Here is a 72,089-nt window from a genome sequence, read left to right on the forward strand (position 1 = left end):
GCCTATCTGTGCTATCCATTGGACAGTGTTTTAAACAAAATCTAAATAAATACTTTTATCTTGGTTTTTAATCTGAAAGATAGTCAGAAAAAGCAAATACTTTTGTCAGAAGTCAGAAAATACTTTTTACTCTCATTTACATCCCTGAAATTCTATTTTGCTTTTTAAGTTTTACTACATACAGTTCCCATAGAGTTTCAGAAAGTTCTATAATTAAATTTCTTCACATCATTCCTTCCACAACAAAAACTACTAAAAAACTCCTATGCTTTTAGCAGACCTGTAAATAAAGAAATGCCATCATATTCTGTATTTTTGCAAGGCTCTTAATGTAAGTAGAATCCTTGTAGCCTGTTCTTAGTGTGTATGAAATGTGCACAGTCTTTAGAAATGCAGATAATCAAAAAAAGAGCCACTAGGGAAATAATGTGATAACATTAGCTAATGCCACACAGTAATGTTTATTTAACAAATCTGTGTTGCATGCCTGACATTTCCCCTGGCATCAATTTATTTTGTTTTGCTTTTCTCTGATAGTAGCACAAATGCATTTAAAATGTAAACTTATTTTATACCTACCAAAGTGTATACACAATATAATAAAAACATATACATCTTTTTTAATATCTTATGGGAATACATACTGGAGATGTGCAGAAAGCCCAGCCGCCAAAGTAAACTATCTAGATTATGGAAAATGTTCATTTTTAGCTTTCCCAATAGCTACTAAAACTGCAATTGTCAGTGCACTGTACATCACTACATTATGTTATTTATAAAGTGCCACAATGTGACAAAATGATGCTATCCATCAGGATCCAATCTTAACTGAAAGTGGCAGGGGAAGTGGTGTGGATGGAAAGATATCTTCACAGACCATTCAAACTGGCAGTTTGGAATAGTTACAAATGGCAATTTTCAGAAGTTTAATCTACTGGTCATTTGTAAAAGTGTACACAAATGATTCAATGAACCAAATTAGAAAAAAAAATTCTACTTTCAAACTTCTCTGTAATCAAGCCATCTCTTTCTCCACTTTCCTTCCAGACAAAGTTCATGCTGCTTCATTCATCCACTCACTTCATTAGAGTCCTAGATTTGTCAGCTTTTCTTTTCAGGATCAGTACCTTTCTTGATTTAGAAAACCAGCCCAGCCAGTTGTCTCAAAAAAAAATTCCTATTTATTTTCCCTTTTCCTTGATATCCAACAGCCTTTGCTGCCTCACTGGACTTTTTCCGAACACTGACAACCCCAATTTTATGTCTTCTCTTCTAAAATACTCAGGTTATATCAGGCAGCACCAAGGATGACACTGGACAACACACCAGGCAGGATGGCATCCTCTCTCTTGTGTATACCCATAATCTAGTTCTGCTGTAACCATTTTTTTCTTTTTAAATGGGAGATAAAGTGTCATTAAATTCAAAGTAATGGGGAAGAATAACCCTGAGGCATGCATATGCAATGAATGGGCAGCAGTTAGATACTACCACAACAAAAACACTAGTTCAAATCTCAGAAGTCACAAAAAACAGTATTGAAAACTGAAGAAGGAAAAAAATGAGGGAAAACAACGAAACAAAAAGGTAAAAATATTACATGATTTTGTAAATCCAAATACTCACAAACATTTCTTTTAAATGCAGCTCTGATTACCTCATTGAAGAGCCAAGAGGAATACAGAAAACATTCAAAAGGGAGACAGTTCAACTCTTCAACTGGTCCCTTTCCCAGCACAGTTTCACCCATATCTATAAAGTAACAAATGGTGAAGTTGAGCACATCACCAGTTCACTACATGTTGCTTGGAAACATCTGGTAAACCTATCAAGAAGCATGTTTAAAAAGACACAAAGAACTTTCTCCACACAATAAGACCTGCAACTCTCCGCCTGAGAGGGTGTGGCATTCAGGAGTATAAACGGGACCAAATAGCTGCCGATAGTTCATAGTCCAGTAATAACTAATTAAGAACAGACAAGGTGTAGCCCACTGAAAGAAGGTCTCTGATGACAGACTGGTTGCAAAAGGAGACTCAGCATTTTGGGAATGAGGTGAGGAGAAACCCTTACTCTCAGAGTAGCTGTTCCTAAAAGCAACAGGTACTCCTCTTTTCAATTTGTTTAACCTCATCTCTTCAGTGCTCCATTGTGCTTTCTCCATCTCTCCTGTAGAACCAGCTTGCATTTCTACCTCTGACAATCATCAACAGTTTTCCAGATGCAGGAGTTTGGGGCAGAAGGCTTCACAGGAGAGAGGATACATTAAAATTATTCTTTGACCCAAAGGAAATAATAGCTTTTAACTCATCTGCATGAGCCCGTACCTCCAGTTATAAGCCAAAGTATTGAAAAATTAAAGTAAGCTAACTAGAAAACTAGGTTTAACAACAAACTGTACACATCTAGGTAGTTTTGACAAGATATGAAATTAATACTAAAGGTTTATGTTTTTTTAAAACTACCTTAAGAAAATAGACCTAGCTATAGAAATTATTTTATAACACAGAAGTCTCACTGTTATTATTTCCACAGCAGAACCTGGAAGAATATGCTAGGATATGCTGCCATATGGTCATATTTGCTCAGTTCCCCAGCTCCATATATTTTCTTCTCCCTTACGAGGGCAGCTTGTGTTGCACAAAAAAAAACCCCCACCTAAATCAAAACCAAACAATAAAAAATCCCAAAAACAAAACAAAACCTCCACACACAACAGAAAACCCAAAGAACAAAAACAAATAAGCCCCAACAACAACAAAACCAAAACAAAACCTACAAACCATTACATGAAAAGATATTAGTCTAGGTATAATGCATGACCTAAAGATCTTTTGGCCTATATAAAAGCATATATGTTTACTTATTTGACTTATAACTCCTCTACATGGCAGGAAAACAAAAAGAACATGAATGCTTGCTCAAAGACATACCATGCTTTGCATTATAATAATGAATACGTCTGCACATAATAGTCACAGCTAAATGCCATTAAATGCACTCACAGCACACATTTGGTGCACTGCTATGCTCTGTTAGTGTGGACACAGTACAGAGGCTGTACTTCAGGACGTGTCTTACTGAGTACCAAGAGTCTAACACCTGAACATGTTCATGGAATGATTTTTGAGTCTGCTGTCTTAAAAATAGTTTAATGTTCAGTGGAAAGCAAACATTAGAAGCACACTTCCTTCTCTGACTTCAGTGTACCACACCAGCATGATTCGTTTCCATCTATCACCAGGACCAGCAGTAAATGAACTGGCAGATATCTCAATTTTTAAGTGGAAGACACCTCATTGGCTACAATTTTGAGTGGCAGGCACCTACTTCTTTGGTTCTGCTTTTCAGTTTCACGTACTCCTGCTCTCTATTACCTCTGCAGAAAATTCAGTCTTTTTTGGTTAGCAGAGGAAAACTGAAAATCTTCCACAAAAAATTGTAATAATTATATTTATTCCACATTCATCAACTTGACATGATGAGCCTTTATTGTTCTTCCTTCTGAAGACATTTTTCCAGCACAAACACCCTACAGCACTGAAATGTTTAGGTCAGACTAATGTGTTACTGGCTATAGGCTACAGTGTTTTATTTCCCTTCTTCAGTGCCAATGCTGTTTATCCCCATACAGCATCACTCAAGACCTTTCTCTGCCACTACTGTTTCTCCTAACCTGTTAGTTGTCCTTATCTAGATCTGTCATTGCCTCTATCCCAAGCTCTAAAACTTGGACGGTAACATTCGAGATTTCCTATCTGAAGTCCAAGTGTAATCATTATATGATTTTGGACGTGTCAGCTGAGGGCAACGTGCAAAAGTCACTACTCTTTGAAGCCTCACTTTTTCTTGGGTGTCTACTACATAAAGAATCTCCTATGCAGAATATCACAGAAAAAGCTAAGCTGGAAGGGACCCATCAGGATCATCAAGCCTAACTCTTAGTCCTGCATAGAACACTCCCCAAGACTCACACCATATGCCCAAGAGCATTGTCCAAAACCTTCTTGAACTCTGTCAGGCTTGGTGCTGTGACCACTTCCATGGAGAGCCTGTCCCAGTGCTCAAATACCCACTGGGTGAAGAACCTTTTCCTGATATCCAGCCTAAACCTCCCCTGACACAGGTTCATGCCGTTCCCTCGGGTCCTGTCACTGGTCACAAGAGCTCTGAGGGAGCTTCCCTCATGAGGATGTTGAAGTCTGCAATGAGGTCTCCCCTTCTCCAGGTTGACCTCAGCTCCTCCTTACAAGGCTTCCCCTCCAGATCCTTCACATGTTTTCATGGTTCTCATTTGGACATTGTAATTTGGATATATAAATTTAGGTTTTGACTTTTTATTACTCAACATCAGAAAAACAAAACAAACCCAAGAAAACCTCAAAAAACAAAAACAAACAAACAGCAAACACAACCCACTCAGACTGAGGGTTGTTTCCCTGCCCATATCAAAGATACCAGAATGTGTTACAAATAATAAAACTGAGGCAGCAGTCTAATTCATTACATAGGAAAGTAGTAATATTCTGGGATTCACTGAGAACTGCTGCTGACACACTTGATTGAGATAATCAATTTACTCATTCCTCTTCCCACTACCCACAAATAACATATAGTATGAGAGATGAAAATCTGTTTGAGACTAATTAGAGATAAGGAAGTGATTTGCACAGATTCTCCTTTACCAGATGGTTTCCACTAATATTCACTAATAAAAGCCTCTTTGAGGAGCTTGCATTCAGTTAGATTGGAGGAGAGAAGAAACAGCACAATTACGTCTGCAATTAATTTCATTAGAAAGAATCTGTGTCAGTACTGTCCAGGAACTCTGTAGGTTTTATGATTTCCTTTACTCCATGCAGAATTATTTTCTGCAGTGCATATACCTAACAGACTTTCTTTAGCAAAACTGGGTTTTTTTGCTGTGAATACAAAGTCTGAACTGGAGTCCTGTTCATACACAAATGTGCACATATTAATGTGAATCCTTGAGGATAGTACTACCTCTGTCCTTCATTTGCCATCAACGTAAACATACTACCCACCTATCAAAAGTTTTGAACAACTACACTATGACAGGTTGGTTAATGTATTGAAATCTCTCTCAAAAACACTGTTTCTGTTGGCACCATACTAAATCATCTCAAGTGTCATCAAATTATTTGGGCACTCTTCCTTTGTCTCTCCTGTTCCTTCTTACATCACTGCCCAGAAGGAAATTCAGAGAACTATATTTTCTATAAAAAATATTTTAATTCAAGTAGCAGGGAAAACAACATAGCCCTGGCCGTTTATCAGAAGAGCTAAGGCAGCATACATTTAAGCATGAATAGCAAATCCTCCCCAAACAAAATATTATCATGTAGAACCTAGAAGCCATTTGCTAACTATGACAAAATTCAAGTAATTAGATTGTACACAAACATTTAGATATGAAAAGTAATCACAAAAACTTCTACCTACTCAAAAAAAAAGGACCCACCTCCCCTCAGAAAAACCAAACACAAACAAACAGAAACATACTTTGTGTTTCTTAATGCCCAAGAACCATTTCAACCCATGTTCTTGTCCCTTGCTCAGATCCTCTCCATCACCTGATGACTTTTTGCCATCTTCCTGTGCTCTTTCTGGTGGGATTTCTCATTACTGATCTTCACTTAAAATTATTCTATCTTCTAAATACCATCTTGGTTCCACCCACACAGAGCAGACGAGTGATTCGTTCCTCCTCCTTCCTCCCACACCAGTGAGAAAACAAACCTGAGGTCAGGACTGATTGTTTATTTTGCCTCAGAATCTGCATCCACAGACAGAATACTCACCTCCCTTTGTACCAATTAGACTTCTACAAACTGCATTGATACGTAGTCCCTTCTTTAATGAAATCATCTTAAATATGGGTGTACCTTAAATGTCCTCTGGCAGAAAGGCACCAAAAGAAGAGGTGATAGCACGAGATCATCTCAGACAATCTGTGAAGACTATTACATGTCCAGATACAGCAGGAATAGAACAAGAGAACCTCTTCACTAAACTTACTGCTAGAGCCAAACTATTTAAACTCACATCATGATTCCTGGGGAACAGAAATTCTTTGCAAGAATACTGTACAGTGGTACAGTTTATGGACGGGTCATTTTGTTAAAAAAGAAAAAACTAGAATTATTGAGCTGATTTGATATTTTGAGCCTGTAGGCAAATTATGCATTTTTAAAAATAATCATCTGCATTATGAAGTGTGTGACATCATGAATGATTCTATAACGCACTTTTTAAAATGTCCCAGTTATATATGTGAAAAGAAACTATAAAAATCAGAATGAATGAACAATTCTTAAATTAGTACAAGGGCAGAGCAACAGCTTTTTTCAAAAATGGCTTTTATGCTGAACATGTTTGCAGTTTTCAAATTTATGGGTGTAGCTGTCAACATGTATATTCACTTTTAGAATATCGTCCTGGCTTAATGAGGTCTTCTAGAATGATTTATTTTAATAAAAAGTTAACATGCTTACATATGTGGTTTCCACCTTTCTACTTTTTTTAAAATATCTAAGCTACTCTTCAGCAGAGATACCAAAGCAAAGTTTAAAAGTAAACTTCACAGCACATTCAAATATTTCAACACTTCAAAGTCAGCTTCCAATAAAACTTTCAAGTAACAATTGTCAAAGTTAACTCCTAACAAGCATAGATCCATATCTTCAGCCAGAAATCTAAGCCAGAATAGAGTCACGAGACAGCTGCATTTTAATCACAATTACATACCATCACACCAAACGATGCCAAATGAGTAAATAGAAGTCTTCTTACTAGTCTCTTCATCTTTGCTCAGGCTCCATAATTGCAACCCATATGATGTGTACACCTCACTTCTGCCTCACCATCTTTCCACCTGTCTCCAGTTTATACTGTTTCTGTTAAGCAGAGCATAAGATGTTTAAACTCCAATAATCCACACAACCCCCCTCAGAACAAAACCTCCCCAACAACATCAGGCTGCCAAGTGATGCTTGAGAATTAGCCAGTAAAAATACTAGTGCTTCACTACTTCAGAATTGCTCCATGAGACTCCACAAGTCACTGACAGAGTGGATTCCAGATTCATACACATCCCTTTAAGAATGTCTCTATTATGGGTCAAACAAATTAAGACTCCTCCCCCACCCCAAGCAGCTGAAGTAGTTGTTCTTCTCTAATGCATTCCATTTCATCTTCTCATTCACTTTTCTCCTTTTCAGGGTTCAAACTGCTTCAGATCACTTGGCTAAACAACCACAGTTCTCTAGCTTTTACTTGGAGAATGTTTCCTCTAGATCCATCACCACTGTTCCCTTCTTTGGGAGATCCCTATTTGTTCAGTTTTTCTTCTCTTGTACTCCCCACTCTGACATACCATAAAGGCAAACCACTCCACTATAAAGATGGTCCGTTATTGAAAAACTGATTTTTTTTTTGGTTTGGTCTGTATATCCTTACATAGCAGAATTTCTCCACCATCACACTTATTTGTGAAGAGTCTGTATTAGATCAAATACACATCCCTCCTACTGTTACAACTTTGAAAACATTCTAAATAGCACATATACATTAATCCATTATATTTCAGCACTAGATTCAGCAGCTACAGAACCAATGCTGCTTCCAGATTACATCAAAAATTTTTTCAGAGAACCAAAAACCTCTTTTCTAATGAAAAATATCTAGGAAGATAAATAACAAAAAAATACTTGAGAAATTAATTTATGCAGCTAATAAAAATATAATTAGAAAGAATTATACATACAAGAAAACATAAGTTGAAAGCTGCGAAGAACATCAATAGTTAACATTCTTGCAACTCCTTGGATAAATGTAATGGCAAAAGCATATTCATTCTTCCCTGTGTTTCTAAATCCATGCTGAGTGATATGGCCTTATTTCAAGTGGAAGTAGAAGCAGAAGTGGAGCACCCATTCCTGCAGACAAATAAGCATTCCACTTCACCACAGAACAATCTAGAATTTGTTTGTTGCAAACTCCCATTATCTTTACCGAGGGGTAATACAATTGAGCTGTACCTCTTTTCCATGGGAAAACCCTTTTAAGCCCCACCTGTACTGCTGGTACTCTGAATCAGCTTGTTAGTTTTATTTCTAGCAAAGCAACAAAAAAATTAGATCATTCCTTTACAGTGATGAGGAATGAAGAACTTTTTCTTTCAAAGTGTCACACATTTTACACTTTCACAAGGCCAAGGCCACTTCAAATATAGATTCCTACTGCAAATTCTTTCCTTATAGGACGCTCAGTGCCAGCATGAGGAAGGCTTGGTTGGGGTTTTTGAGTCTCTTTTGCTTATGCACACACAATGCAGGATAATAAGCATAAAGAGCAATATCAAAGTACAAAAGAAAAACATTCTTAATTTTTAGTTCAACTTCATATACTGCTCTTCATTTACTTCAAAAATAGAGATGGATATTGTTCAGTCACAGTGAACCCAGTGACCACAGTCCATCATTAAATATAATATCAGCTACAATTTCCACTTCAGCACCAATTGAAGTATCACCTTATTACACTTTGTAAATTTCCACAAGCCCTCCAAGTTATTTTTGACATCTTTGACTCTGATCCTGCCAACACTTACACACATTATCTTAGGCATACAGAAATCCGAAGCATTATGCACAGCACACAAAGATGTACGTGCATCATTTAAAAAACGAGGACTACTAATTGTTTAGTACAGAAGCAAACTCTCCAGACGTGATGTGTACAGGTTAGGAAAAATCACTCCAATAGCATATCTATTGTTGTTCCAAGTGTCAGCATCTCTTAAAATTCTCTCAGTACCCTTCCATCCTCCTACACATATCACCTCCTTTACATTCTCCTTAAATGCCTAAAAATAACTAGCTATGCATATGGTCTGAGCACCACAGCCCTATACCATATAGCTGGGGAAAAATATTTTAGTTTGCATAGTTGACCTCACATCCATCATCATCAGAAGACATTTTTCCATGAGTTATTTCCCAGAACTTGAACATTTAGTATAGGCTGCAGATTTGGCAATTACAAAGTTCCACACTATTTACCAGAACAAGTTTTTTTTGGTAAACAATTATCACAGCCAACTAAAAATTAACAACAAAATAAAACAACTCGCAAACTGTGAAAGCTTCACATGTTTTTTCTCCCACATTGTAAAGGGATTTAAAATCATATATTTCATTTCCCTCAGTTTAAGGACTTTTTTCATTTTAGAAAGTTTTCACTGACATTAAAAACCAGTCAAAACTCACGACCTCACACAGCAACACAGCATTCTATGCCACATTCAGGAACGGGGAACTAAGCACTCATTCTTTGTTCAGCTTCAGCCACAAGGAGAAAAGCAGGAAGCACCTCGGTCAATGTGCTCTCAACATTTTTCTGTCAACGTTCTTACTCTAGCTAATGCTTTTTCATCTGCTCCTTCCCTGTCCCCAAGGCAGATGACTGGTGTAGTAGAAGGGGAAGCTGAAGTATCTTTGTCAAAAGTGGTGTCTTGAGTTAGCTCAGAGCAAGGACATCCAAGCACAACGCATCTCCAGGAGCACTGCAGAAATGCTTCCCAAAGACTGCCTTCTGCTAAGGAAGTTCCTAGGTCACAGTCTTAACCTCTCACCATCAAAGAGGCACACCTTTTTTTTACCCAAAGAAGAACTATTTTTATTTAGACTTATCCTCCCCATTGAGCTCCTAGCCATACAAGCTCAGTGGGAACAGCAATGCAAACACTCTTGTTGGGTCTCACTCAGGTAAAGGCTGTGCTACAGTTCTGCTGCCTTCTACAGCCAGGGCTAGAAACACAAACTGCACTTCATGGAACTAAGGCCTAAACACTGCTACAAAGAGCTTAGCATTTGAGAATAAAGGCACCCTACTTCATAAAAAGAGAAAAACAACAAGGGGCAAAATAGCAGATGCCTGACAACCACCAGTCATTATTTGCCCTTTTCACCCCAAAGCCACAGTCTAAAATTAAAAAAAAAAAAAGAAACAAACCAAACAATTTTACTCACTTTTCATAGCAGCTTCGACCCAGCACACATCTACTGCTCAAGCCCTGATTGCACATATTTTTTAAGGGCAACTCATTGCCTCTGTGAGTTTCCAGCTGGTGGGGCTCATCAGCACCACTGAGGGGCAACTGCTGCAGCTGCAGGAGTCTGGGCTGCTCCCACCCCCCCTTGTCTAGGCCCTCCAGGAGAGGCTGGGGCAGGCCCTCACCTTCCTTCAAGCCTCATCCACAGCACCTCACTCCTGTGTGTGCCTGGGGCCATCAGCTATGGCCTTTGGTGGCACTGCACCAGGCAGAGCTGGAAGGAGAGGGAGACAACAGAGACCTTGGGCTCTGCCTGCTGCAGAGTGCTGAGCTGTGCCGCCCACCCAGCGCTGCCGTCCTGCTGGGATGGCAGCTCACGGCTCACCACAAGGCCTCCCTCACGGCCCGGCACTCTTCAGCTCCCCATGTGTGGCCAGGAGCCACACATGGGGTTCAGGAGCCACAGGAGCCACACTGTGAGAGGGTTCAGGTTCATTACCTCCTGAACCCTCTCACAGTGGTGCTACAAACCACCCCACACCCCACTGCACGTACCAGCAGATGCCAAAAGCTGTGTCATGTCAGCACCCTTGGCTGGCATCAGCTCCCCGCAGCCACAGCTACTGCCTTGAGGGCTCGCTTCTCTCAGGAACATGGAAGCCAAGAAGCCTGGCCCCCGAACTAACTTCTGCTCCAGCTACTCCCTTCAGGGGCAGTAAAGTCATTTATTTCCTTTCCCCCCATGGAAAAAAGGCCCACCTTCTGAGCCAGCCCTGCAGGCTGAACAGCACCAGCCAGGCCTGGCTGCTGCACGGGCACAGCTGCAGGGGCCCCGCGTGCCTCGCACCCCAGGAACGCAGCGGGAGGGCAACCCTTCCCTCAGGAACTCCGCCGGGCGCTGGCCACGCTGCCCTGCGGCATTAATGCCCCTGTACCCGAGGAAGCCCTGGGGCTCCTCATATGACTAAATCCAACATGTGCTTAAATGTTGTAAGAACTGCATCTTGATATGGTTTTAGTTGTAGAGTTTTGGGGAATCATCTGTATTATCAGTGTTCATCACATCAAGTTCTATTTTGAAAATACGACTCACTAGTTGATAAGAGTTTTCCCAAATTGCTTAAAAGATTAATAAAATAATCAACTTAGCAGAGGGGAAGAAAAACCACAAACTATTCCTGTAAGGAAATCACTTTATTGCCTATACATGTGAATGAGCTGTTTTAATGCTCAGGTTCACTGCCTCCTCTGCATTTAATCTCTTCCCTTTTATGTCCTACTCTGAATTTTTTTAAAAGACTTTCAGGCTTTTATAAAATTAATTATACAAATCATTAGTATTAAAAAGGTAATATAATGGTTTCAAGAACAAGCTTCACAGACTATCTGCATATTTAATCATCTCTGCTAATAAATTTTTAATCACTCATTGAGTTCAGGTTCTTGTCTTGAAGCTTAACTTGATAACAAACCTAGCAACTGGTAGAACTAATTGGTACAGAGCAAGTGAATAATTTATAAGAGGAAAAAGCACTGGGTGTTCTGGAGGTGTGCAGAGACCACAAGTCACAGATATTTCTGGGAGGAAGCATGAAAACAGTGGCTGACTGCAGGAATTTCGTGATACACTGCTGACATCCAGAGGCCAACAGTCAATACTGTTCACATATGTGAGCCAGGCTGTAAAGCATGCTGTAAAGTCAGATTCATTAAGTTTTAAATATTCATGCATTTCATTAAAGTTAACATTAATTGCACTACCATACACATTGATTATGCATAGACCATAAGTGTTTAACCTCTGAAAGCTTGCAAGTATATTCAAGTAATGGGGTATGTCCTATCTTGGATGATTTCAGCTACAAAGTTGAAATTAGAAATGGAATGCATTACAGTGTGAGTACTAGCATAGTACTCTGAAATACCAGAACAGTCATAAAAATAATTGTTTTCTAATCAAACAGAAATGCTGATGTAAGCTGTAAATTGCTTTGTCTTTTTGTAAACTAATTAAATAAAGGTAACAAAAATTACGTATAAGATTTCTTACAGAGAAATGCTAGATTGATTTGCAAGCCACAGCTAATAAATAGGTTTCAACAGTTAAAACTAATTGATAAATGAGTGGCTTCTGTTTAGACAAAGATGAGTAGCTTTTAAACAACAGCAAAAAAAGGCTCTTCTCTTGAAATAAGCTGATTTTAACTTAAAAGGAGATACTGCAAGCCCACTATGGAATAATTCTACCCCCAGGGAAGCACAAAATGCTACAATTCTTAAACCAGGCTGTAACAGACAACATTTGACAGAAATTCAATTATCCTTGCAAGATCCCACTTGTAGTTAGTTACATACATAATCCTCTTTTATTTAATGGGTTAAAGCTCTCCTTCAAAACATTTAGTTGGATGACTCGAAGACTCACTACATTTCAAAAAATTCATCAAGTGACTTAATAAGATTGTAAAGTAAAAACACTCAGAAGTTTAAAAATTTCACTTAATGCTGCCCCTGCAACCTTAATTCCGTCCATGTACGTATACGCGTTATGAAACAGCAGTGAATTAACTTTTAATCTCCTTTGAGCCAAGAAGATTTTTAGATTGGAAACCAAGGCACAAAGGGCATGCCAACAAATACAATGCTGAGCTTTAGCACAATCTCTGCACTAGCTCACATCTCGCAGAGCATACCCCTGCAGGGCTAATTACCCCAGATAGCAAGCGAGGCTTGTGCACTTATAGTGCTTTCAGTTCCTCTACATGGCAAGCTCAGTTCTCTCTTCCTGGCAGTGCACTACACATAAACACTGTGAGAAGCATGAAATTTTAAATTTGAAGAAAACAAGAAGAGTTTTCCAAACACTGTGCTTCATACCTAGGTCTTTTGGCATCAAGTTAAAAACATATCATTTAAGTATTAAAAAACCTTCTGCAAATAACACCAGTTTCTATTCTGTTGTTTGGGGTTTTTTTGGGTTTCGTTTTTCCTTAAAAAGCAGTCCATAAACATTCTGTGAGGTAGATATAAAATTGTCCACATTTAGTAGAGAAGCAAATGTTGGAGACAGATAGACTGGCTTGCCCAAAATAGTACTGATTTCTTCCTGAGCTGTTAACAGCTCCTGATTAGCCAATTCTCTTTGTGAAGGTGGGCACCAAAGTGTAGTATTCCTAATTAGAAGTGACAATTAACACACTGAAATTCTGTCTAAATAGCATTGCCTACACCCCCAAAGAACTTTATGGTCAGACACATCCTGGCTGATCTCATAGAAATTCCTTGCTGTTTTGTTCTGACTGCTGGCAAGCAAGGATCTTCAAAGTCATATATCAACAACTTGTACCAGTTAGCATATCTGGAAGAAGTCTGGGATATCAGAATATTTGAGTTTTGACAGGTGGTGTTTGGTTCTTTGCTTTTACACATTAAGACTACCTCCTTCATGTTTGCTTCTTGGGTAATATTTAAACAAGGAGGTGGCCTGTGAAGTCATTTAAACACCAAACTAGATTTTATTAGTTTTACTGGTTTGTTTTTTTTCTGGCATAGTCACAAACAACAACAGAGTCCATGAAAGGTATACACATCATATAAAAGATATTACGTATTCCCAGCAACATTTCAGTTTAGATTTTAATCAAGAGAGCTCTCAAAATGCAGGAGGAAATGCTTTGCAGTATAAGAAAGTTTTGAATACTTGACAGCTCAAATGTTCAAATCCCATGCTCATTAAGCAATACTTGATTTTACTTGGGTTATTATTATTATTATTATTATTATTATTATTTTGGTTTCATTTTGTTTTTTGGTCTTTTTCAATTTCACTTGTGAAATAAAAACTGAAAAAGCAGGCAAAGCTTTTTGATGGTTGATGTCTCTCCACCATGTGATATAATCCCTACATTCTTTTTTTTTTTCTGATAGGTCCAAAGGTGACAGGTACTCACTCACTAAGCAGTTGGCTTCTCTGCCAAGCATGAACACATAAATACAAATAAAAATTACAGCAAAGCTTTCACATGGCCAAATAGAAATGGACTACAATAGACAATAGACATTTGTCAAGAGATGATTTAAAAAAGGGATGCAGAGTATATTTCTCCTTATTCTACACCAACATCTGAAACAAAAATACCTGAGAAGTAACCCCATTATTAAACCAAACCTGAAGAGGTTTTAATTAAAATTATTTTTTAAGTACAATTTGAAATTATGTTTGAGGTTTAAGAGTTAAATTTATTAGACTGTAAAGATTTTTACAAAGCTTTCCCAATGTAATGAGCTTAGGCACCACATATGTTGCATCTTTGGTACACATTAGGAAGAGTTGCTTTTTTAATGAGCTTTAAAAACTACATTTGCATACCAGAGGAAAAGGTCAGTGATGTGTGGATCAAGTCGGTAAATTAAGTATCACAGTATTATGTTATTACGCTTGCCTTCCAGAGACACACAATAACAAAACCACAGGCTACAGTTACCACACTGTTCTAATGCCGGCACGTCCGTGCCCTTGTCAGCTGCCACGTCCCGCACCGCTGCGCCTCGGGCTCCATCTCCCGCCCCGGCCCCCTTTACCTTCTCCCCACCTCCTCCCGCAGCCGAGCAGCTGCTGCGGCTGGCACTCATGGACTCAGGCAAGCACGGGAAGGGGGAGCTGGATTCAGTCTGATGGCCCATCTTCAAACACTGATTTTACTCCAGCCTTGACGCTTTGTAAAGATACCCAGGACGGTGTCCTGAATTCTCTTAATGAGATCAAATCTCTCGGACAGCAAAGCATCAGGATGGGGATGCCTCCTTCCCAAGTCCCATTCCACTTCAGTTTTTGTTCAATGATACAACTCTCTTTCAAAACACAAATACCAAAATTAATTCTAATGCTGTGGTGCAAAATTTGACATGGTCAACTAGACCAGTTCTTTTTAGCTGGAATGTTAGATACTTCGTAATCTGTAAAGACTGCTTAACTGGTAGCTAAACTGACATTTTTATTTTATAATAAATAATAAAATAATCTAGGAACTGACTGCAAATACACTTTCATGAGTTTTCAGCAACTGGATCAGTCCACTGGATTTACCTTTATTTGTAAGTATTGTAAATTATTGATAATTTACAACTATTATAACATTACTTTTCTTTTTTAAGGGCAATTGCAATTGATTACTTCCTCAACTGTGCAGATCCACAGTACTTAACAGGTCTTTCTGCCTCTCTTTGTGTCAGAGATTATAGGTATACACTAAAGGACATTATGCACTACACAATAATTATGGATGTTCATACATCTCACAGCCAAGTAAGTGACAGTCCAGCTGTGTATGAAGATGTAGATTTAGTCATTATATTAAAAAAAAATCGTTTAAAATATTACAATAAGAAGAGCACAAAACAACTGAGCAGTTATAAGTGGTTTTAATGATTTTTCACTTTTTGGATATGACAATCCTCGAAGTAGCATTCAAAAATATAGTGCAAAATATTTATTCATTTTATTTACAAATAAAATGTGTAGTTCAGCTTCTGATCCTTGCCACAGTAAATGTTATTCTTTTATGTGATGAACAGAAATTATGAGAAACACTTGTAGAGAAAAAAGTTAATTTTAAACCTTAGAACAAAGATCTTCCTTCAGTTATATTTTTGTAGGAGTTACACAATATTTTTCAAAACTGTTTTCAGATGAAAAGAAAACCCAGAAAGTCCAAGACAACACTAAAGAATTACATAGGAAAGAATGGTTTTCAAAACCATAAAGTTAATTTTGCTGTGACAATCACAAAGCAAAGTTCTTATCTACATAGAATATAAATTTTTTTTTTCAGCTTAAACATAGAATCTTTACAATGTAATGGGTTTCCTCCCCCCTTTTTGCTATACAAATTGCCTTTTGAGGGGAAAAAGTATACTAGTATCTTCCTTTCCCTCTGATGAAACAACAAATGCTTTGGTTAAAGAGCAATCCGTGCACAATAGTGTTTTAACTTGCAAGGCAGAACTCCTTTATTAAGTTGATAGAATTCCACTAGCTGGATGAGATCAGTAAATCTGGTATGACCATCATCGAGGGTATAGAATAGCTTCCCATCATCTTCCAACTGTAAAAATGGAAAAACAAGTTTTAATAAAATCCTCTTTTGCTATGGTTTTTTTTGGTTTTTTTTTTTTTTTCTGTCTGGAATACTTGTTTGAAAAGTGTTCTTACAGACCAACACATTCATAATCTTACAACTACTGTGAGCAGAAAAAATACAGTGATCATTTATACATCATTAAAATCTAAAGAAAACATTTTAAGATTTTTTTTTTAAAAGACCAATAGGAAAACAATGTACTATTTCACTTCAAGTACACACCTAAAAGGAAAGAACACTTTAGTATAGGAATACTCATTCTGCACTAACAATACTACTTCATGCCTTTGCTTTGGAATTATAGCTGGGGTTAATACCAGCCCCTGAGTTTTTACAGAGTGACATGAAGCAATCGAGTTTGAAGTTACTCATGGATTTCACCCTTTGCTCCATTCACTTCCATGATTTTCTATCACTTCCGTAAGGAGGGATGAGGCCACACACCAGTGCAGTGGGGTGCTGGATAGTATTAGCTCCACAAAAGACACTACCCCATTGCAAGAGTGCCATGCTTGCTCTAGCAGGTCTTTGTTGTAGGGGGAAGAATTGCTGCAGCTCCAAATATGCATTAGCACAGATACAGAAGAGAAAGAAGAAACTTCAACAGATACCTTGAAAGATTCCTTTTGACTTTAAGATGCTTAAAAATTTGCAATCACTGTTTCCCTCTAAGTTACTGAATGTTAACTCTTGCACAATTTATTGCACTGCTGACTATATAATTTCTTGATTTAGTTCCTCTACTGGTGATATGTCTAATATCAAGAGGATTTGTGACATAGTGACTAATTGGTATTCATGTAAATACGGGGTGAAAAAATTTATTCAAACTATTTTTAAAAAGAAAAGGGAAAAAAGATACTTTACAAGACTGAAAGAGTAATGAACAGAGGATCCTGAAGTAGGGCTAGCACGGAGTAGCAGATTATGTGCTAGGGAAAGATGCAACTATCCTACTTGAATACAGGGGAAGGGAGAAGATATAATTAGCTGTCTTACCTGTAATTAAGAAGTTTTATCTGAAGCAGCTGTTGAACTGCTTATGACTCCTGGTTACTCTACCCCTTTCTATCATGACTGGAAGTAGTTTGTAATTTCTTTATTCTCAGACTTTGGTCAAACCAGGTCAAACTCTGCTACTTAAGGAATTACCAGTGTGAGAATGTGTGAACTCCTGTGCTCCAGCCAAAAACCTGAAAATGGATTATCATTCATTGGACTTTCTTTATGCATGCAATTTTCCTGCCAACACACTGCAGGCAAGGAGAGTTAACAATTCAAATGTCTGTTATCCTCCTAACAAGTTAATTCCAAACTTTGAAATGAATACCAGACAGATTGCTAATTCTCAAGCTATCAATATTTTGCAAAGTAAAAACTCATATCAAAGTTCTGTTGCTGAAGAACCTAGCATCTTTTGCAAGCTAAGAAGGCTGTTATGAGAAAACATTTATTAAAAAAGACAGTCCCAGAACTGTGTATCAACTCTTCATCTTTCATAGGGATGAAATTTCAGGATAGAATCCATTGAAGTGAACTTGCATCAGCTCAGAGAGTAAAGGCTGAAAAATACCTTTACACTAACAAGCTCTCCAATTTTCACAGTACAGGATTCCAAATGTAACCCAAAGGTTTCCTTCTGAACCTTTTACAACCAATTCCCAACTACCCGCCTGCAATACCTGTTGCACAGGTTGCCAATGTTAACACAAGGCACCTGTTTACATGGGTGAGGTATGAACTACCAGGCTGCATACCCTAGCTAAAAGGAGACATTTTTAAGTGCAGCATAATCTGAAGCAACCTAAAATACAAGAAAAAAATTAATTTAGAGATTGGATTGTTTTTACCTTGCAAAAAGACTTTGTAAATTACATTTATTTGTTTACATTTAGTAAGAAAGTTTGCCTTTACAATGGCCGGAATCAGGAAAGTGTTTAGACTAGCAGAATTTGAAATTCAAAGAGGTAACCTTGATCTTCAACTAATAAGCTATGAATTTACTACAGTAATATAAAATGCCTTGTTTCTTAGAAAATGATCGCTTAATTTAGATCATCAGCAACTGGAACCAAAACCCTTCCTCCCTTAAACAACAATTTCCTGAAATCTTTAAATACCACCATTCTAGCAAAAACAGAGCATGTTTAAGTCAGGGTATTGAGAGTGCAATGAGGGTACTGAACGTAACCAGAAACTGACAGAAAGAAACTGGAATATGCCAATATTTGGGGGACAACAGCTTCCATGCTGACATACTCTCTCTGGACTGAGCTGTTCTCATCACAATTTATTTTTTTCTGGCTACTATCATTGGAGAAATTGCTTTACTTAAAAAACAATTCAAAAACATTTCCTTCAAGTAAGTCAAGTTTTGCAATGAAGTGATACAGGTCTTCTCGATGAACAGTATGGGAAATGTGACCCAAGTCTGCTGACAACTATATCAAAACTAAGAATTCCTGGTTCCTCCAAAGATCCCACTACATGAGAGCAAGGTTTTAGCACATTCTTATGAAGGGAAGAAGAGAATCATCCATCTCAGAGGAAACTGAAGATGACTCCAGCTACACCTGTGTGTAGAGAAGAGAGGGTCTGTTTCCTGATACAGAAAGGGCAAGTGGTCTCTTAAATTTGAGAGTTAAATGACATCTCAATGAACTAGAATCATACACTTTTTGAATGGGGTTTAGAAGGTTTTCTAAACCACGCAACAATTACACCAAAGTAAATACTAGAACTGACTACAGCCAATGAATGCACAAAGATCTTACATCTGGGATTCTTATCAAGGATTATATGTTGATGATCCCATGGGATCCAGTGCATAACTATCACTTTTGGATGAAGGAATCCTCCATATTCTGTACCTAAACACAACAAAATCCTGGACAATAATCCGATCAACTTTCCTCCTCTCAAACAATGTTTCAGTTTTATTCTACATGAACTTTTTTTTAGTAGAGGATATCAGCTACAACCCCTAGGTAAGGCTTACAGAAATTTGGTGAATGATCAGAGAGAATCAACAGACAAAGACCAAAAAAAAAATGGTGCCACTTGACTAATTTCTACTGAGAAACAGCAGAATCTTCTAGAAACATCAGCAGGAAGATACATGGAAGCTAGAATATTATGTAGACTGGAAGAAAGGTTCTTGTAAAGAAAGATAAAAAAGCTCTGGGTTTGCTCAGTTATGTCAAGCATTTGTGGCCAAAACACAAAATGATCAAGTATTTATCAACTCAAGAGATGCAGCATGTAAAGAAATCCACATAAATCACCTCGTGAGAGAGTGGAAGCAATGGGGATGGCTAACCATTCTGGCAGGATAACTGGACAGTATGTTCAATGAAAACTAACAGAAATATTATTTCAGCTTAGTAACTTCCAGCTTATCTATAAAGCATCTGGAATAAATAATGATATTTTTTTCATTCCCCTGAAGAAGACCTGTACATGAATATACCTCAGTAACAACAAGAGAGGTCAACAAAATATTTCTGACTACAAATATTGAAACTATCCTTAAGACTCAGTGAGATACGGACACATGATGGAGGCAGTCCAAAACAGATGACTTAGAAATTGTGTACATACTGAAAAGTAAAAGGAAACATGAACTCTATTAATACATTATTTTCATGCCATCAGAGTTGCTTCTATTCCAGTTGAAACAAATTTGTTTAGTTTTTCAATAAACTTTTTAGGATTTCATAATACTAGTCAAGCTTTAGAACAAATCAAACAGTAAAGCTCAAAAATGTTCAACTCCACTAAAGAATACTAATTATAATTAGTGATACAGGTATGATGTTTACATCTCCCCAAAACAGCAAAAGAAGAAAAAAATCCATCCATATTCTACCACAGTTCTTCAATTTTTTGGTTTCACAACTCCATATATAAACTGAAAAAACTTACTTACTGGTACAATTTGAAAATGTTTTATTTTTAATCCATGACTCAGTGACAATACAAATGTTTTGGGGTTACTTTGGCTATCACGTACCAGGAATACCCTAAAAGAGACCAAAAAATTTCAAAGTAAGAACATTTGAAATCCTTTTACAAACATCCAGTTAAAACTGTTCTAAATTCATTACAGCAAGTATTAGTGAAAAGCATAAATAATATCAATTATGTAAGTTAGGCTTTTAATCAGTATTTCTTTGCCAATGTGTCACTGGGAATACTTTCTCTTAAGTTCTTCTTCACCTTGTCTATTATGTGAAAAACATGCATTCTCGGAATAAATGACACTGTAGGCGTTAGTTTTTACACTGCATAGAATTACAATACATTTCTTCAGACAGAAAAGCACCCTCAAAGTTTGTGCTTTGAACGAAATTTTTCTTTGGACTCTGACTAGAGAAAACTTGAATATTCTAAATCACAAGCATTATAAGTAAAATTCAAAAGGTAGTTCAACAGCAATTTTACAGAAAAGGTAATGCAAGGCACACCAGAATGTTCTTCACATCTGGCCAATCCTCATAAATGCACTCTCATTTCTGCACAGCAGCAAAATTCCCAACAAGACAGAGCTACACTCTGCTTGCTTTATGGAATGATTATTCAAATCACGACACTCTGAATGGCCAACAGTGCAATTAAATTTCACTGGTAACTTATTCCAAGCAGAACATGGACAAACATAACTTTGCCATAGTCCTGGTAGAATAATTTGGTAAAGACAAAGGATGATTACCAGCATGAGGCAGTTTTCATTGAATCACCTGGCTTGGAATATTGGTAGAGAACAGTTTGGAGGACAGGGAAGGAGCTGGTAGATAGCTCTGGAGTGGAGCGAGTCTGAACTGCTTGTAGTGGGCAGGTCTGGAACAGGTGTAGCTGACCAATGCACCAAAGAAGGGAAATGGAGGGACAGCCACTGGCCAGCATGCTCCTCTTTCAGGGCAGAAAAGAAATGGGCAAAATGGACTTGCAGGTTTCAACCGAGCGAGCATTAGTGACCACCTAATAGTAAGTGTTTGCCCCCACGCACACCAGAAATGACAGCCCAGGTATTACATGAAAAGAAAGTATTTCAAAGGGGAAAAAAAACAAAAAACAAACCAGCCAGAGGTTTGCAGTGGATTTTCACTGACTTCCAGCATGGATTCCAAGTACTAATTTCATTCTCAAAGTTTTTAAGACTTCTATTTTTACATAGTAAGAAAATTCCTGGCATTAAGAAGTCTGGAGTCCACACTCATTACCCTTTTCTGTCAAAATGCCTGTGCAGTGTGGCTGGGAGCCCCGTTACTGCCGCAGTTCCTCCCGAGGGCTGCTGCCGGCTCGGCCCGGCCCGGCCCGGCCAGCGGGAGCGCCGGCAGCGCGGGCTGCGCTCAAACCGGCTCGCTCCCACCACCTAGCGGGCTCCCACCCTCCCGGGACACCACCGACACACTAACTTCGTGTTTTATGTTTGTCATCAATGGCTGGCACTTCCTTTTTTTTTTTTTTTTTTTTTTTTTTTTTTTCAGAAAAATGACGCTGTAGGAATGTGCCATTTTGTTGATATCCAAAATGAGGTCTCTATGCCCAGTTACTAGGATCCACCTTAAATGATACACAATGTAAGCAACTTTTATTGGTTCTTATTCATCAGTTCTTTTACAGTACATTTTCTTATTTCTTTCCTAGTTTTATCACAAATACAAGGAACATTTCTTCTCCTTCAGATAAAAAGATCTTCATTATTTCCTAAAATAATCACAATTACCTACTTTACCTACTTTAGTTGTCAAAGAACCTTTAAAATTTTTGTTATGATGAAAGGACTGTAGTTCACAGAATCTCAGAAATGTTAGCTGGAAAGAGCTTTTTAGACATGCTGGATGACTCCAGTCAACTTCTCCCTCATGAACTTCTCTAAATGACGAGCTGGACCTTTTCACGGGCCTTTTGGTAATGCTCTTATCCCTTTCATCAACCATTTATCACTGAAAAGTCTTCAAATATACTTTAGGGGGTAAAATACAAAATCTACAATATTACCATGTGAACTTTTTTAAGAAAGTTGGTTTAACACCAGATCCAAAAGCTTTCTTCTTTCATAGCATGCTTTAAGATGGTTGTTGTCCCTAATTTGGTTATCCAAATACTAAAACTACTGTGGTTAGTTTATATAACTGCCTCCTTGTCTTCTAAAAGCCATCATGAAAAACATGTTTGTTGGTACATACAGTATTACAGAAGCCCAACTCCTTTGTCATATACGCATGAGAACTCCTTGCTCCGGATCACTAAGAAAGGGTCAATATGGATTATTTCTCTGCCCTCACTCCCAGAAACTAAAATTTATTTTTCTCATTAAAGATGGCTGCATTTCTGGTGATAATTCATGCTTTCAGCTCATCAAAATGATGTCACATGATGTCATGTGTTCATTACTTCACTGTAACTCCTGAATAGGTATCTGACAGCACACGAGCACTCCTACTATCAGAGTTCTAAATAATTCTAGATAGTCTACACGAAAGTTTCATCCTCCTCAAAATCCCACTGCACAGCTATGAATGGCTCCAAGAATATAACATAAACAACACTGTACTAAACCAATACTAGCAAGATATTCACTTTTGCATTTCAGTGTGTGTGCAAGAAATACACTGAAAGATGCATCAGGCCTAGACTGACATCCTGTTCAGAAATATATGTTGGACATTCATCCCCATGTCCTGTCTCACTCTTCTAACAAGTGCAAAAATAAATGTAAAGCACAGAACCAGCTTCAAGATGATAAGCCAGGATTAAAAACAAGACCCCAGAAATTAAAAAAAAAAAACATACAAAAAAAACCCCAAAAGTGGAAGTCCAATTAAACATCCCTGTGCTGCGTTTGTTTCCCTTTCCTTCCCTTCACATTTTTTTTTTCCTGGAGACCTTTCTGTAGATGCAGAAAACAATGTTACAACATACTTAATCTAAAACTGAAAGAATTTAACCACCAATCTGATGATCGAGGTACCTAACTGGAAACAGACTCAAAGAAACTGAGTTTCTTATGGAATTATTCACTGAATGAAGGAGGCCCAAGTTTAAATTTAATACAGGACTAAGGATAAAATTGGAGGAATGAAAAGCACGAGATTTTGAACATAAAATGCCTACTTGCTTTGTCATTTTTTAAATTAGTATTTAGATGAAATATTTAAAAAATTAAAGTATTATGCCAATATTTATTGTTTACTATTAAAGGATGACACAATTTTTAGTCAATTCATGAGGAAAAAAAGCATACTTTTTTTCAATGTCTGTCCCAGCACAGTTCATCTTAGAATACTGTTTTCAAGCTTTCTTTCACTCTTTCATCAGTAATAGAGATAAAAAAGACAGTGGTGCTAAGGCTGACAGCTCCAGAGAATCCTGTGCAAGGACACAGCTCTAGTGCTTGGCTCTGAATGGACATAAGTAATCAGTCAGTGACAGAATCTAAGTCCTAGATCACCACTTCATGGTTTCCAAATGATATAAATACAAACCAACAGATCCCCAGATAGCCCTACATAAAGGAAGTTTCATTCCTATTAGGCAAGTGCAAACTCCTTATTCCATCTCCCCCCAGTAAGAGGCAGGTGAAAATAAGAGTTGTTGGCTAGAAACGTGTCTCAGAGAAGCTATGTAAAGGATTAACTTACCCATCTACAAGTCCATGCTGCAAAATAAGTCTCTGAGCCTCCTCTCTGGAGATTTTATGATGAAACCATGACTGAGATCTGTGTATAGCTGTAGAAAAAAAGATCAGTGAAAAAAACATTTTCCCTTTATTGAAAGAAGCAGTTATTGTATTTCTCTGGCAAGGAATTAACTCACACATACCCATGTTAGACATAGCAATAGGACTACCATGTGAGTTGAGTCGGAGACACCCTCTCCTCTGTATGAGAGAGAAGCAAAAACATGACTTCAAGGCTCTTTTGTTAAAAAAAAAAACAACCAAACAAACAAAAAAACCCCCCACCAAAACAGAAAATACTCTTCTGATAAATCAAAGGTATTTATACCCGCCACGCTAATCCTTCTTCAACTGCAACTGAAAGGGCTTCTGTTGGATTTTCTATAATTCTGCTTCTGTGTCCTGAGAAATCCATTGCTACTAAAGAATTTTCTGAAATGCTTCTCTGCAACAAAGAAAAATAAATTTAGTTCACTCACTTTTTAAAAGATTCATCATTTAAAAGCAAGCTTCTGAGAAAACATTATGTTTTGTAAGTGATATTTCAAGTATTGGCAGTGTTTCTCATCAGAGCCAAACTCATTTTACCCTAGGGAGCACTTACAATTCCAGTATGCTGCTGCAAAGCTCAATTTTACTGTCTGGCAGGACAGACCATCTTTTTGCATTACTGCAATGGATGACAAATACATCACTTTACCATAAACTGTATTTACATTTTTAACTATAACTAGCCCTTTCCATGTCAAAACAAGTCAGGAAACTGTTATTAAGATGTCCAAGTAATAGGGAAAAAAAGGTAAAATACAAAATTATTATACATCATGATCCAATTAAAAAATATTCAAAATATTTCATTAGAAATATGTCAGCTTTATATCTTTGCTATATAAATTTCCATTCAGTTTACCATATTTAAGCATTGAAAACAGCAATTTCTATGGAGTATAACTTCTATTTTAATACATCCCTTCTAACTCTAATAACAGACTCAATACTTGCAGCATCTGTTATAAAAAAATGCCTGTGAAGATCAATTTTGTAAAACTGAATAAGAACATTGAGGTTTGACAAAACAGTCCTAAAAATCACCAAAATGTTTCTCAGAAACCAAGGTTTACAAAATCAGGTTTTATAAGAATTGTGACGGCTCAGATGTTAGCAGGCACTGGAATATCTAATAAATAAAAGAGCATTGCAACACTCTGTAAGTTAAAGCAACATCTGGACATAAGAGGCCCAGCTTTCTGTAGGGTTAGCAAAGCTTCCCAGTCCAAAACCAGAGCAGCTCTGGGTTTTTGGGCTTTTTGGTTTTGGTTTTTTGGTTTTTTTTTGCTTGGTTACAAGCATGAATATAGCTAAAAATGGAAGACAGCAATTCTGTAGTTCACTGTAATTTTTGACACTGTAGACTAAGGTCTATCTGAGTAACTGTAACCTGTAAAGAACTTGGCAAAAATAAAAAGGGCAAATTAAGAGAAAATGTTTGCCTCTAGCAGGGTGGAGGGATATCCTTGTAGCTGACATGGTTGAGAAATGAAGGAATGTGAAACGTGGAAGTGGCTTCCTTGTGAAGTACATTCATTAGCGTGTGCACTTAATCGCGATTATTCAATTTGCTGTTTTTTTCATGAATTATACACGAGTTGAAAAACAGTGCCATTGTTAGCAGTGGGGATAGCTTCTGCCTGTTAGAAGCTATGGGAACCAAAATGCACAGAACAGTGAAAGAGGAGAGAATCAGTAGTGGCTCCCTGATCCATCATAAGAGCAGCAGCTGGCTATTGCAGTAGCTTCACGTAACACAAACTAAGGCACAGGCAGCGTATTAAGCACATGCTTAATAAGCCATGCTTATTAGCAAAATCACTGAAAACTACTTTTGTGAATACCTGTGATAGCAAATGCATTTTTTAGGCATTTTATCAGCAAGAACTACAATAAAAGCTAAAAAAAAAAAATTCACCATAAAATCATTGTCACAGATCTCATCAATAAGCAATTTTTATCCAATTTAGCCAAAAACAAAACACAAGAGGGATATAAATCATCCATGAAAAAGTCTGAAACCAAATGACTCATAATGAGCTGGGATAATGTAAAATATTAAGAAATGGACAACCTCATCCAATCCCAACTATCCGACTGAGAAGATGGACATGATATCTTGTATAGGCCGTTTTTCCTCCAAAACAGGGCAGACCATCTGCCTAATTATGGTTTTCCTCCAAAGTCCAGTCAGTATTACACCAGCTCAAATTCATCTCAAGTACTTAATATTTTATATTTTTTTAAAAATTAAAAGAGGAAATATACCAAAAAGGATTTGTTACAACCTACTTATTCATCAGCATGTGTAACCTTAAACACTTTGCTTCTCTTTTAATGCATTTATGGTCCTGCTGCTTTGCTTTCCATTCAACAGTAAAAAGCCAATGAACTCCCAAAATACTGAAGATTTTACAAAGAGAAAGCCTTTTAACTCTCTTGTTCTAAGTAAGGAAATTAATTAATTGGCTCTCTAGTCAACCCTGGCAGCCCTAAATATTTTGGCAAGCACTGGCACATGCAAGGTTTTGAAGGAGCGGGTCAGCAGTGTAACTGACACAAGTTACTTGAAAAGAGCACAATGGCAGAAACATGTATTTATTCATGGAGCTACTGTGGGACATACCATAGGTGTTATATTCAAAGGGCTGCAGCCACTTCTACCTTGATATGGTTGCATGTAATTCTGATACAGCTGCATCCCATACTAAAACCAGAAAATAACATGGTTAGCATTTTAAATTATAAACCTAAGCCAAGTAAGGTTTTTTCCAGATGAAAAAGATAGCACACGCTTTTTTTTTACCATTAAAAACCAGGGACAAAAGCTGTTAGGCTAAGGAAATGTACATCATCACTGTTGCTGCTGCCTTTATAAATGTACACTTTGCATTAAATACTACCCATTTAATACACCAACTGGCCTGTTTCTATTTTGCCACAAACAGTCACATTTTAAAAACATTTAAGTTCCCTTGTTGTTGCTTTGTTCAACATTACTCAGTGAATTCAACATGGTTACACAGAAGCATATGCTTAATGTTAAATATTTTCAGGACTGAGACATCATTCCATCCCTTAAAATGATTCCAGGATTTGAACTCTCTCTTCTTGTGGTGATGAAAAAAAAAATATTTCAAAGTACAAAACTGATACTGCTATTGCATGGGAACCTAAAATGATGTTACCTCTCTACTCACAGCATCAATATATCACAATGCACACTTAAGCAAGTTAACTTCACACAGAAAAATTACCTTGAGTAACCTAATTGCTGTCATCCAACAGGTCCTACTTTGTTCATCATCTGCACAGAGCTGTTTCAGGTCTCTGGTTCCTCCTGATTTGTTAGGCTAGAAGGCCACAGCACATTTTTTTAGCATTAAAGCATATCTTGAAGATAATACCTGTTGAAATAAAAGCCACTAATTCTCCTATTTTATAACAGACAGCTGAATATTGCTTTCAAAGCCTTAAAGAAACTTAAGCTTACCTAAAAATTGTGGCTTGCTTTAATATGTATCAGAATAATAAGCTTGTACCTTAAAGCAGAATCCATAGTTTGTTGGTGCTCCAGAAATCTTTTTGCCTGTTAAAGACATGTACATATCACTATTGCTGAATTCACAGAAAAACTGCAGATGCCTTGGCTCCTAAAAAGAAAGTAATGTAATACAGTTAGACTACTTTTAGCCAGCCTCTCCAGATAAGAAACTTGGAAGAATACAGCAGTTATCCTGTTCCAAACAGACTTACAAAGTGCAGTTTTAAACATGACATCATGAAATCTAAAAAGAGGCAACTCAATATTCATTTCATAATGCAGAGGAAAGAGAAATCAAATCAGTTAAAGAGTTTATTCTTCCAGAGGGGAAAAAAACCCCAGACTACAAGTTACATAACTTCTGAGAAAACTTCCACTAGTTTCAAGCAATAATAAAATTCGAGTAGGAGGCAAGTTTTGAGAGCAGTATGCATTTCAAACATCAAAACAAAATAAACTTTCATAAACTGAAAAACAACATACTGTTATAATTATTGCCCAGTACCATTTCTAACCATTATCTCTACCCACTAAGTTAATTATGTCAAGGAAGCAAACAAAAGAAATTTGCCAAAGGATACAAACCAGCTCAATGAAAACTTTGGTCGGTAATGACAGAAAATCCAAAACATGAATAAACATTGGTTTGAGTAGTTTATGTAAAAGGTTTCTCAACTCCAATGTTTAATATGATAAGGCTTAAAGTACCACTGCCAAAAATCTGAATTGGTAACATGAAAATCTGTCCAGTGACAAATGCTGAGAATTTCCAAATTTATTTTGGAGCAACTATTATTTTATATAATTAATTACTATATCCACTTTTCAGAACATCTACTTATACTTCAGAAATTTAACTAGTATTTGAAAATTTGTTTTAACAGGGTACTCTGTAATGAGAAATATCATCCAGAATGAAGCAAACTTATCAGGAAAAAAGAAACCAGAGTTCCTAAGACAACATCTTCCCAGTTTTGTGTCTCTATATTTCTCTAGATTTTATCTATAATAACTACATTTTGTTCCTTTTTTTATCACTATAAGTTTAATCATTTGGTTATAAATTTTGGTTGTTATTATTACAACAAATGATAAATACATACATATTTGCTCTGACTTCATAGTTCTTGCTCTCTCTCTTCTTTTTTTCCTCCCTTACCTTAGATGTACCTTTAGTGGAAAAATAAAGGCCAGATCTTCTCAAAAGAAAGTACAATTTTTTCCATGATTTCTTCCCCTGCTCCTTTGCATGCAAATAACCATGAATCTCAGGATATGTGCTGGAGCTAAGGAACATCTGAAAGAAAGTATTAGACATGCATTTTTCTTTTCCTCAGAAATCAGCTTTGTGTTTCATTAACTCAGGGCTAAGGGGAATAACTCCTAAATACACTATCACACCAGAGTAATTCAGTTATGATCACGTCTAATCCCATCAACAGCACCTCTCATTTAAGGCATGTAAGAATGTTACATAACTCCAAGGTATGCTAAGCAAGTTACATATTTATATGGAACCATATGGTTTGAAATGAGAGCATTACTTCTGCAATATGTGAACTTCTGCAACTAAACCAGTGTAAGAAGTACTGATCCCATGCCTCAGACCCTATTTATATAAAACTGCTAATCAGTGTTAACAACAGAAGAAAAAAATTATGTCCCTCCCCTCACCCACCACGTTACAAATTAAATTACCTGAGTTAAAATTAATTCAGCAAACCACAAAATCTGAGTTACAAAACCATGAAGGTCAGGCAGATATTAGCATTTTTGAAAGGAGGGAATAAAGGGCTCTGCACCTGAAAGGTGCTTAAGGAGGAGCTTTAGTTGAACCAAAACCAGAGAGACTGGGCCAGTCCCCAAGACAGCTCCTGCCTCTACTCAGGATATTCAGTAACTTCTCTTCAGCCATTTCATCAGACACTGTCAGAGCACAACACAGCTCTTATCTTGCTGAGGCTTTGACAGTTCTACTCAGTCTTACCGCAAAAGTACCCATCTAAAAGTGAGCAACCATGTTAACTTTACCCTAATTCCATTCAATGCATTCATTTTTATCACTCCTCTTCCAGTAACACTACTCAGAACCATGACTCTGAACATATTAATTCAGAATTCTTCTATTTCCATATATGCTACAGAATCTGTTCTTTCTGAGCTCTTTGAGGAACTTTGCCCCAGGACTGGTCTGTGGTATCATAAATTCTGTCAAGGTTTACATAGAGGTATGGCACAAAGGATTTTCTGGTCGATATCTGCAGTTTTCATTGCTGAATTTTCCTCCTCCACACTTCTATTTCCAGAAAATCTTATTTGAGGAGTGAAACAACAGATTACAAGGCAAGAGATGGACTGGCCAGTACTGGACTCCAGCAGAATGAAAAAGTGAACGCTATTTTGGAAGCACACCAAGTTCTCTGGCCACTAAATAATACAATCCAACCAAGAAATACAAGTTTTCTTCGACTTTTATTGTTTTCCTGCCTTGCAGTGAGATGCACGGACCACACCAGCTGCAGCCCAACCTGAGCTGGTGTGAATGCAGTAACACAAGCAGGGCTCCACTGGCCAGGGCAGTGTCCGGCCCACCACCAGCACTGCATTATGAGCAGCTTCACTGCTATTCACCTGAAAGCTCAATTACAGTAAGCCCAGGTGCATCTAGCTACACGTGCTGCTGGCACACAGCTGTGTGCAACTGCAGTTAAAGCTATTTTAGCCACACTGAAGCAGACGGGTAGGTTTTGGTACATGTTTCGGCTGTTCATCTTCCCTTTTGCCATGTACTAACAGGTTCACTGGTGGGAGATATGCAGGCTGAACTGAAAAAGTATAAAATCCATAAACAAAGTCAAATTAAAGCCTTAAGAAAATCTAAACAAGCCAATGTATGCAAAAACAAAAGAGCATCTTTTTAGGCTTTAATGTCTCTGCTGAAACTAAAAGGAGTGGTTGGCTTCCTGCCTGCACAAGTGTCTTCCCCAGGATTTCTGCCATAAGAGCTTCAAAACAGAAATGCTGTCATGAAAAACACTTCTCTTACTCAGCAGACCAAAGTGGAGGAGCAATACAATGCTAAGCTTCGACAGTCAGTGTTGCACCCATGCTATCAATTAAAATAAAGTAGCAGTAATGCTAGGAAAAAGGCAATCTTAAATCCATCTTTTCCTTTCTAAGGAAAGACAGCTGAGGACTATGTGAGAAAATAGAACATGAACAAGCTGTAGTCAAAACCATTAACTGTCAGAAGGATGAGCAGTAAAAATATTTCAGAGTGAGAACTGAATGTCTGTAATAAATGCCAAAAATGAATTATAGTAGGAAAGAAAATTTCCTTGGGTTGTTTTTTGTTTCAGCTTGGTTTTTTGGTTGTTTGTTTTTTTTTTTTTTTTTTTTTAATGGAGGTACATACAAGTTTGTTAAAGGAAGGAATGGATCCCTGTTTATGCAGATAAAAATAAGAAAAATCCTTAGTACTGGAAGAATAAGGGAGAGCTAAATGATGGTACACTGCAGACAGGGACTACTGTTCACACAATATGCGGAAATAAACTTGCACCCTCTTCCCCACACAGAGAAATATATATCCTGATAAGTGGAGTGGTGTCAAATGCCACCATGTCCTTCAGATACTGATAGAGACAGCATTAAGGAGTTGAAACATATGCAGTGTTTCAGGGAGTTAAATAAGCCATCATTACACTAGACTTTGTGAATCATGTTGAATTTGATGACTGATTTCTTCAAAGATGTGATGACAGCTAGCCATGATCTAGACCAATACTACTGGAAATGAGCTGGATTTTTACCCTGAACCTGCTGAAAAATTTTGGATGCACCAAGTAATTCTAGTGAAGAATTGATTCTGAATCTCACTATTGTCCCCTATAGACTTCAGTCCACCTGAAAGGTTGAGACTGGGAGGCCAAGAAAACCTAGAGTGGAAGACAGAGTAAGGCAATGGGGAGATTAAAGCAACATCCAGGAGATTGGCAAGAGACTGAAATGCAGTGCAGGTCTGTTTCAGCCTGAATCCCGGAATGGCAGTCATGTGAGAAACTGGTGAGGGAAAGAGGGACTTGCTATGGCAGGGAGATTAAAGACATGAAAGCCTGGCTCTTAATAATGATCTTAAAATTGTCATACTATGTTCATTTTTGACATATTTTAAAACATCCAATTTGCAAAAATAGCCTAAAGCAAGCTCCAAATGACCCAGACTGCCTACCACTACACATGCACACACAGCATTGTGTCTCAGAGCTGCTGTACCCTGATCAGTACAGTGACACACCTTCTCTGTAGGCTAATTCATGGCAGCAATTAAACCTCTCTCTTTGGTATACATAGACACTCAGTATATCCCAGACAGTACTTTTACTTAACACATGCTAAATGGATAGGAGACTCATGAACACCTCTTTTGTTTTTGTGGCTCTGTTCTACCACAATGAATTTTTTTAATCTGCTCTGATTCAAAATCATCAGCCAAAATACTCACTCTTCCACTTTCAACGAGAGTTAAGAAAAACAGACCTTGAAAACATTTTACTTGCTTACAGCTCAATCCACAAAAGGATGTCAAAGTATCAGAAGTGATTTTTTAATCACTTGTAAGCATTGAATTGTCAAACTAATGTCTCTTTTGATACTTAACCATGCACATCACAAATAATAATGCAGCCCATTAACTTGTCTTAATGAAAGTTTCCAAGGAGATAGTTACTCACTGTAAACAATTTACCCAACAGTTTCTGCTGAAATGTGCACAATGGCTGCACAATCCACCAAGGTATTCTCTACTTTGTGCCTATTAAGTTTCATTCAATGAAATACAATTAAGCATACAATACAACACAAAACAGCAACAGAGGAGAGTTTGCAACATGTTTTTCAAGCTACCAAAATGGCAAGTAACTAGATATATACTTAGAATGATTCTTAATCTTACCTAGCAGCTTTGAACATATTCTAGATCTCACAATATGGGCTTAAAGAAATTCTTCACAAGAATATATGGCAAACAGTTCTCTTATAAAAGTCTTCACTATTTTTTGAACTACTAAATTACATTTGTAAAATGTAATATAAATATTTATATATATAAAGATATTAAAAGTTCTATTAACATAAAAATATAAAGTTCTATTAACATAGGGGACAGAATTTTCTAGATTAAATGTTTATGCTAGACTGCAAAATCTGTATTATATAGGTGGCAAAAGGGAATAATTTTCATTAGATTTGCAGGACTTCTGAAATCACAAAAATTTTATTTAGGTTTGTAAAAATTACTTACAGAATCTAATGTGTGTCAAATCTAATTCACAAAAATTTTTACTATATTTGGGATAATCTTAACATCTTGATTAAAATCCACTTTTATAAGGATATAATTATTTAATATGAAAGAGTGCTTTGAGAATTAGTTACTTAAAATGGTTTTGATTTACTGGTGGATGCTAAGGTGGATCTTATGATATAGATTTTTTTTTAAATTGTAATTTCTGTGTTTCTTTTGTTTCTGCCCTAAATATCCTGTGTTATGCTGCCTTTCCAATCATTCTTTATCCCCAAAACTCATGCACAGGGTTGCTGTCTTAAGACCAGTGGAAGTTCTTCTTCTATTATTTAATTTTTCTAATGACAAGCAAACAAGAGTGATGTGTATGCTTCCACCTTTATTACTCATTTTTCCCCTCTTTGAAAGTAAGACGATGATCCCTGATACGGTCATTTTGTATCTTCATTTCATTATTCCCACTGTAAATCAGAATCTTGTATCTGCTTAAAAGCTGACTAACACTGAGTGACCTACCATAATTTTTTCTGAAGGCTACAGTAGCCTTCAAGCTAACAAATCATACTAGTCAGTCTAAATTTTCTACTCGTTAAGTTTAACTATTTAACTCTTTTTTATATCCATTTGTGTCACACCACCAGTATTTTGGTATCCTATCATAGCCTGCTGCTAAGTTTGTTCAGCACTCCTCCACCTATTTAAGGAAAAAGGGTCTTTCACCTGAAATACCCAGTAAAGGTATTTAATGTTTTCCCTGTATTTCCTTTGTTTTGGTGTTTCTTAATTCTTAAAGGCTGTCCAAGTTGTGGACATATAATAGCTGCTAGGAAGGGTCACATTGTTTGTTATCTCTTGATGAAAAAAGTTATTAACCATGTCTTGAGTTATTCAAAACCTAGCAACAGATCCCACAGCAATAAGGAACTATGCTCACACAGCACAGATAATGGGAAATTATGAGCTGTGCTGGTTCATCTTCATTCAAGGATTACATACCTGTAATATCCCAGAGTGGCTTAGAGCTGCATTGGTCTCACTTGGAAAGGATATCATATGATCTGGAAAAAAGCTCTGTAACAACAAGAACTTGTATCAAAGTTTGTAGAAATGAATACAAAACTTTCTCTTTTGAATGTGTAATTTAAGTTCTCAGAGCAGTGCAAGACACTGAAGATTCCCTGATCCAATAATTTAAGCTTACCTTAATATCATCCCAAAATTTGGCACATGCTATATATTATTTGCTGAAAAACACAGAATTTTGAGAAAACATCAATAGTCTCTGGAGCAGGGTTTCAGACACCAGTGCAAATCGCATTGCAATATTTGGCCCTTAGTGTTGTTTTTCTAGCAGTAATTTCTATTGCTGTTGACACACGAGACTTGCCTGGGGAGTCAATATGCTACAAAGTAAGGAGGCTATACACCAACATGCTGAGAAGTGTACTGTTTTCTATTGTTTTCATTATACTAGAAACCCAGTAAAATATTTTGGAATATCTTCCGCTAACACAGAAAGGTTGTCTCAGGGTTTTTTTTAATCTTCTATTATTATACAAATTAACAAAAAAAATCTGACTACATAAACAGGACGGGGTTAAAAGTCTACAACTAAAATGCCGGTTTCATTATCAAGGAAAGCTCAAGGGATAATTTATGGGACAGACCTACAGCTGGGGTGTTCAACACAGTCATGCAGATATGAACCAAACAAGGGTTCGACCATCACAAATAATGTTTCCTCAAGGCCTGGACAAATTTTTAAGTTAATATTCCCTTGGCCACCTAATGTCCAGCAATTTCCATTTTTAATGAAATTGAACTTCTGGGAGGGTTAATTCATATTAATTCATTGTGATAAAGCATTCTTGCTACAGCTGGGACCAGAACACCCAGAAGAACTCTGCTTAGCTATAGCTGCTGAAGCTGGTGTAGCTGCAGGTCCGACACGCTCCACAGCCGGCTCCACTCACTGGTTAAACAATACATAAACTTCATTTTTGGAGGCAACAGACAGAAACTGATGCATAGGAAGTCCCCCCTGAATATGACGAAGAACTTATTTACTATGTGGGTGGTCACATATTAGAACAGATTGCCAAGAAAGGTTGTGGAATCTCTCTCACTGGAGATATTCAAGAACCCTCTGGATGCAATCCTGTGCCATGTGCTCTGGGATGACTGCTTGAGCAGGAAGGTTGACCCATTCTGTGATTCTGTGAAAGCTTCTTTACTAACTGCAGACCATCTCAAGCTGAAAAATTTTTCACTGGTGTGGTGATATCTCCATATCTGGGACAAATCTATCGTGATTTGTCCGGAGACACACAGGTCAATCAAACAAAAAAACTCCCAAAACTCTTCTATTTCTTGTTACCTTTACATTTACCTTTTTATCTTTTTCATAGATAATCTGAGTTCCCTTTCACTTTTTATCTTTTATCTAAGCCCCCACACAGTTCTGCTATTTCTCCCTTTTACATCTGAAAGAAGCTGGTTTTATAAGAGACAGCATCAGGAGATGTCCAAATACACCATGGAGCAACCAGATGGTAAGTTCCTTCTGCTGAGCCAGGACTGCTTCCATGGCCTTTGCCATCAGCCAAGGTCTGAATCAGCAGCATTAACCTTTGGCAACATCCCTGAGTTACAAGATATCTCTGCTCTCTTTCCACTCCTTATGAATGCTAACTTTGGCTTCACTTTCACTCACCCCTAATAGGTTATGGCTGCTCATGGCCTTTTGCGTCAGTTGTCATTCAGCTACAGCTGGGAGAAGCTGCAATTTGGCAGTGCTGGGCCAGAACATTCAATTTTCACTTCACAATAATATCATCTTTCTTACAGGTGCCCCGCCCCACACTGCTTCATTTTATATTATGTTGTCACTTGATGAAATGTTCACTGAGTTGCAAAAATTTAATTTTGTTTTATGTCCGTGTGCAAATTTCAATACAATTAAACACAATTGCTGCTCCCATCACTCCCAAACATAAAAAATTAACATGGATGTTTTACAACTGTAAGAAAGGGACCAGCCAATGATCATGCACTACAATACATTGCTGTATTTCACATATTCCCTCTTGATTATTCCTTTTGACTCCTGTTACACTAAAAAATTTAAACTCTGACTATCTGTGTGCACCAAAAAAGACTGTTTTGTTTAGAAACAGTAACTGCACCACTTTACAGATATAATGTTAGGACTTACCAGTGGATTTTTAAAAAACTCATACTTTGCATAATTTTTTCTAAAATACAGTTTGGTTTCCTCTTCCATTACCCAATTTGACTGGACTTCCATCACTAATTCATGGTCTTCTATAGCTCTTCCTATAAGAAAACAAACAAACAAAAAAATTAAAGAAAATGCAAAAGCAAAAATCAAGCTCATGACTATCAGAAGACAAAGAACTCTCATGACCTACAGATAAAGCAGAGCAAAGTTAAACTTCCATTTAATTTAACTCGCTCTTCATTGAATTTAACTGATTCTTGAGTCCAAAAAGACAGAGATTAAGGATGCTGTATGAAAATCCCATTTTGTAATCAGATTAAATGAAGCAAATAAAACCATAAAGAAATTCAGAAAAAAAAATATACCCAAAAATAGTGAAAGGAAAGTAAGCATTTTGAAATCTTTTACAGGTTGTTCTACGCCAAAACACATTCTTCAGATGCAAGGGCAAAGAACTGAAGCTCTGAGTTAAAACCAGCATTTTTTCCTTCAGTTTTATAGAGAGAAAGTGCTCCTCTGAGATGACATTTAAAACTCTTAAATGCTTGGCATTGTGACATTTAAGAAAACACCATTTCCTCAAGACTTACTTCTTGGTAGAAAAATATGACATTGTGCATCACCCCAAAGGATGGGTAAAGGTGCTGATATTTCTTTATTTTTAAGGTGTCACAGCAAAAAATATTTTATAACTGAGTAAACTTACTTTTTTGAAGAACTGAAACACTGAGTGCCCTCCAAAAAACAGTCCTGTAATCAAAACCCTAAATGGTGACATGAAAAAGCTGCCTTTTAGATTAGGTAGAACATTTTTGTCTTCCAACTAGACTGGAGAGTTTCCACCTCCCTTTCTATCATCTCTTTATTACTGCTATCTCTAACATGAGGAGCACCTGCTACAGTCCACAACAGCCTCCTTAACTATGGAAAGTATTTAATGCACATGAAACATTTAATATTGGAGTACATGACAGAACACATTTCAAAAAGCCTCTTCTCCAGCCACCCAGTGGAGAAAAAAATTCAACTAAATGAAAAAAAGAAAGACATTGCTCAGCACTATTGCACAGGTAGTGCTTTATGAGCCTTCCCAGCCTTCACAGACTACCTGAAAGAATGCAGAGTGAAATCAAAATGTGACTGAAAGATACTGATGTGCCTGGCCAAGGCACTGCCCTCTATTCAAAAGAGGAGCCCTAGAATATGTGTGTTCAGCTGCAGAAGCAAACAGAAAACTGTTTACAGCCAGCAGAAAAATTTCTCAGTATACAAGGAAAAATTTCTGGATGAAGATAGCACTTGCCTTACAAATGAGAGCAGTTACGGATATCTGTTCTGTTTTCAGAGCCTGCCCTGCTCAGGGGAATTGCAGTGGCAGTATGGGACTCCCAGCACCAAGGTATTCAGTGGTAGGGATGGCATGGCATCATCCAAATTTAGGCACACTTCAGCTGCTTTCAATGATCTTAGACATTGTGAAAACCATTCAAGTTAAAAAAACACATACCAGTTAAAAGAACACATACCAGAAAGACACAGTTTTGAAATATATCGATTTATAGAGCTGCAAGAATTGCTGAACTCCAGGTATTTGAAGTAGAACTCATGCTATGCAAAACTTGGGAGGTAGGGAGGAAAGCTGAGCTTCCTGGCTGCCGAGCCAGCAGCAGTGAGGACACAACCATCCTTAGTGCTCAACAATAGAGCTCTGCACCCAAGGGCATATATGTTTGTGACAACTGAAATATAGAGACCGTGGGTTTATGCTTTGCTTTAGGTGGGAGTTTTGTTTGGATTTTTTTCCTTTTTAAACCTTCTCAGCAGATACCTCCACACAGCAATGAAGGCACAATCCAGCGATGTAATTAATGTCTGTCTTGATTAAAGTAGAACACTGTGCTCAGCTCACTAAGATTCATGCAATTACATCTAATTCAGGACTATTCAGACTGCTGTTAGATTTTAAAGAAAATGTTCACTAATTGATGGATGAATTATTAATCCATGTAATCCTGGAGTTTACATAGACACACACATTTGCTCACAGCACTTCTCCTTTCAATATCTATTCACCTAACTTATGAGATAAAAAACACTTTCCAAATTCACATGGGTAAAACATACAACAGTAACAAACAGAAAACAATCCCAAACTAACTCATCATTTGAAAAGTATTTGTTCAAACTACTCTTCCAGTGTTTAAGAATATACTTAAAGCAATTCAAGATGAATATGTTAACTCTTTCTAACAAAACCAGATCTAAACCAGCATCATTAAAATAACTCCATTATCATTCAGTACTCTAAAAATACATAGGGGGTATCTCAAATTGTTCCTTTCCTTGGCCAGTAATGTTGTATTGCCAACCTCATCATCTAGGAAATTATTTTACTTTTAAAATTAAGCATTCACCTTTTTCTAGAACTACACTGCAAGCAGCCAGAGCCATTGTAAGACTGCATGGTGAATGAAGGTCTTCAGCAACTTCGAGAATATCAGAATATTAGGAAAATTGATTTCACTAATTATCTGATATTGAAATCTTCCAGGAAATCCTCCAGATTGAAGAAAACACACTACTTGTTAAAAAGTGTACTGTGCAAATACAGAAAGCTGGAGAAACAGTGCCACTGTTGTTCTGGCATGGTTGCTCAAAGGCATCTTCTTCAATACTTACTACACTACTTAAACACCAGCTACACTGCAAAATACAGAAAACACTTCTGCAGTTTGTATACTACTGTTTTCTAAAGCCATTTTTCTATCTCTTCTTCTATACCAGTCATTTTCAATCTCAACCCAGATTTAACTCTGACCTTCCTCTGAGCTGGAAGCATCTTACAGCTGATATATTCAGTGCAAAAGGTTACCAATATCTTTGAAATTTTACAAAGCAAGAAAAGAAATTTGAAAAACATTTGTGTCTGCCTTCATAGGATAAAGGACTATAAAAGGGCAGAAAATAGTTTTAGCCTTTGTAGTTCATCCTTAAAATACAGCTGATAAACATAATTGAGTCAGAGATGCACAGTCAAGTTTATTTTCAATAAATGCACAGGGCCGGATCTCCTAGATACATCCAGAGGAAGAAAGGGACTCTAACAATAGCTTTAGCCATATTTCAATATCTGGGAGGGAAGGAGGGAGGGAGGGAGTGGCCAGGGAGAATGTTTGTGGGGGTGTTTGATTTTTGTTCGTGCTGTGTACATTTTTTTTTCAATCAACAGAACTGGAGTTACCAGGTACCAGTACAGTCCCTTTTGAGAATTAAGAATTCCATGGAGTTTTCTATGTATTTTAGAATGCAGGAAGGCATCCAGAACATCCTCTTTTTCCAGCCACACTTTGCACGAGCAGATGGAACTGGCCTTGAAGTTGCAGAAGTACTACCTTTTTTAGCTCTAGTACAGTGCCAAAGTTCAAGAATAACATGAAAATTTTGAGCGATGTGAAATTATAACCATATTTCTTTGGCATTTATCTTCTAGTAGATTTTTTCTAACATAATTTCTTATCAAAAGCATACACAGCACAGTACTGAAACACTGTGCTGTAAAAGCAAGTACGATTGTCTAACTTGAGATTCAGTTAATATCACATTCCAGCAGTGGGTTTCTAAACTCCTCTCTTGCTAAGGAAAGTCTTTGCTGTATTCTGCATTTTTTACATCTCTGCAAACATCCCCTTTCTCCCTACAATTAATATTCCTTATGTTTTTTATAGTGCAAAAGTACACCTATACACTTCAAAAAGGAACAGAAATCAGACATTATATTTTGAAACCACAGATTACACATTTTGAACTGTACAATAGAAAAAGAGAAGTTTTACTACACTAGAGGATCACTGACAATGTGAAAGAACTTTAGAACATCTTGTTACCAGCAAGTTAAAATACTACACATGGCATTGCTTCAATACAGTTCACTGGTCCTACGTGGAAGTTTGGAAGAATGGTTTTGTTTTCCTTTTAAAGTAGCACTGTCCCAGAGTTCACCATAAATCTAGCCAAACTGAATGTAGTGAAGGAAAACACTGACAGCCCACTCTGATATTATTTCTGAAAACCGAGTCCTATAGTAAAGATAAAATAGCACTGCGTAACCTCTTTCAGTCCCTGATGTCCGATATTTCACTCAGGTGTGCTAGGAACAAACAGGATTTTATTTCCAGTGAAAATAACCCAAGTCTTTCTAGAGATAAGCAGCAAACACCACCCATAAGAGAGAAAGAACTGCCAGATAAAAACAAGGTAGAGCAAGGAAGAATTTGCAGTGAGAACTTTAATTGTTAGTGTCTTCCAAACTGTTCTTACAGATGCAGATGAAGCAGTGCGAAGCAAATGTACCATGAAAAAAAATCTAGTTTATACCTATGCTTTCAAAAATAATCAGAAGCAACAACCCCAAAAATTAAAAATTCAGAAGAAACTTCCCATCATTTTGCTTCCAAGCCTTTCTAATAGAATCATACTTCCATGTGAAAATGAAAACCAAACACCTTATTTAACATCATATCTTTATATATTATTAGTCTTACCTAAACCTGTGTGGGTAAGTTGTTCAAAGAGAGTCCAGCTGTGGTCATCAACATAGTGATTCTTCAATATCAAGAGCTGACACACATCCCTGGCTGTTATATCACTTGGTACTTCCAAAGCTCTGCTAGTATCATCTTCACTATACACTTTGATTACCTGCAATAAATAAAAAGTCTAAAATATCCATAAATTTAATCTTTGCTTCAGTTATTCCACATATGTTGCTCTCTCAGCTCCTCATGACTGAGACAGGAACCCACACACACATAGTGCAACATGAAAGACAGCCATTCCTCTCTAGTGCAATGGCATCATTAGGAACAGAGCAGCCAAGAAAAGCATATTTTGCTACTAAATTGGGCCACTGGATATCCCTTGCCACAGGAGACTGGCCAGATTGGTGCATTAGCTTCAAAAAAAACCCATTAATGGAGAGATAAATAAATGCAGCAAAACTGTACATTCTTAAGTAAGCTGAAAAACAAACCACACAGCATAAACAGTGAAACTCAAGAATTCTATGACTGCAGAACTGTAGAAAGATTTCATAAAGGGGTTAGTTCAGAGAATGGCAATCAGACTCAAGATGCTCACAGTTCTGTAGACAATAAAACAGGAGATATTACATACTGGCTTCAAATTTTGACAAGTAAGAACTGGAATTCTTGCACACACATCCTCAGTTTAAAGGGTGCCCAAGATGCTTTTAACTGATAAAATACTCCCCTCAGTTTATTGAATTTATCCATATTCATGAAAAAGCAAGACAAAACTCTCCTGAAATTTATGCACAAAACCTAAATACCATTGTAAATCCCTCATTTAACAGTAAGATACAAGTTCTCACTTTAAAGACAAACAAGCCTGTTACTGTCAGTCATTCTTAACAGCTGCCTTACCGAATACACGCTCATTTCCAGCATCTAATAAACAAGCAGCAATGTATTGTGCTCCAACTTGTCAAGGCAGCTCCCTCTCTGATTTGTGCTGAAGTTGGTAGGAAAGTGAGCAGGAAACTCCAACTGTATCTCCTGCCACCTGCATCTTCCCACCAAGAGAAAAAAATCCAAAAATAATTTTTAAAAAACCCAGGTTCTCTCACTAATGTTTTCCAAACATCAGATCAAGGAAAAAGGACTTCATTTGTAAACAACGATGAGATTTTAAAGCACACTAATGGCCTTACTCCTCTACAAAAACCTGTTTTTTCAGTGGAACTAAAGAGATACAGAAATTTGGTTCCAAACTTTGGCCTTGCACATCAAATGAGTACAAAGTCTATGATAATTTGCTTTAGTATTGCACCTAATCAGTGCTGGCAGGTCAAGAGTTCCACACAATACTCAGCCACCCTTGCCACAACACCAATCTTCAGGATATAGCAAGCATTAAATTCATGCTCCTAAAGTGCTGAAAAACCTCTCCCTACTCATGAATCATGCACCTCAAAGCTGAGACATTCCAGGGAAATAGCAGCCCTTAGAGACAGAAGTTCTAATGTTTCCACAGGCCTAAGCTGCATCCCAGTATTTCCATTTAATCCAAAAGGCAAAAAGACCACATTGCTACTGAATTTAATACTGCCAAAGCAGGCATGGGGGATGGCTGTGGTTGGTTTTGTAAGATGTCTATGCTTTGGCAGCGTTCCCACTGCTAAGCAGGAGAAACCAGCAGCAATGCAGCCTGCTTGCAGCAGAGACTGGCTCCACATACACAAAGTCCTACTCCAGTCACACAGAAATTATGTTTGGCCATTCACAATAAACCAGCATGAATTATTTAAATTCCTGCAATATTTACAATGATTCAAAGAAGAAATCAAAAGATGTGTCTGGCAGGTGCACTGTGAATGGAATGGAGGACTGTAGGGGTGACTAGAGGAAACAGTGTCCCATCACCTTAATAGAGGTCCTACTCTGGGCAGCACTGAAGGTCACGGACAGCTTCATTAGTCTGTCCACCAAGTCTATGTCAGGCTGAACCTAAAGGATTTTACAGGCTGAAATGCCAGAAAGGAGAGAGACAGTAGAGAAGGTGAAAGCAAAGGTAAGAATTTAAGTAACTTTCCAAGCATTGACAATTGTTCTAAGTCCCTTCCAGCTGAAATATTCTATTCTGTTTCCTAATATTCTCGCAATAAAGCCAGGGTGGGAATCCATGTGAGCAGGCTGGCTAGGGACTCTATGGCACAGAGCAGCAACTGCAGTTTTCCCCAGGCACTCATCAAGTTCAGTGATATGCTTATTTTACAGCAAGAGCACGTACAGCCCATGCTGAGGCTCTTGACGGATATTTTAACAGAAATTCTTTTTAAAAGGGTTAAGAGTCGCAGTGCAGATGACTTCACTCTTATTGCTAGAGAAACGGAAAAAGAGTTTTTAAAATGCTGGAGACAGCAACACAAGTCATGATAATGAGCTGCCTGTGGCCATTCAGCTCAGGGAGTGGGAAGCCTTGGAGGTGGCCTTGGACTACTGGAGCTCAGCTAAAGCAAAACAAAACAACAAAAAAAAAACAATGAGAAAAAAACCCAGTTTATATTCTCTGTGAGTATTCTCACTCAGTTTTCTCAGTATAGGGAAACAAATCCTGCTCAAGTCTAGGAGAACTCATCACCCCAGCTCACGGCTATGATGGGGTACCATATCAAACACAAATGCTGCGACCTTTTTCTCCTCCTTGCAAGGGATTTGGATGCAGCAGGAGACAAGAGTCACCTAATAAGACTCTCATCAACTTCTGTCACATATTTTGCTTAACAAATTGGTGTAAATCTCATCACTTAGAGTGATCTTTGAGGGTTTTTTAATTAGAAGTTGCTCAATATGCACTTGGTGCTGTGTTTGAAGCAAAGTCTCCTGTAAGATTGCTGGGAATATACCTATTCCAAGAGGAGCAGATCAGATGAAAAAGGATAAATTCAAAATCCCATTCTTCCTTGGAAATATCTTGTGATACTTCTCTTCCTAGAAGCAGAGGATGCTTTGAGAATTAAAGGGTGACAGAGTAATGCTAAAGATGCAGCTATGCTGACTTCCTATAGAAATGAGTAAGCTTGAATGATCACTTTACTTTTATTAGCGGCTCTCACCGCGTATTTGACTGGCCAGTCATCTCCACTTTCTTCCATTTTTTTTCCCCTGAAAAATTTGTCTGAGAAGTAGCACACAAGAAAAGAGCTGCTAATTGAGAACAAGCTCTCATTACAGTTTTCATTATCCTACACTCTCAAACTTCGCTCCAAAGCAAGCTGTTTCACTTCCCTTGACTATACCTATTAGTAGGCAGAAAAACTTGTCTCAGCAGCACTGAAATCTTCTTTCCGGTCTAGTTTATAAATACAAGGAGATGTTAGTTCTTCCCAAGGCTAGAAAAAGAAACACCTCAATAGCTTCTATTTAAGTCACTGGACGTAAGAAATAAGCAGCTCCAAGATTTTCCTATAAGAGGAAAACACCAAGCTCAGCATGACAAGCATTAATCGTTTTCACTACCTATGGGAGCAGGCAAGGAGTTACAGCATTCCTACATGTTCTCTTTCAGTTTTCAATATACTAAAAATCAGCCAAGATCCCAGAATTATGTGCAATGCATCTTTATCCCTCCAAAAATTATTTTTATAAGAAATGTTGCTTCAAAATTAAATATATTATTTTTTATATTTCACTAATCACACGAACTCAGAATGTAAAATAAATGTTGAAAAATATAATCAAATATTTAACAAAGGAATAGAAAGAATACCCTAGTTTTTACACTAAAAAGTCACCAGAAGAAGCAAAAAACCAGCAATTGTATAAAAGAATAAGTAAAAGAGCACATAAGGTAAGCAGTGTGGGAGGAGGGAGGAGCAAGAGAAGCGAAGCTGGACTCTACTCCCCCGAGTCTTCTTCCCCACTCAACCGTCATCTCCACTACAATAATTAAATAATGTGTTCATAGACTTTTAAGAGAGGGTGTCCAAGTCTGATTCTTCAGAATCTTCATGCCATCTGTTTCGGAAGTTCCAATCTGCAGAAACAGCACAAACATATGCCCTGCACTGAGGAATTTAAAATTTCAAACCAAAGTCCTAACGTGTGAAAAAAGCCAGGTAGAACCCACAGAAAAAGAACCACTAGCACACAGATTCCATATTTAGGTGCCTACACCAATATGTCCTGACATTTATATGATTCTTAATGCTTCTGTATAGCCACTGACACAGTGGGTAGTCAGAACCTTAAAAAAAAAACAACAGGCCACTTTTATTTATAAAGATAAAAGCCCCTAACTTCAGCTTATGATTTCTAAAATTATTTCCCCCAAATAAAACACTGCACATTTTTGTAATTACATTATAATTTCTGTCACATTTCTGTTAAATACAGAATTATTGTATGCAAAACCAGGCTTTGAAAAATCTTACACTCCAGGGTGTCACATATTTCTAAAATGCTGGCCTGATACTCTGCTAACCCCTCTCTATAGTTTAAAAATCAGGCTATTTGCCTGCAGCATTTGTTCTCCAACTCCCAACCCTTCTGCCTGCTAGACAAAATTTTTTGCTTATTGATATTGGCAAAGGGTAGAGGAATGTGTAGTGTATTTTAACTACAATGGAGGTGCTTGGAAGCTTCTAGCATTTTGAACTGGTTTATGACTTCTAGCAACAGTCTGTCTTGGTTTAGTAAGAGTCAGCAAAATTCTGCATTCATAAAAATATTTAAGAGGTTAAGTCACAACTGTTGTTAGAAACAAATAGCATATTAGTAAAGTTTACTGTCTTCTTTATCAGCTGTGAATGCAAGACTTTCCATTTAAATGTCCCAGTCTACAGTTAAAATGTCAGCTTCCAATATTTCCTCCAAAGGGAAGATTTCCAGGCCAAAAGGATTCCTGCAGTTTCCAGAAATCTACATCTGTCATTTAAACAAGGTGCATGCATTGTCTAATTGTACACATCTTGACTTCTCATTTGGAACATGGTATAGCTTCAAGAGGCAGAAGGAACACAGCTCCTATATTCTGTCTTGCAATGAAACCAAATTGCAAAGAAGGAAGAGCAAAGTCTAGGAAAACTGGTCTACCTCTCCTTCCACAACCTAGAAAAACTTTATACTTTTTCCATAATTTAACCTTTTTTAAAATGACATTTCAAAGAGCAAAAATAATGTTAATTTCCAGCCTTTATTCCAAGGTACGATGACAGACAAGGTCCATTTCTCTAACAATTAATACCTTTCTTGCCACAAAACATAAAATTTTTTTTAGCCCTAAATATTCTTCTAGAAAGTATTAAAAAACTTGTTAAATTTCATGTTAAAAGTATGCATATTTTATCAATTAAAACAATTTCTACTTATTTTCTGTAATAATCTTCTGTGGCACTATATTTACTGTGGCACTATGGCAACTGTCCGTATGATGCAGCTCACAGAGCCACTCCCCTCCTTCAGACTCCTGGTACAAACTCCATGCCCTACCTAATCCAACCACCCATGACCATTCCAGTAATTACAAAATTGCACAAAAAACAGAAACTGAATAGCAATGAAAAGAAGAAATAAAATATACTTTATATTACTTACAGGCAAAAAGGTCCAATTCTTACTTTCAAAAGACATACTTGCCACCTGACTTTGGGCAAGTCAGCATTAGCCCCTCATTTTTGCTTTCAACAATATGGGGCAGGGGAAGTGAAATCTGTTTCTGTACAGCAAGGTAACAGACTGAACTCATGAAGATTGGTAAAGCACTTGTACCTCCTCACCTGACTGCTGCTTTAGATGTGTAAATATGTTGTATTATAAAAAGGGAGGTTAAATTATGCAGATCTCCAAATTGTAACAGGCTATGTGTAAAAATATACCAGCAAAGTTCTTTCAAACAAAGGTTATGACAATCACATTGTGATACTGGAAAAAATGGCAGAATGAGGACAATATGACATGCAATCATGGCAAAGACAACGTCAGTAAAACTGAAGAGAAACAGAGTTTGAAAGACACAACAGGGAAGCTAAAATACAAATATCATTACTTAATCCTGAATTTGATACATTCAGTTTTACAATATTGGTCAACAGAAACAAAATGTAGTTATAGACAGTAATAAAATAGTTACAGAAGATTTCATTTCCCTGCATAAAACTGAACAAAAAGGCAAAGTCTAGAAAAAGCCACTGCTATGTGTTGGACAATTAACTCATAGTACAACTACTTTTAGAGCAGAAAGTCAGATTCTTGTAAACTATATGATAATTAGATGACACTTGACCCAAAAAATCACAATAGTTGAAGAACTAAATAGCAACAGCAACACTGTGAAGTTCAACATCCTGCAAGTAGGAATGGCAGTAATAAATAGGTTAAAAGTGAAAGATGTATCACCATCAACAGCTATTACCACAAAGGACCAAATCAGGAGTAAGAAATCAAAGGGATCTACAGAAGTAAACCCCACGATAAACTCCTTAAAAATAATGCACATTATTTATAAGGAAAGGTAGAGGTGGATCAAATAACTTACTTAAATAGAGAGTCTCAAGTTAATCTACCAAAAATCTTTTTCAAACTATGGAGATTCCAACCAGTGAAAGATATTTCAAATCAACTGTTAAGATGTGTGTAAATAACTGCAAAGTTGTGAGGAAATTTAAATATTACCAGCAAAAAATTCAAATAATACACTTCCATGGAACATCAGAAATGAAAGAAAATTAGCAGACTTGCCAAATGATTAAGCTGTTGAAGGAGCACTTATACAAGATAAACATACCACACAGAAGCTAAATCATTTATCTTCATTAATTATTCACAACGGATATGGAACAGGTTCTCAGATCTAGTCTTTATAGGTGAAATAAAATTGTCTGTCTAAAATGGAAATAAACTGGACATAAAAAGGCAAATAGTTAACAGGAGATTATACAGTCTAGCATTTAAATGGCAAACCTCAGTCTATCCTAGCACCAGTGGAAATGTAGGCTTAGCTTCATCTATCACTTCATCTGCTGTGCACTGATTATAAAGTTCTGCTCAGACCAGAAAAAGTAGAAAGGCCCAAGGGCTGCTGCAGCAGATTAACTTTGGGTATTGCTTTGCAAATTCGTGAGTCACCAGTGCCTATCACCAGGCAGCTAAGAAGGAATCTACTGACATTACCTAAATCTCTCTTCCCAGAAGAAAACCTACTCTTAAATTTATGAAAACTTTTTTCCATCTTGTACATAGCAGTTCCTAGAGCGATTTAGAGTAACCATCATAATTCTGAAAAATCTCAGTGGGGAAATGCAGTTTACACTGTCTGGTGTCAATAACTTTTCCCAGGTCCTTCAAAAGAAGAGCTATAATGAAAATGAAATGGTTATGAAGAAAGAGACTACAGAATAAAGATAAACTTGGAATACACAGTTCATTTTTAGAACAGCGGTCTATACTCAAGTAATTTCAGGCTCTTACTCATATTAACCCTCTAAATCAAAATGGAAGAACCATGTCTTACTAGCCACGGTAAGTATAAGTCTTAGTTATTTTTCATTAAAATATTATTAATGATGACTTTATACATTAACACCTGACACAAGGCTATTTGCAAAACTTCTTGGTGCAGGGAAAGGTAAATGGCTCCCTATTCCTGTCCTCTTAACACTATCACTTAAAGGCAGCTAGTCCAACATAGGTCCCTTCTCAACTGCAGTGCACAGCACGCATGGCTTTTCAATTAATCTAAACCCAACACGTGGATGATCAGGAAGGCAAGAGAGTTTTACACCTTCCTAGCCACTAAAAATAAATTAATTAATGGTTAAATTTCTGTGAAACTTGGGTAAAATTATTATACAAGGGACAATAATTTGAAAACTCAGCTGAGACCATAACCACTGGTAATCCAACCACTGAGTAAACGTACACAGGCTATTCTCCCACAAGCCAAGCATCACCACTTCTTGGTGTTGGAATCACAATGCTCCTTCATAGAGCTCAACTCATACAGTCCTCCTAACACAGCTCAGCTGCTTAGGCTAAATGTACATGCTTTATGACCCATTATTTTCACTCAAAGTTACCTTATTATTTCTCATGAAATCCACAGAAGATTGCTATTAAAAAAAAGCAAGGTACAAAAATCCCCTTGGTAATAGCTAAGAGTTTTTGCCCTCAAACCAAGCCCTTTCTGATAAAGATTCAAAAATCTTGTTGTTTGACTTAAAGATATCAATATTCAGACCAAAATTGATTATTCAGTTTAATAAAAGTATACATTTATATGAACTTTTCTTCATGAAAAGTTAATTTAGTGAACCTGATCAGTGTATTAGCCTTATTAGTAAATTTATGGTATTAGTATCTTCAGTCCTTTGTTTCCACACTGTCTGCAAAGTCCTAGCTTTAAATAGTTTTTATATATTTAATAGTAATATGTAGGTTTACATTTTACTACATACAAAAGCAATATTTAGAATGCATTTACCATAGACAGATGGAAAACATTCAATTAGACTAACTGGACTTAAAAAGAGGGATGGAACAATCATACTGGAGGATTCAAAGAATCTGGCTTAAGAAGGCACTTTAGTATTTCATTTTTAAAAAAAAAAGTTTGTCAAACAGAAAATGAACAGAAAATGAGTCATGTCTGAAGATAGAGAAGAAAATTTAAATACGAAGCCACTAAAATATACTTCTGTTTTTTGTATTCTGTGTACAACGAAGATGAGGGCAAAATGTTATCAGCCTCATGTTTGTATAGCTTGTCCCTATTTATGTCAAGGCACTAACATTATTTAAATGAGGCTTTCTGTATTTAATAGTGCAGTTTGTCCAACATATCCTTCGCTTGTCAGAGATAAATAGAATGCTGTGTTCCAGCACAAGAGAAAGCAAATCTGTTACTGCCGCGTTCTGGCTGCAGTCTATGTTTCTGAAGAGATACCAGCTATAAAAAGAAGTACCTATTGTTTCTACCAGGTTTTTCACACCATGTTGCTGGTTTCTCAGTAGAGCAGATCTCTTGCAAAGCTGAGAAAGACCAAGTCTCTGAATAACACGGTTAAGAGACCAATTAGCTTCCTATTTCCTTTGCAGCAGTCCTGAAATAGATTTTTTTTAAATAAGAAAAAAAAAGGAGAACAGATTTTTTTCTTAAAACTCTCTTTCACTTTGGCCATTTTAAACAGAAGCTTTGGCTTGAACTGTAACACAGCTTATAAGAGAAGAATGCCTTTATCACCAGCTATATCAGCTGTGTATTCCCCTGAAGGTCACTAGAGGAGAAAATCATGTAGACTCCAGGACAAAGCAAAGTTTAGATTTTTAGCTAAAAACACAGTTTGGAAATTTTCTCTGTATTTCTGGTGTGGTACAAGGAATGTCCAGAGCAAATATGACAAAGGCCACATAAGGTAACCTACTGTAATAAATGGTTGTTTTACAATGCTGAAATACTTTGCCACTTGGTATATGACAAAAAAACTTGCTTTGCTGGGTCAGACTTCCAGTCCAGTACTGCCATCTCTGGGTATCTGTTTCTAGTCATCAGTGGAATGTAAGAGCAAGGTTTAACTGTTGTAGGATAGGTATCCTAACAAAAAAAATTATTCCTCAGCACTTATGAACATTCTTTTTTTATTCACATAGCATTGTTCCCTCTGGCCGAACATAAAATCCAAATAAAGAGTAAATCCTGCAGTAAATCAGTAAGTCTACTCAAACCACGTAAACGTTCAACTACACACTGTTATATCATTACAGATTTGTCAGCAGGTTTTGCTGGCAAATCCAAACCCTTAAAGGAACAGAAAAAAAAATGAGGGGCACCTGGGCATGGAAACCAGCCCCTGTAACTGTTGGCAAAAGTGTAATAGTCACCACGTGCAGCAGACTAAAACAAGGGAACCAAGTGAAAAGGAAGATAGTAAGCGGGTGATGTAGTTAAAAGGGGGTGATAATTTCAGAAATTTAGTCTGTTTCGATAATGTTTACCTCTAATCATTTGTTCTAAAATGAAAATGGGGTATGTAGACTGAGCAATCTTCAGTCACACAAGAAAACAGAAGCCAGCAGCACATTTCCCATCTCTGCGCTTGTTGTGATACCCTACATTCAGAGGTCTGCTGGGTTGTCTGGCTGCTGCTTTGCTTGCCCACACACAAGCCATGATCATACTACCATAAATATATGCATTTTATTTCTGTTATGATCATCCTACAAGTTTTGTCAAACAAGATACCCAAAAAGGCAGTGACAGACACCAATCCAACAAGTTACAATCAACAGGACCAAGGGGAAAATGACAACACTGAGGACTTGCATATGCAGCTGATGGATATAATGAGCTATTGAAGCCTGGCTTTCAGGCCAGTACAAGACCAGCTAAGGGCTCCAACTGCTATTCAGTCTAGATATAATCTAATTGCTAACCTCTTGGAGAACAGGATTGACTAGCTCAGAAAAGTAGTCCAAGTGGCCTAAAAAAAAAGCACAACATTATGTTAGGGCAAAGGCTGTCAGTAGAAATTATACAATAGGCAACAGGAGTGATGAAAAGACTGTGAAGAAATCAGAATGCACTAATGAACAATGGGGGGGAAAAAAGAGGATTCTAGTAGAAAATAAAGGAAAAACATTAAGGGTGTAAACTGAACACCTCCTCCCAGGTCTCGGTCCTCCACATGAATTTTAGTGGTGCCAAACAAAAAAGGTATCGGCAAAAACACCAACTGCAAGAAGTTGCAACTGCAAGGCTGTGCAAAGCATGGGAAAGAAAGGAATCAAAGATGTCTCTCCAAGTCATCATTTTTGATGCCCAAGCATGAGTTTTGGTGAAGATACTGGTCAGCAGTCCAAGACAGTCATTTGGATCTGCCAGAAAAAGGAGATGAAATACGAGAACTATGATGAAATATGAGATACATGCCAAGAGCCTAACAACTCTGGGTGAAGAAGGTGGATGTGTATTCTCGGAAAGTGTAACTTCAAGTTTGACTCGCCTTGCTTTGTACTGTTCCCAAGGCACCCATTATAAACTGTACTGCAGCAAAGTAAATCTGTTCTTATATAACTACTTTAAACTGTGAAAAACTGGTTGCCTTGAAATAATGTAAACATAAATAAAGGGTTGAAAGCGACTGAGTATGGACAACTTCAAAACAGAAATTTTAGGAAGTCACTACCAATGTAAGAGACTTAGACAGACTGGAACTGGGCTAAACTATCCAGTGTTACCACAGAATTGTATCGGTTGAGGCATTTTGATCTGTGGTGGGTTGACATTGTCTAGACCTGAGTGCCCACCAAAGCCACTCAGCTGGACAGAGGAGTGAAAATATAACAAAAAGCTTGTGGGTCAAGATAAGGATGGGGAGAGATCGCTCACTAATTACCATCACAGGCAAAATAGACTCAACTTGGGAAAACTAGTTTTACTATCAATCAAACCACAACAAGCCAGTGACAAATAAAACTAAATCTTATAACACATTTCCCCACCCCTCCGGTTTCCCCAAGTTCAATTTCACTCTTCATTTTCTCTACCTCCTCCCTGCTGGTGGTGCAGCAGGACAAGGAACACAGACTGCAGTCAGTATACCACAAATTGTATCTGCTGGTCCTGCATCCTTAGGGGGAGGACTCCTCACGCTCTGCACTTGCTCCAGCATGGGCTCTTCTCACCGATCCTGCCAGAGCCTGTGCATTGTGGGCTTTCCACAGCCTGCCTCGGGCACTCACCTGCTGTGGCTTGGGGGCCTCCAAGGGTCTGCAGGTGGGTCTCCACATCCCCATGGTCCCACATGGGGACAGCTGTCTTACCACGTCGGCACCACCAGCTGTGGGGGAATCTCTGCTCCAGTGCCTGGAGCACCTCCTCCCTCTCCTCCACTGACCATGGAGTCTGCAGGGCCGTTCCTCTCACAGATTGCCTCTCTCCTGCTGCAGTTGCACAACAACCTTTTTTCATTCTTAAATAAATGATCCCACAGGCACTACCACTGTTGATGATGGGGTCAGCCCAGGAGTCAGGTAGCACTGGACACAGAGGGAACTTTCCAGAAGCTCCTCACAAAAGCCACCCATGTAGAGCTCCCCTCCCCATGCAAACCAAATACATGATCAGTCATAACTTCTTTAGGTCCTTAAGGCAGGTTGGCAGTTTTGTTAGGCTGGTCTTGCCTCTGTTCCTGACCATAGGAAGAAAAACAAGGAGTGAGGAAGAATGGGGCATGGGCAGTACCTATAGCAACTGCATGAAAATGAGGAAGAAAGCACGTCTAAATATGAATAATTCCTTCGTTCAATGTGATGAGTTTTCTTTGCATTCAGTGATGTAGATTCAGTTTATTGAAAGTAAAGAAAATTTTCTTATTTTTCAGGCACTTGCTTATGCATGTTGAAAGTAACATGTAACAGACATATAAGGAAGGGGAAATTTGATCTTTTGCATAAGACTCACACCAACACCTTGTGTGCCGTTTGTTGAGTTTCTCCCTTCATATAGAGCAATGCAGCATAATCAGTATGGGTTTACTTTAGCAAAAATAGCTATTCAGCAGTAGCTCTTGATACACTTCAAGGCCAGATAACACAGTCTGAAGGTCAAGTTCTGACTTCTCAAAGCCTAATTTATTCAAGAGGAGACTAAAGTACTAGAGCTAGAAAATGGCCAAGCACTTTCTTCAATTGATGAAAAACTGGTTTTTTTCCAAAGGATTTCTGCCCACAGAAGAGGATTATGATCAGAGTAGGGCACTAAACACTGCCAATTTCCTTGGTTACTGTATGAAGAATGTTAGATGTTCAAAGAAAGCAAGAAGAAACTGAAAAAAAGCATATCAAAGATCTGTTCAAGAACTGAAGACAGAGAGGAGACAAAGTGCAACGTTAATTGTACCACTAAACCTTGTCAAACTATACAAAGGACAAGTAATGGCCAAGTGCATTAAACCACTGAGATTTTAAAAGACTTTTAAAAAGCTCAGTGCACTTAATACTCACCCTCTTATAGGCACATACACATAGACATCTCTATCTACCCTTCATGGCAACTATGCAGCATAGTGCTTTACATTTTAAATTTCAAGACCACTGATGGTTTTGTATACAAAACACTCTAGAAAATCTGATTGCTTGTAGAGACTGGAATCTCAAAGGATAGGAAAAAACCTCCCTTTCCCTGCCTGCACCTGAACCACACGGACTGCTAAACTTAGTCCTATTTTGATTTCATTTATACATGTGGGATCATTTTTGTACACAATAAAAACAGAAGGAAGCTTTACTGCTTTCATGCTAGTGAAAGCAGGAACTATGACTGGTCAACCAATATACAATGACTATACCAGAATCCACTATTAGGTGCCAGCTTGAGTATAAGGAGTACATATTCAGTGCAAAAATTGGTCTAGAATTCTTTTCAAGAATAGTTTCAGATCTAGATTTATTTGGCCTACATCATAAAAAAGGGGATGAGTGCTGCAATACCCTCCCTGGAGGAAGCTCTGTCAGTAGCTAAACAGTTCCTGGACCTAGCCACAGTTCTCCCACAATGACAAAAAATGCTGGCCTGCCACCCTCCTTCTTCCCTATCATCCATCATTGAACCACTAGCCTCTCCTCATTCTCTGTCACAAGCAGGGACTTAGTATCTGCAAATACTATACAACAGAAGACTGAATTTCAGGCAGTTCATTAATCCTTTCAGAGCTAACATGAAAGTTGCATGCTCCCTCAAACAAGGACTTGAGGTAGATACTTGCAAAGCAAGTTTCACAAAATTTTATGTATTAGAAGAAAGCAGGAATCCCAGATGTTCCCAAACAAACTGCAGCTATCCTAGCACGTTAGACTCACAAAGGTGGCAAGACCTTCCTGTAAGCCTACATCCTAGCTTGGCTTCTAGCAAGCTTAAACATAAAAATTCTTTCAAAAAACACACTACCATTCGTCTGAATGCAGTTTGGGTCTCTTCCCATTCCCATATATATTCCTCCTTCTCAACCGTCCTTAACTCTTTTTCTGGCTCAAAACCTTTATTCAGTTTGTAACAAACTGCAGATAAAGAAGTAGCCTATCATGATGTTTTATCCCAGTAATTTATGTCTGAGACATCATTCTGTACTGAATTTCCAGTCACACCCATCCTAATGATTTACCTGTGATTATCCCCATTCCCTTCTCTCAGATCCCTCAATAATTCATTAAAGAAAATATTCCATTTTAAATAAAGACTTTAAATTCAAAAATTTCACCTCAACTACCACAGATTTTCTGATCACTGCTCCTTAAACCTTTAAAAGCCTTTAAAGCCCACTCAAGTCCATCTCCCACTCCCTCCATCTCTAAGAAACCTCTCAGCTGTCTTCAGAACTTTGCAGGATGCTGCCCTTACATTACTGTACTATAGAAACATTTTATTACTATACTATAGAATCAAAGAATCCTAGAAAGGCTTGGGTTGGAAGGGACTTTAAAGATCATCTAGTTCCAGTCCTCCTGCCATGGGGGCCTTCCACTAGACCAGATTGCTCAAGGCTCCAGTCCAACCTGGTCTTGGATTATATTATTTATTATTGTATTTCTTTCATTTCTATTACTGTATGAAAGACAAAAAGGGCACTGGCATTGTTTTTGTATTTTTAAATTACTATTTTTCAAACTGTCCTTATGAAGAGATGTTTCATACATGAATGCTTGGTCTGTATCCAGTAATTTTATAAAAGGTATCCATTTAATGACACCATTATCATGTCACTTAAAGTGCCTTATGTAAAATTCCTGGATTAGCACACTGGCCTTTCATCTCAGGGGTCCAAATGCAAAACTGAAAAATTACTTTCATGCTCTTAGCCTTGCAGACAGACATTATGAATTCTCAGTACAATTTGGCTTAAGTGACCATTTTTCCTTGGGGGAGGGATAAGTGTTGATTAAAGCAGCATGTGATTTTGGGCCAGAAAAATAGATGGAATAAAGATGCAAGAGCATCTTGAAATTTTCATGCCCAGTCTTAGATCTGAGCAATCTAAAATCACATCTTCCTTTTGTCATATTTCTTCCAATTAAAAGACACTATACAATCTCTTCAAGAATTGCTGGAAAATATTCATCTGCAATATGTATTGACTATGTACACAATACTTTTGAACATCATCTGACCTGTGTGTTATGAAGTTCACAGCTGTTGTGGAAAAAAAAAACTACAAGTCTCTGTTTATACACCTTGCATACAACATCAAGTGCCTAAGTCTTCTGTTTACCATGTAAGAAATCTAATAGACTTGTGTTTATATTGAAAAAATCTTTGGTCTTTTACTGTAAAACAATGTCTTGAATGCACTATAACCTTTCAAATCTAATTTTGTAAGTACTTTTAGAGGAGTATGAAGTTATTAATACAAAAGATAAAAACATTTACTCTGAGTTGGATTAAGTATATGTCTAGTCTATACATACTATATCAATCTGGGTGTGATAGCATTCAATATACATAATTCCCCATGTTCATTAAGCATGTAATTTTCCCATCTGTGTTACAAGACCCCTTGGAACCTAAACAAGACTTGGTAGCTTTAGTTAAAAATATATCACTTAAGAATAAAACACATCAACTGTGATAAGTACTTCACATCAGACTTTAACACAAAGTATAAAACAACTTTGGACAAAGCATATTAGACATTTTGAATGAAAATGAGAAAACCTAAGTCCTTAAGAAGTTGGCAGAACAGATTAGCACACTGACAATGCAAAATTTTACCTTTTTGTAAATGGAAAAAGACTTGCAATTTTTGCAGTAATGTGATTCAACTAGACTTCTTACACAATTACCTACTCCATGAATTTAAGAAATAATTCTTTGTAATGACTGATATGCTAAAAGAGTATTTCATGAGCTAATACTTAAGTTTCTCTTGACTATGCAGTGCTAATGTAAAAATCCTACTTTTCTAGGTCCTTCAAGTGCAACAAAAAGTAGAAATTGCACCACCACATTAAGTCAAAGGTTCTAATGTCCATGAGAAACACAAACAAATTTACACATGCACATATGTCAGTCACCCCTTACCAGCATGGCTCTTTCCTGCCTACCTTCCTGCCTTCCTTTCCTCCAGTATTCCAGTTCTAGAAATTAAGGCATTGCCACACAAATAACAAAGCCCCTTCTGTAGAGGGAAAACATACTTTCAGAAGGAATTCTACAAGCCTAGATACAACCACCACAAGCCTTAACAAGCCTATTAAATTTGGCACACAGTGAGACCTCAGTGAGGACACATGCCTTCAAGAATTTTTTGAAACAGTGTGCAACCCAATAGCTACCTACCTAAGGCAACACCCTATGCTACTTCCTCCTACTGCTTCCATTAATTTTATTTTGGGCTTACAAAGTGCATAGATAAAGAGAAGTAAAGCCAATAACTGTTGGCAGCTAATTTGATAACAGCATGAAAAAAAAAGAGAGAGAATGTGCAAAAATTATCTTACTGTGAATTTGTCAAATAACTCCTGTATTTTCTCAGAGAATTATTATCTTCCAACATAAAAAAAAATAAAAATCAATCCACTGAAATATATACTACAGTTAAAACTGAGTTTCCCAGCCTTCTGAATGCTAGATTGAGTGAAGTTACACCTCTCCCCTCCCACACAGCACCAAGTACTGCTGTGTGCATACCACAGGAGTCTAACACAACTACACACTGCAAGAACAAAGACCTTCCTCTCCTAACATACAATTAACAAAACCCAGACAAAAATACAATAACTATGACAACTCAAGAGCTGAGCTCTGAAGGGGTGCTAGGGGGACAAAGAGAGGACTGGGAGGTAACCACAAGATTGAGAGGATGAGAGCTGAGAAGCCACAATTTCTAAAGGGGTATTTTTGAGAAGTGTAACAGAGATATTGCAAATTGTTAGATAACGCTATGTTAGCACTGTGCACATCTTGCACATATCTAAATGTTAAAGTTTTTATACCAGAAAAATAGTATCTTATCATGCTAGTAAAACAGCAGCATAATCTAATCTGTACCAATCAATCCCAATTATGTTCACAGGTTGCCCCCCCAACTCAAACAATGAAATAAGATAAATTAACACCATATATATCACAAATCGATAAAAGTTATGTGTTTATATACTTCTTTAGACCCAAAGGACTAATGCCATAAATATATGCTGCATTCCGCATAAACTGCTCATGAGAACCATTTAATACTGTAGCAATATTTCAGTGAACTTTCATTTTTCACAATGCTGGTACATTAAAAAGCCACTGAGTAACAGAAGAGTCTATTAACAATGAGTTAAGCACATTATGCAGCAATGAGGTTTTGAAAAATATCTACACATTTACAAAATAAATCAAACTAATTAATAACTTACAACTTGTTTGAAATAACTTCTCATAAGTTAACATATCTGGCTCAGCAGAGAGTCATATTTCTGTACTTCATTTCCGTGTGTATTTTTAACTTCACAGATAGCCCCAGCGCATTGAGTTACACTGGGCAATCCTAGTGCAACACAGATGTAATCATTTTGCACTGCTTACACTTTTTATTGAGAAAACAAAAAAAAGGCGAGCTACAGTGGCTATGGAAAGAAACTGTACAGTGTCACCCGGGTTCCCCAAAATACATGATGGGCCATCCACTATAAAGGCATTAGCCAGAACAGGTCAGGAAAAAGCACATTGTGTTTAAGGCTGATGCAAAACCTGTGGAAGCAGACTCCAGTAATTCCTTATTAGCAACAGTATCGTAGCCTTCAAAAGAGGCATATTTTAAAGCAATCATGACACTTTAAAAACTATATTAATCTGTAAGAAAAATAATTTCCTGCATAAAGTACAAAATTATAGTTACAGGGAAAAGAGCACCAGTAAAAAAAAATCCAACTATGGACACATATATATTTATGAGAAAACATACTTCACATAATAAAATCAAAATTTCTACATTTATCAGAAAAGAAACATTATTATTACATTAGAGAGATTTAAGAAAAGGTGAAAAAATAAATACAGCCATGTTTAAACATTGTTATCAACCCACACTAATGTCAGAATTAAAAGACTGATTTAAATGCCATACCCTTTTCTGCAGAGTTATTGGCATAACTGCAGGCAATGTTACTCTTCTGGAAGACAAATTCATGTCTGCTTTTCACAGAACTTGCCAACCTTCATCCAGGTGATAACACGAAGCAGAACAAAGTTGTTAGCAATATTTCTTGAAACCTAATTCCTCATAACCTAAATATTGGAGAGTCAGCACAAAGACTAAGGCTCTAGTAAATGTCATTCCATTTATGTGAATTCAGTCCTACTCAAAGCCAATGACAGAACACACTGGGGTAGGACAAAATAGAAATCAACCAACCAAAGAGCTTGAAAACTTGTGTTCTGTCCTTGGAAATGCCCACACTATCTCTGCCTATAAAAATAAGCAGAACAACATGCATTTCTATCACTCAGAGCTTTGTCTTTACTGTCAAAACAAAACCAAATCATTAAAGACTGCATTCTAACACCTCACACTGAGTGGTTACAGTCTTGGGGCTTTTTCTCTGGCTTTTTCCAGGGAAACAAAATATTCTTCAGTGCTTCTGATCTTTGAGTTTCAGAGAAGCAACGGAGCATAAGAATAGATTTAATGAATCCATGGAGTTTAATTATATGATTCTTAACTACCGTTATTCAAAGCAGAAGCAAAACATCCCTTTTACTTTAAGTAATGCAATTACTACCTTTCCAATGCAACAAAGGCCTGAAAAAGTGACACATAAAATGTTACAAAGAGTGACATTTAAGACATTTTATGAACCCAAGTTTTTGATCACTCCCATTCATATAAGTATTTTATGTATCAAATATCTGCATTAAAAAAATCTGTTTTCATTAACATGGTTTGACAAAGGAAATCTGGGTTTTTCTTTCCTTCTTTGTCAAAAAAGGCAACATTTTGTATTTCTTAAATGATAAGGCAAGCTATAATTTTTTAAAGGTCTCATAATGCACTTAATACCAGAATTTTTTTCCTGCTTTTATGCAGCATGACTAAGCAATATTCCTGTTGTAAACCAAATTATTAAACAGATGTTAGAACTGTGATATTGAGTATTTCTTTTATAACTCTTGACCAAGCAGTTCTTATCAGAAACATTGCTTTTCATAGCTGAAGATTGCAGACAATTTAAGAGAACTATTTGTATTAACCATTCATAGCTTTTTGAAGAATAACATATCAGATATGCAGCCTGTTTTACTTCATAGACAATCACTGCAAGTATATTATTGATCATACACCTGATGTATAGGTCCTAAAAGTAATCAGGACTGACTTGGTAAATATTACTATAATCCATACTAAATTTCACTAGAACATATTTATAGGTTTGGGATTTCCCCCCCCCCCACCGTGGAAATAAGCACACTCATTATTAATCCCAAAGTATCTAGAAAAGAATCTCATCTCCAAGACATAAGAAACTGCACAACGACAAGTTAAAAATAAACAATTTTATTGCACGGGATTTTCTGATTTGAGAGTTTTCCAGGTGGCAAATACATAACAAGTCCCTGGTACCACTGAGATACCTCAGAATCTATGAATTTAAAGCATCTCTTTTCACGCTAAATCACCTTTCTCAAATCCTAAAATCAGTAGTACTGAAGTAAGTCCTGTTGATGAACAAGAGGAGCACACATTATAAATACAAAAAATACAGTTCCCTCCAAAAACTAAAACCTGCATTGCACTGGCATTTTACCAGCAGCTCTCAAATAGTAATAAAATACTGCCAAGGAATAGGAAGTAAAGATAAATATTTTCCTAAAATTTCAAAACCTGTTGTCCTTGATTGAGACACACAGGATGGAAAAAAACTGATGAGAAATTTATGCCAAGTCACAAAGAGAATTTCTTTAGAGACAGACATTTGATCCTCGTTGTTAGCCTTAAAACAAGAGCTTCTACTAAAACCATAAACCAATTAAAATACAGCATTATTATTAAACAACCCATTTCCTTGCCTCGTAATGAAGGTTCACTTTTAACTTTGACTCCTTTTACATTCAGTTTATAGCAGCAAGAGATCCATAGCAACTAATCTTTTAGGTTTAAGGTATTTATTTAATTTTATTTTCATCCAATTGCAGTCCAAAATCTTTATGATTGTTTTGATAAAATAAAAAAGTACTTCTGAGATGAAGTTTAAAGCATTAATTACGTAACATTTGGAATTAACATTCCTTTTTACTAGAGATAGATATGATAAATGTCAAGTGTTTGCAATTAGGTTTTTACCTTTCAGGCACACACAAGTTTTTATTTCCTGTGGGAGCATGTTTTCAAAATTCTGTAATATAGCTCCAAAATTTTGCTGCAAGAGCCAGAAAAAAACTTGTGGTACCAGAGCCCAATCCCACAGGCATTTTACTCAAGGAATATTAGACATGCACATAATTGCAGCACCAGGACAAAAAACTCCCTCTACTCTTTTTCCCTCGGATCTTATGAAAAACTGTTTGGGCAGTAGCAACTGTAGAACTTGCAGCATTGCATTAGTGACTTCACTGGGAAAGAAACAAAAATAGCCCAAGCCATTTTTCCTTACCCCTGGGTACTGAAGGTCCTTGGCTCTTGAAAGAATGTGCAGCTTTTTGCTCTATGAATAAAATTGACCCATTTGTCTGCAAGGTGAAGCAAAGGCTCATCTTCTTCAGTGAAATTATCTGTATTGTATCTTTTCCAATCAGATGAACAGACCAGACCCATTCAGAAAGTAACCAAGTGTTGCATTTGACTTGGTAATAAAAATCCAATATTCAAATAATGATTAGGTTAAAAAAAATTTACAGTAATTTATGTATACTAGTGAAAGTAAACATGGCTGCATCCAAGAGTACTAAAAATAACATTAAGAATTTTTTTTTAAATTTCACAAACACATATTTAAGAAAATAAATGAAATAAAACACAACTTCTAAGTGCAAGCCTTGCAGAATCACTTCACCATGTAAAAGTCAAGAGGAGTTCTACTGATAAATGCGAGATACAGAAAGGCTTTGAAAGCCAAATATGCCTTCAGGGAAACATATATGACCACTTTATTTTTTTTTCCTATAGATAAAAGATTTTACTTGTCCATGGCAGGTCTGCAAGGAATTTGCTGGTGCTGGTAGACAGGAAGGAAATCAGATCCAGCTCACTTGCTGAAATGGCTATGTTTATGCAGCTTTTCACTCCTATTTTTGTCACTAAGCTACCAGATACAGTTGTGAAAACATTGTGCAGATACTTTTTAGATACTTCAAAATATAAACCACTTCTACTTCTTGCCACTTAAGAAAGCGTGACTAAATGGAGTGGGCAAGAATTGAAATGCCCTTAGTAAATCAGTAACTCCAATAAGGGTTTTGTAACAACATATGGAATAGAGATATCCTGCTAGAAGAGGAAGGTCAGTGATGTCCTTAAGGCACTGAATATGGAGTCACAAGAGCTGATCTATTCCTAGCTCGGCCAGATATAATGCAGGAATGTGAGCATTTATAGGTAGCAAGAGCAAATCAGATTCAGCTTTTGCTTCTGTAGATAAAAAAGAAAAATCCAGATAATACAAATCCAGTAAGGTTTATAAAATTTTTGGTGCTATTTTTTGTACTTGCCTTTGAGCTCAGGCAGTAGTTTATTACACAAGACCAAGGCAAATCAGGTAAGTTATTCATGGTGCTATTTGCCCTTCCTTGTGAGAGCTCCTGTCTGCCTGGCACAGACACTTTGTCTATTCAGCAGAAGAGCCCTTTAATATGTGACCATAGAAACACACGCAGGCTGTTTTTTGCACAGGTGCATTTACATACACTCGACAAATAACTACTTACTTTATAACCACCCCAAAAAAGAGAGGTTTCAAAGTGACTGAGGTGCTGTTTTTCTACTCATATAGTCCCTTGCACAAAAAAAACCCGAATAGGTCTTAGCCTTCACACAGAGCATACAGTACACCCTTTTGGAGGGTGAATAAGGACTGGTGCAGATGCAGTTGCACTAAAACAGACTGTATTACCTGTAAAGCAACACAGACATTACAAGGTACCCAGGAAATTCACGAAGTCGGAGCCACAAGGAACATAATGAAGCTTTCCATCCTTGCCAATTTTCCTCACAAACTGGGGGGATCTTAAAGCAATGTTATACATGCTACTTGCAAAGCTTTTCAGCTGCCTATTTTTGTGATCAATAGGTTCAAGCCTGATAAAAAAGCACATTGATGAAGCTCTGTCAGCTGAGTTAAGAAAACCCTCGTATTGCATGGGCTTCCCTCTCACTACATAGCAGTGAATTCTAGCAATTATGAGAATAAATTCTTACAAACTTCCAGCCTGTTTCTCAACAGCTGATACCATTTCTGTGTCATTATCAAGAGCTTGCAGCTGTTCATAAACAGCAAGTCTTAATGTAATCAGTAACAGGAGTTATCATAACATAACTAATATAAAAAGGCTATTTATAGCCCAAGAATGCAGTAATTGAAAAATCCCATTCTGATCACAGGACAATCTCGTGTATATTGATTTCCTGTGGATATAATATCAAACAAAGCTAAAAGACAAACCTACCAGTATGCAGTATAAGCATATCAGAAACAGGCAGGAACACCTCATCAGTATCCTAATTAGAAGCACAGGCAGACAACTGAGATAACCGATATATGTTTCTCTCTTGAGACTTCAGTATTAAATATCATGTACACTATTGGGCTAAAATATGAGCTGATTAGCTGCAAATGAATGTTCTGTGACTTGAAACAGGAGAAAAGCAACTCCACATTGTTACTAGAGCAGAGGTCTAATTTCTTCTCCCTCTTAATTTCTCCTCCCACAACTGCCCTTCTTGAAAGATTTTTGTTGGCCTGATTAGCATTTTTTTTAAATATTCCCATCTGAGGTGACTCCCATCAGGACTATAACATGAGAGGCATGCTTAAATACTCCAGCTTGAAATTCTCCGTTTCTGCTCAATCCCAAATAAGAAGCAGTCATGAAAGTGTGAATGCCTTTAGAAGTAGCAGCTTTAAATATGCTGAAGACAGAGAACATGGGCATTGGTCAACTGTTATCACTGCCACATTTCACCACTAGCTAAAGATACATGTGCCATCTTCTTCATAGGAATAAGTAACTGCTAGAAAAGTTTGGAAACTCTGAGCCCTGAAATCCCCAGCTGGAAGCTGTATCTGTTACTGCCTCTGCACACACACAAAAAGAGATCAGCATGAAATGTCCATAAGAGGATGCCCTTCCACTGCCTGACTATTGGTGTTCCTGCTATACGAGCAGCAACAGACAGCTATTATCCTGAAAACACTCATCTGAGTGATCTGCAGATGTTAAGACACAGATATAAGTTGTCCTCTACTACACAGTGTGGTAAGAAGGGTGAGAGATCTCAGGGTTATTGACAGTTTTCTATACATTTTCTTATGCAAGGGAAACTGAAAGCAGAGAGTGAAGCATGATATCAGCAGGCACAATATCAAGAAAGTGAGGAGTTATTTTCCTGTCCTAACAGTGACATCTCAAATTGATCTAGTTTTCATTACAACTCTAGCTTGATCTCTTAATTACACTTGTCACAGAGTAAAGATTACCACTGCAAAGAGTTAAAAAGGGCAAAATGCAAAAATCATGGGGGAACAACCATACTGTATCAGTAGCTCTGGAATTATCATGTGAAAGAACAAGTCCTCAGTTATCTACTGTAAATAGACACAAGAAAATATGAATGCATAAAGAGTATTAAATTATTTTATCAATCACAAATATTCAGTACTATTCTACAGGGATGATCAAGTTAGTTCCACCTAGTGAAAACTGACCAGGTTCAACAGTGGTGTTTATATGGAGGCATGGGGTTTTTTTTAATACAAAATCTAAATTATACTTATTGTGTCAACATTTATGCACAGAAGTAGGATGGGAATATGCCTCTGCTTGTTTCTATAGTTCTCAAGCTCTTATTTGAAAAGATAGTAACTCTCAGAACATCAAAAATGCAGCAAGCCGAGGATATGCTAAAAACTGCACCAAAACTCCTAGGAAAAACTGATCTGAATTTGAGTTCCATTCTTCAGTTAATGCCCCAACACTAGAATAACAAAGTTTTATGATGATAGAATCAGGAAAATTCAATCATCTTACATACTTTTTAGTACTGTAAAATAAATGGTAAAGTACCTTGTATTTTCTTCTTCTTCTTTCTTCATTCTAAAGGAGTTGTAAACCTTTATTAAGAATCATGTAAATTGTCAACTTTACTAAACCTGTAGAATTTAAGTAATTTAACTATTAATCATTGACTATCCTAGTCTCATTCAATGCAACTATAAACTGTTTATGATATAAAAATAGCAGTAGCAGATATAACACAGGTGTTTAAAATACTGGGCAATGACACAACAAAAGCAGAACAGAAGAAAAGAAGTTTTATAAGACCAGAAAAGAACACTGAGGAAAAACAAAATGGAGAATTAAAAAAAAGCCACAAAAATACTTAAGGCTTCATCTAATTTTATGAATATTACTAAACACTATTCTGATTAATCCAGACTGTGTGTCCCAGGAAGTCAGAGGGGAACATGGATCTGTTCTGATCAAAGGCAGCTCAGACAATGGTCCGTAGAAGGAAGATGCCAATAGTGTTCTGCTGCTACAGTACTGACCTCTTGCATGCCCTCCTTAACACAACACCAGTGAGAAGAAACCTCAAAAAAGGTTTGTCAATAAAATATTTCTTTAATCATGGATCTGTCTAAGGAGTGGCTACAAAATGACCCACACTTTCCAGCTCTCTAGTCTAAGACTAAATAAAAGCATCCCTGGGAGCAATTATAAATAAAAGCTGTGTTAGTATCTATCACATCTCATTTCCTTCTGAAAATTATGAGGATTCAAGCTCCATTCATGAGAGTTTAATCTTTTAATGTCAAATTCAATAAAACTGAATTATCAAAAGTGACTCAGCAGCATGAGAGCGTTCCCTGCAGTTTCACCTGGCTTTAACTGACAAGTCTCTTGTATATTCAGAGAAGTTGATAATGTTCGTATCATCATCTGCTCTAGACACAGAGACATCACAGAGCCAAAATACCAGGCAGTCAATGCAGAATTCAAGAGAAAACTATTAAAGGTTCACTTCTTGGAAAAATTAAGGTTTCCAACTTTACAGAGGTTTTTCTAGGCAAGTTATTAGATCTACTGCAACATCACAGAGGTTTCTTGTTCAAAACAGAACTTCCCAAATAGCACAGAAGAGGCAGTTTCTTGTACTGAGAAAACCAGCCTAAAAGAAAAGATAAGCAACTTTAGGTTTGACTTTTAGGCTGATGGATCCGAGACAATCAATATCCAAAGGATTGTTAAAACCATTCCAATCTGACAAGCACTATCAAAATGTCTACCACAATCTTTGACAGTAGTGATGATTTTTTTATTTTATACAAGTAAAAACTGCAGAACTTAAAGCCTAACACCTTCCTGATGTTACAAATTAAGCAAAAAGATTGCAGAGGCAGTATCTTAGTAACCACAAAAGTTAGAGTGTCCTTGTTTTCTTGACTATTAGAATAGGGGGGAAAAATGCTATTTTTGTGAAGTTAGAATGTTTACAGTCTTAACGTTTAAAGTCTTTGTTTGAGTTGTTTTTGGACAGTAACAGAGCGAAAGAAAACACTGATGTGAAGTTTGACAGAAAGCAACTAATTTCAATGTAAAGAAGATGAAATAAAATACAAAAAGAAACAAACAGGTGATTATTCTGAAGTTTCCCCAGGCTGATATATCAGACAGCTCGTAATAGGGCACCTCCAGCATAAACCAGGCAATATTCCTGATTGCTAAAATAAGAAACTGTTCAACCTTTTCTCCTGATTTTTACCTATGCAAGTAAAAAAGACAAGTGACTTTCTGTCACAGTGTTAAGATGACTGGTCAAAGTACAAAGGTACCTGCATTAAAATAGCAAGTTTTAATAGGGCTCTAAATAATTCCAATCTACTGTAACATCAATAAATCTTCCCTTGGTGGGCAGGTACAACCATATAAATGAAGAACAGAGCACGGGAACTGGAGCAGAACACCAAAAGAAACATCACAAAAAGGAACCCAAGTGAATCCTTTTTGCAATCCTTATAATAGAGACTTCATTGAGCTCTTTAAGTTGGTTCTGTACAAAATGTTTTTACTGTTTATCTATAAACTGGTTGGAAGGACTTCTTCCTTTCCCTTCTGACTTTAAAATCCTAAGTCTTTTTTGTGTAATTTAAGGGAAGGCCATGGGGAAAACTGATACATGTTTAGAGGCTGTAAAGAAGAAAAGATTTGAGAAGTGATAAAGGAGGACACGTGCAATTGTCTCCAGCTTGGAAGGAACTCTGGTAAGAAATACACAGACTGGAATTACAGAGTAAATTCAAGTAATGCCTCTTTTGGTTGGAAAAGATGTCGCAATCCTAGGAAATTGAGTAGAAATTTATGAACCATTGCATTTCAAAAAAAAAAAAACCCTTTTTGTTTTTGCACTGTTTGCAAGTCAAGAGTAAACAGACATTTCAGACAAAAGATCTGTCATGAAAACATTTAAGTACCAAAGACTTAGCCCTGTATGTCTGCTAGTAGAATTATATGCAGTTTTGGAGAATGAAGCTCCAAGCAGATACATTAGAAGACCCTAAATTATAGCTGTAAAAAAAAAAAAAAGGTGCTCCAATTACAACAATCAATGCCCAATATCATTCATTAACTTAGAACAGTACACATTTAAAATAAAAAATCTGCTTTTAAACATAAAGTTCCTGTTAGCTCTTCTCTGTCAAAGAGCTTCACACAAAAATCTTTATGAATACAAAAAGCAAAGTCAATTCCACTACAATCACATGTATTTGAGGTCTCCATACAACTGATTTCCTGGAAAGAACATTGTGGGAGTATATTTGGATTCTACAGGATAAAAATATCTACTTGTTTAGAACATTAAGAAAGACAAAAGAGGCAAGGTAAAATTTCAGATTTTCTTCACCTTGAGATTTACTTGAGTTTTATTTTTGCACTTCTAATTTAATTTAAAGAAACAAGGCACTAATTACCTTGAACTACTTTTGCCATGAAACACTTTTTGGCTTATCCTTGAGCAGGGCAAGAACTGACACTGCAGTGAAAATATTCAGGTTTTGTTTTCAGAAAGCAAAAAAATTAAGCTTCCATAAAGCTAGAGTAACCTCTTCTTAGTTCATTTGACCAAAGACAACAAGAACAGAATAAGTTTTCTTACAATTCATACTTTTCCCAGCTAATATTTATTTTGATCATAATTAAAGACAGAAGTGCAGTGTTTTATATTTTTAGTTCCTTGTAATTTCTTAGAGAACAAAAGCTCTGAGGCCCAATTAAATTTTCCGTGCAAGTTCATGAATTCCACCTAAAAGCAGCAGATGCTTGATTCCTCAGAGGAAGGCAACATTTCCCGCCATCCACTCCACCAAACTGACCATACTGTGGTGGACATGAGGGGAAAGATGTTTTTTTTGGCCTATTCAGATAAAAGTCTTCCACCCTGAAACATGAAATTCATTTATCTGAACACATTTCACAGAATCAGAGAATCACACAGTTTGGAAGATACCCTTATGATCATCCAGTCCAATGTCAACCAAAGCACCACCACTGTAACCCCTAAACCACAAAACCATCACCCAGCACCAGACACAGATGCCTCTGAAACAGAGATGGTGACTCCACTACCACACTGGGCAACCTACTCTGATGCCTGACCGCCCTAACAGTAAAAAAATTTTTCAATTCTCTAATCTGAATTTGCCCTGCCTCAGCTTAAGAACACTTCCATGTGCTCTGTCACTCCAGGCACCGTAGAAGAGACCAGCCCCCACCTCACTCCAGTGTCTTTTCAGGGAGCTGTAAAGAGCAATGAGGTCCCTCCTGAGACTCCTCGTGACCAACCAAAACCAGCTCCCTCAGCCACTCCTCACAAGACACATTCTCTCGTCCGTTCACGAGCCTTGTTACCCTTCACTGGACACTCTCCAGGTCCTTTTTCCAAGTGAGGAGCCCAGAAATGGACACAGCACTCAAAGTGTGGCTTCACCACTCCCTGGCCCTGCAGGAACTACTATTCCTGATACAGGCCAGGATGCCCTTCACCTTCCTGGCCATCTGGGCTCATGGTCAGCAGCTGTCAACCAGCACCCCAAGGACCTTTTCTGCTGGGCCATTTTCCAGCCACTCTGCCCTCAGTCTGTAGCACTGCATGGGGTTGTTGTATCTCAAGTGCAGGACCAGCAGTTGGACATGTTGAACCTCGTGCCCGTGGTCTGGCCCATCGATCCAGCCTGTCCAGGTCCCTCCACAGGGACTTCCTGCCCTCCATCAGATCAAAATCTAACCCAGCTTTCCATGGTCTTTGAATTTGCTAATAGTAGGCTCAATGCCCGCATTCAGATCATCAGTGAAGATAAACAAGACTACAACACTCCACTCTGGGGGACGCCTCTAGTGACCAGACACCCTCTGGATGCAGCAGCACAATTCACCATCACTCTCATCATCATCACCTGGCCATGCAGACATTTCTCAACCCAGGGAAGAGTGCACTTGTCCAAGCTGCGGGCTGACAGCTTTTCTGCATTTTCTTGGTGAAAGGGTTGTTAAGCACTGGAACAGGCTGCCCAGGGAGGCGGCAGAGCCACCATCCCTGGCAGTGTTCAAGACACTAATGGACATGGCACTTAGTGCTGTGGTTAATCAAACATGGTGGTGTTCAATCAAAGGTTGGACCCAAATATCTTGGAAGTCTTTTCCAAACTTAATGATTCTGTGATTCAAAGATATAACACAAAACTCTTCCAAACTGCAAGGGGAGAAAAGAGGTGGAAAGCCGTGTTGGTGAGGCAAACCAAATAATGTTCAGAGACATAGACACGCCACTTCCCAAGCACAGAGGCAAATCACTATTCTGCTACGTGGCTTTTACCAATTTGCTTTTATAAACTTATTTTCAGTGAGTCAACCCCACAAACATGCTGTTCAAGCAGCATGTTCAACGTTTTGAGAGGCTTATGATAAAAGATCATTAGAAGACAGTAAGAATTTCAGCTTAGAAAAACAAGAATTCAAAATAACGTTAATAATCTATTTCGAAGTAGAAAGATTTCAGATGTCACAGGTGCTATGAATAAAAGAGCAGATATTCATGACAACTTCTTTCTTCTACAGAAGCAGAAAATCTTTTTTGGAGAGAAAAACAAGACAGAAGAGGCATCTTTTCTTTTTTTTTTTTCTTTTAGAAACACCCATTTTGATAATGGTTACCTACAAGACATAAGTAGAAATTCACTCTGCAATTTTCCTGCCTATGCTTGAAATTAAACGCACAGAAGAAAAAGAAACTAAATCAAAAGTAAGCAATCTAAAAGAAGAGCCACTGAAAACATATGTAGATCATCAGAGGAGAAAGAATTCTGGCAGCTGTCAACGCTATGCACAAAAAAAAAATTCCTAAGAGTAGCTGCTTTCTCTTAAAACTTAGTGAACTATCAAACTGTAACAGTAATAGTCACAAATTTTTTGTATACAGATATGTATTTGCACAAAGAGCTGCTACAAAGTTGACAAAATAAGGACGGAGGTGGAAACATTTCCAAGCACAGTTCCACAGCCACCTGTGGGAAGTCAAAGTCACAGCCAGTTCACTTCTCTTTGCACACCTGCTTAGCATTCCTCTCTTTGTAAACCTGAGTAATTTTTTAACCTATTAGAAGACTGCAACCTGAATTTCAAAAATAAAAGTTTAATTTGACCATTGCCATTTGGCCTTAACTTTAATAATTTTAGATGAAGAATGCAACAACAGTCATGCTGAGTCTAAAAGCGGTGTGCTTGGCCTAGTACAATTTCTCCTTATAATTTCTCTTGTTTATGGCCATAAACAGACACCTGGGGGACAGAAATAATAGTTTTGTTAAAATGCCCCCACAAAAGTAACAGGAATATTTCTCTCCATTTTTCTGGTAGCTGAAAAACAGGTCAGACCCTCCAACAGACACCAGCATTATGTTAGCTCACTTCTGTCAGGAAACCAGTTGTTCTTGTTCTTGTTCCTGCTTTTACCAGAAGGAGCACTACACTCTTAAATGAAAATGCAGGAGAAATGGAAGGACTGTGAGCAGAAATCACCACAAGAAGTACAAATGAACCTTTAGAAAGAAGAAGAAGTAAAGTCAATGAAGATATGAACTTCACCTTCTGGAAGACTGAAGCTAACACAGCTGGTTTAACCAATCAAGCCTGTCAGTAATGTAAAATATGACTGGCCACAAAAGCAGCTGACCTTTGTGTGTTAAATCATGCTTCCCAGTTTCAAGTCCAAAGATTACCAAAATGACTGTGATTTAGGCCTGCAACATGACTAATTTAAACTATCTTTTTAAAAATGTGACTTTTAGTCCTTTTATTCTGAAAGATAATATTACCAATTCAGTGTTTTTCCTGCCTCTGCAGAGACAGTCAATGTTTCCACCTTGCCCAAGAAGACTGGAACAGTTTTATCCCACTGCATTAGCAACATTTAGATGCACACTGGCCAGAATGCATCAGATTAGTATTGCTATTGTAGGACAAGTACCAAAAGCAATAAAAGTAGTCCACAAAGACACACAGCTTATAGAGAGACACCATGGTGGACATGCAGAATAGGGCAAGATCGAATCAGGGCAGTTTCCCAGACACATACATGTTTTTCACTGGAGAAGTGAGGAGAAGGTTCCTCCTTAGGGTGCAAGCCACAACTTGGCTAACAAAGTTCTCTGGCAGGTGCACAGAGACAGCTGTGGCAGGTTAGCTTCAGAAAAGTTAATACATCTACAAGAAACTTCAACTTCCAGGCATATTCTTCATGCAAATCTAAAAACGGAATAACCAGCAGCAGGTTAAGTTCTTACACCTCCAATACCACCCTTAAAAATATTAAAACAGGGATCATGCACACCAGCAAAACAGCAAGTGTGAAGGAGGGAGTAATCTTAATGCCACAGATGTTCCTTGTCAGAACTATTTCCAGTCTCAAGAAGAGAAGACAGAATGAGACAGGTAAGCTTTCAAAGAGTGAAACTGATCTCCGACACCAGTAACTAACCTCCATTAACTGGAAACTCTGTCTGAACAGTACTGCCAGGTCTTTCTGCCCACTCAAATCTTCCCCTGGCTTACAGTTTAAGGCCTTTTATAGAAATATAGTAACATCAGCCATACACAGATAAACACACATGCATATAACATATAGCCAGGTACACAGCATTTGCTCCTTCCCCATCCATTTAGGTTATTCCCATTATCCTGGCAAAATTAGAACTTCAGAAAAGCTGCTCAGTGACTGCTAAAACCCTCTGTTCTGTAACATTGATGACAGTAATTGCAGGTGGGGAGGAAGGGAAAAAAGAAATTAACTTCTCAT

The 72,089-nt window shown here is 37.4% G+C and overlaps 1 protein-coding gene across 1 annotated transcript; it reads right to left on the minus strand.

Annotated features, from left to right (window-relative positions):
- Positions 1 to 16,032: 16,032 nt before the first annotated feature.
- Positions 16,033 to 58,733, minus strand: GRB14 (growth factor receptor bound protein 14). The gene is made up of 13 exons (XM_041403453.1): positions 58,656 to 58,733; positions 40,579 to 40,735; positions 36,011 to 36,132; positions 33,793 to 33,867; positions 28,651 to 28,788; positions 27,490 to 27,600; positions 27,205 to 27,300; positions 26,574 to 26,654; positions 24,228 to 24,344; positions 24,043 to 24,100; positions 23,862 to 23,949; positions 20,144 to 20,237; positions 16,033 to 16,179 (listed from the first exon to the last, which is right to left on the minus strand). The coding sequence occupies exons 1-13, from the start codon at positions 58,716 to 58,718 to the stop codon at positions 16,033 to 16,035; spliced, it is 1,347 nt and encodes a 448-aa protein (XP_041259387.1). The 5' UTR covers positions 58,719 to 58,733.
- Positions 58,734 to 72,089: the final 13,356 nt, after the last annotated feature.

The sequence above is a fragment of the Onychostruthus taczanowskii genome, unplaced genomic scaffold, assembly GCF_017590055.1.
Source record: "Onychostruthus taczanowskii isolate IOZ18803 unplaced genomic scaffold, ASM1759005v1 scaffold20, whole genome shotgun sequence".
Taxonomy (NCBI): domain Eukaryota; kingdom Metazoa; phylum Chordata; class Aves; order Passeriformes; family Passeridae; genus Onychostruthus; species Onychostruthus taczanowskii.

Coding starts and splice junctions, on each gene's coding strand:
- GRB14 (XM_041403453.1), bottom strand. CDS start 58,718: ATGAATTTGTCTTCCAGAAGAGTAACATTGCCTGCAGTTATGCCAATA. Junction 33,868..36,010: donor AGTTTTTTAAAAATCCACTG/GTAAGTCCTAAC, acceptor TTGTTGTTACAG/AGCTTTTTTCCAGATCATAT. Junction 24,345..26,573: donor CTTTGAATATAACACCTATG/GTATGTCCCACA, acceptor TCTTTGTTGCAG/AGAAGCATTTCAGAAAATTC.